The sequence below is a fragment of the Coenobita brevimanus genome, chromosome 92, assembly GCF_032717465.1.
Source record: "Coenobita brevimanus isolate Jiangsu-jjx chromosome 92, ASM3271746v2, whole genome shotgun sequence".
In the NCBI taxonomy this organism is placed as follows: Eukaryota; Metazoa; Arthropoda; class Malacostraca; order Decapoda; family Coenobitidae; genus Coenobita; species Coenobita brevimanus.
This window is the reverse complement of record NC_137045.1, coordinates 33,540,896-33,612,984: the sequence shown is the minus strand read 5'-3', so window position 1 is coordinate 33,612,984 and position 72,089 is coordinate 33,540,896. Positions and strand designations below refer to the sequence as shown.

Below are 72,089 nucleotides of genomic sequence, written 5' to 3'. Positions count from 1 at the left end.
TCCAGTTTTTCAAAAGCAGTGTGTACAGGCATCTCAAAATGAATGGATCTTGAAATTAGGTCTCTGTTGTATTGTTTGTTTGTTTTTTTCTTGGAAGGAACGTTTTGCTGGCTCAGGTCTGTGGTTCTTTCTTCCTTGCATTAAAAATAAATCTTTAACCATCATGTACTCAATGGAAAGGTTGCGGTTGCGGTGGAACTGACAATCCAGAGGACTGGGAGTAAGCGTATCCCTTATCTGGACGCCATGGAGAACGTATATGAGATGTATTCTAATTACCTCTGAATATCAAATAGCATACCTTTTTAAAAATCGAAAGCTTTAGAGTGGCAGGGGACGCCAGCGCCTTGCAGGGATCCATTACACAACGTGAGGTGAACCCATGATTAATAACCCATGGTACATGGCCTGTTGGAATGCTACTGTATCAGTGTGTGTGTGTGTGTGTGTGTGTGTGTGTGTGTGTGTGTGTGTGTGTGTGTGTGTGTGTGTGTGTGTGTGTTGTTTTCTATAAAAAAGGAAGCATAACCAGTGCTACGCTATTGCAACCCTCCAGCTGACCAAGGACATACTCCCCACCTCCCTGCACACCTAACTAAGCGCATAACGGCCCTCACCCCCTAATCTTTTCCTTTAAAAGTGGGCTAAGGAAAACGCCTTGAGGACACATAACCTGGACCCTTCAGTTTCGTTGCGCAGGTCGCATTGAAATCGCTGTATTATTTTTTCTTTTGGCTTTTTCATTATTTAAAAAAAAAAAAAAAGCTACTTAAGACACACCGTTCCACCTCTCAAAAGACACCAGTTGACCAGACACGTAACCATGTGACATATCATGACTCTATTATGAATACTTTTAGAGTTCTGGCCCGGAAACGAAATCTCTACCCCCGGCCAGCCGTTTTGCCGCCTAACTCTACGGACGGACACCTATTGATCCCAGTGATGACAACACCCTCCTCTACCTTTGTCAGACGGAGGGTAAAAACTTCCTAAGTGTCTTGGCGAGTTCCTAAGCGAGTTTACTAGCAGGACTCCTTTTTGTATTTAAGTATGACTGTTGGCCTGAGTGTTTCCCTGAATATGTAAACACACGAAATCACTGGGGATATATTTCATGCTTTCTATCTCCTTTTGTACACCTCATAGCCCGCTTATATAAGTGCCTCATCATCATCTTCATCATCGTCATTATTATCATCATCACCTTTTTCCCCAGCTTAGAAGTGTCAAAGGTAAAGATGAAACATAATCAACGCCTAGCTGTTGCAACTCTCCATCTGACCAAGCACAAACCCCCACCTCTCTGCACACCTAAAGTGCATGGCGGCCCTCACCCACCCCCCCTCTGTATGACGCAGCGACATTAAAACTTACAATGTCAGTTGTTTATCCATGGTAATAATGAAATTCATCAGGTGTAGGGTAAAAAGCGATAAGTGAACGTAGGAGGAAGGAGGAAGGAACCATTTGTTACTGAGAAAGAAGTAAAATGTTGAATAAGGAGTGAAGGATGGGACAGGAGAAGGAGATGGGTATTTGCAGATATCGCCTAGGCCGGTTTTCTTGTCAGTTAGGAAGCTTACTAACACCTCTTCCTTACAGGTTCAGCTTCTGCTCTTTCACTATATTCTTGTGTGTTGTTTATGCAATCTATGTCCACATTAGAAAGATGTACGAAGCCAAAATGAGGATGTTAATGGGTAGTGGAAATATGTCGTCAAGAAAGGGGTTCCACGGACCCTCCTTACCCGAAGTAAATGTGGGCCTTAAAGAAGACGGATTAAGTGGAAAATATAGCAAGAGAAATGGTAAGTGTGGTTAAGAAAAGAGGTAAGAGAAGGGGAGGGAACATCACGGTGGAAAGAAGAGTTGAAACGAGCTAGGGAGAAGAGGAGAGGATTGAATTAATTAGAAGAAAAGGGAATGAGAATATGGAGAGACGGAAGAGAGGCCTTGATGTTAAAGAAAGAGATGTGAAGAGACTAGTGAGTGTGAGAGGGGATGAGGAGTTCAGGAGAAATCTTGGCGTAAAATGAACAGACTGCATGAGACTGTTTTGTAAGGAGATTGAGAAAACAAGAGATGATAAGGGAGGTTCAGTGAGGTGAATGAAAACATGGAATAATGCTGGTAAAGAAAGAGGTTCTGTGTGAGTAGGAGAAAGCTTTTTAATGAGCTGATAAAGGTAGAGAAGGAAAGCAGTGCATGTCTAAGTGGATGGGGAATAGGTAGGAATGGAAGAGAAAAAAGAATGGAGGAAAGGATAAGCTGAAAGGAAGTTTTTAAGACACTGAAGAAAATTATAATGGGGAAGTTTGTGAGCTAATGAAAAAAATGTAAACTGGGGAAACACCAAGAATTTATGTCTTGTGTGGCTGGCTGTTAAAGTATTGGAGAATGATAAAGACTGAACAGAATCTTAGAATGTATGCAGATTGACCTAGGAGGATGGTAGAGTGCCGGAGGACTGATGATGAGATATAGAAACTGCAGTGTATAAGGTAAACTAGGGGAAGAGAACTGTGTGACACTGTACGAAATTCTTAGCGGTATTTGTCATCTGGTATAGTGGTGAATAGACAGATAGAAATATAGATAGACTGACAGACAGGTAGGTAGATAAATAGGTAGGTAGGTATAGACAGTAAGTAGGAATACCAGAGCCTAAAAATCATCAATATCATTTTGATTTTAAGTGGCATACTTTTCAGTAACATCATGATCCATCCTCAGGCTTTAAAACATAAAAAGCCGTCACTAGAAAAGGATGATCGATACCTTTACAGACCAATTTAAAATATAAAGCAGTAACCATTAACCAAACAGCCATTGTATGTACTCATTGATACACTGTAGGGTAAAGAATGCATAAAGTCAACACAAAAAAATTACTCCATCAAATTAAGACAGTGCACTAACTAAATATACGTAGAATAATTTATGTACAGTAATCAGTACAAGGAAATAGTGTTTGCATAATAACTGGTTAAATACTGACTACATAAAGATAAAATAAGCCAGATTAAATAGGAATAATCACAACTTCTAGGCCAGCGGAAATAGTGCATGAAAATATAAATGAATAAATACTACTACAGATCTGCAGGAGCGAAATAGTGCATAAAATAAACACAAATACAACCTGACGCGTAAAATGAACACTACCTGACACGTAAAAGAGGTGCACCTGTTAAACAATGCAGTCATAATTACAATGCAGCTCAGTATCATGTATGCTGTGCAAGAGACATGAACCAATCCTGGCCTTCACAAATACACATATCCAACATGCAACACATACATTACACACAGACGATGCTCAGTTAGATGCAAAAAAGGGGGTCGCATCTTATCCAATCGCCCCAAGAAGTGAGGCAAGAGGTTCCAGAAGTTTTCGACCTGAGATAATGCATATACAGTACAGAGTGACCGAAGGTTTCTGAAACTCTCCATCAATTCTTGGGACGGCTGTGCAAATCTGACACGATACGAACACACACGTCGCAGTAGACATGTGGCAACAGCAACACCGGAATCTATGAAAGACCACACGTTCACTAACAACAAAAACACAGGTTTAAGATTTTACTGCTAATTATAAGCGACATAAACACAAATTATGCAGTGCTACTCGACTTTATCCACACAACATGGCACTAATGCGCGAGGATAAACTCATGTAAATAAGTCCAACACATCACTTTCCATCCACTACATACATTTAGGCAAGGCAGCATATAAAAGGATGATGGGCGCCTCACTCCTGTACACAGGATAAACATAGACATCAGAGGGTTACCGGTACCAAATCCAAAGCAACAAATATCGCTGAACTTTGTCTTATACATCGCTAGAATGTCACTAAATTAAAAAAAACTCCAGAATTTGCTAGAGAGAGAGAGAGAGAGAGAGAGAGAGAGAGAGAGATTGTAGTCACTGAAAAATCGCTAAAGACGTCGCAAAAATCTCTAGAAAACGGCTAGATTTCTTCCCACTAGAGTTAAAAATTGCCGATAGATGGAATTTACATTTCTAAATCTAGCCGATATAACGCTAAATAGGCAACACTAAACATCACTGACAACAGCGTAGTATCGTCAATCCAAGCCAATCTGAATCACCCTCTATCTAAACTACTGCTGTACACATTAACTCCTTCACACAGATATCCACACGACTCTTCCTGTAATCTGCAATGGATTCCTTTCACTGACAGCAAGAAATAATTATTCACACCTGTAAGAACAGGATCACCAGGTAGATTACAAACACCATGGCAAAGTTAGAATCTTTGCCGACTGACATTTCGAAATTAAATCATTCCATCATCAAACTAGTACCTAAAACGCGAGAAGGTAGAAGAAGAAATTCCCAAAACGTCAGTCAATAGAGAACCTAATTTCGCTATGATGTTTGTGCTATGCCTGGCGGTTCTATTGCGTCTGCTATCTCCACGCTCTCCGTTCATAGATGAACTCCCTATCCATATATTGATGGTTTAACCCCAGTGATCCCCAACACCTCTGCCTCACACAAACACTGGTATTGAACTAACCCTCCGAGTCATCCTGTGCCCTTAGGAGTGCTACATTCCACCGCAGAAACGCCTAGAATATTCATGAGCTACCCTACCATGCCATACATATTTTTTTACTCCACCACATTACATAAATCTTCCATCTTGAACCTGTCCCACGATTTTTCCACAGCATAAAAAACATTAATGTCCTTCGGTCTTGTTTCACACATATTATCTATTATCTTCACACCCGAAGCCACGTTTTTCATCACTCGCCTGCTGTGCTATTATTTTTTGGCGTGTCTTTCTCACAACACAGAACAGACTTAGTTCACCCTCTTTCTCTGTCCACTTTGGTCACCTTTACTTTTGTAGGGAGAAACAATGACTGACTTTTCTTCAACGCCTCTAGTACAAGTCTCCCCCTCTACTTTTTCAAGCATATTTCTCTCATATATTTTGCTTTAACTTTGAAACCTAATAAAACGCAGAAATGGATACACAGAACAGAAAAATGAACACAATTTAGTGGGCTAGTTACACCTATTAAGGTGTAACTAGCCCATTAAATTGTGTTCAGATGCATCCCTGAGTTTCGTTCTCCGACACATGCAAGATTTGTGCCTAACATTTGGCAGATACAGACTAGTTCAGAAGTCTGCCTCAAACTCAAGACAGATGCGTGGAATGTTTTCTTGTGTTTGTTGTTCTGCTGGAAAGTCACATCTCCATTAGGCACTACTCGCTCTACGCTCTTAATCTCTAGCTCAGTACCAGTTATCATTGCTCGTATAATAGACGTAAATCTCTCCTGTTTCTGGAAAATGAATTTAGGAATGACTGACAACTTATTACGGTGCACATCTAGCTAATTTAAAAATATACGCTGTTTTTATGAGACATCCCGTATGAAAATTCTTTGTACTGAAAAAGAAATCATGATGCATCTAACTCCGACTCCTTAATCATTCAAGTGCCAATAAATGTTTCTCTAAATTCTCCCAGTAAGTCAGTTAAAGGAATGTACAGTTGCAAAGAGTCCAGAGAGAGCTGTAATGAAGAACTACATACAATATCTAAACAACCTTCATTATATTCAGTGCTATAAGGAAAGACAGAAGAAACAAAGTGAGGAAAGAATTAGTATCAAAATAACACTTATAACACATTCGCTATGCGGAAAGATAATAGAAAGATAAAAGAAAATATAAGAAAACAAATCAAAGTCAGTAACATGAAAACTGTATAACATGACACGTTACAGTATAGACCGAACGTAGAAGGGCTTTCGTGGGTTCCAGGAAACAATATTAATGCATTTTCCTGACAAAGCAAGTATATTATTAAACCAAATTATGTGAGCCTGATTTTTTTTACACATTATTTTCAATTTTCGACTTTCCTGCCGGTCCGTGATATGCTATTGCAGACATTAATTTTTGACTTCAGTGCACCTACCAAGAGTCGTCATTCTTGAGGGTCTAGAGGTAAATAAAACTTGCATGTGGGTTTTTGTGTTGTCCTCGGTTTTTGCTTCGTGAGTGTGCACCTTCGTGTTGTACTGCTACTCATGTCACACCCAGTCCCCTCCATAAACTCCTCACACCGTGAACAAATCATTCATTCCTATCGCCACACCACACTACTCTCCTTTGTGGGGTATTTATTTTGTTAATATAAAGGAAAAGTTGAACTGTGGGATACCCGTCAACAGAGTAAGGAAGAACTGTGCTTCTGTGCTTACAACCTTCATAGGTAAACTCTTGCGCCTATTTCATCTTGTACCTTTCCTTCTTGCTGGAAGTTTGCTCTCATTCAATCTGTCCCAACGAAGGGTGACCATTCCCAGCCCAGTAACTATAGCCCAATTGCTTTCACACCCTGTATCTATTCGTTACAAAAAAGTTTTAAAGCACCTTTCCTATCACCACATTTCCGATCGCCAGTATGGGTTCCGCTAAGGACGCTCCACCGGTGATCTCAACTTCCTTTCAGACTCTTGTCATTCTCTTTTCGGGACTTTGGCGACGGCTTTGCCACTGGACATGACATCTCAAAGGCTTTAAATGGAGTCCGGCATAAATCCTTAATTTCCAAACTACCCTCTTACGGTTTCTATCCTTTTATCTGTGCCTTCATCTCTAGCTTCTTTTCTGGTCGTTCTATAGCTGTTGTTGTAAACCGCGACCGTACTTCTCCTAGAGCTATAAATAGTGGTGTTCTTCAGGGCTCTGTCCTTTCATCAACGACCTTTTAAGTTGTACATCTAACCCTATCCACTAGTACGCTGATGACTCCACCCTTCACCTTTCCATTTGCTTCTCACAGCGTCCATCTCAGCAGTTACTTCAACAAACAAGGAATGAGGCTATGACACACTTCATGTCTGACTTGGAGCATATTTCTAAATGCGGAATAGAAATCTTGCTTTTAACGAATCAAAAATTCGGTTCTCACATCTTTCAACATGTCAAAACCTTCTGCAGGAGTATCCTCTAATTAATTACAATATCAATTTCCATCCTACATCATCTTTAATAATACCTGGGGTTTCACACTCTTGGGATTTATCTTAGAAAGATCATATTATCTTTCTTGTAAAATCTGCTTCCAAAAGATTAGGTGTGCTAAGCCGACTCTGTTCCTTCTTTACCCAGCACAGTTGTTGACTTTATACAAGGGTTTTATTTGCCCCATGTGTAGAGTACAATTCTCATGTTTGGCAAGTCCCCCCACATACGGTTTTTCTCAACAAGTGGAGTCCAAGGCTTTTCGTCTCATTAACTCTTCTCCCCTTTCTGGCTTCCTTCAACCTCTGTCTCTTCGCCACACTGATGCATTGTTATCTCTCTTTCTATCGGTACTTCAATGGTCACTGCTCCTCTGAACTGTGTGCTTGCATCCCTCCACCACAACGTCTGGTGCACAATACCAGTCTTGCAGCAAACTCTCATTCCTTTTCTGTCCACCTCTCCAGTGCAAGAGTTAACCGTTGCTTCTACAGTAGTTCTTCTTGTATGCAACTGGCCAACTCCGGAACGGTCTTCCTTTATCTGTATTCCATATTGCTTGTGACCTCCAGTCTTTTAAAAGCAGTGTGACCAGGCATCTTCGAGTGAACGGATCTTGAATTTGGCTCTTTATCTTTTTTTTTTTTTCTTGGAAGGAACAAACTGGCGGGCTTCAGGACTTTGGTTCCTTCCTCTTTGCATAAAAAATAAGGTAACTAAATTAATCATGACTTCGTTTTGTCACACTTCGCCGATTCACCCTGACTTACCTTGAATCTCTCTTCTGTGTGGGTACATGTTTCTGAATACAGTGAGAAAGATAAATTGCCGGATACATGACAAAAAAGGAAGAGAACCAGATTGGATTGAGACACGCATGTTTTGGGAAGGGACGAGACTGTGTAGATTATTCATCACCTTCAAGATGAGTAAAACAAGTGTACTGAGAGCAGGAGAAGATGTTTTGTACTCCCTGGATAAATTATATATCAGAGAAGACACAGGAATGTGGAGGTTGCTGAGAATACGTGGAGTAGATGAGAAACAAATGATTCCCGCTAAGAGTCTGTATGTGGGTGCATAGGCGGCAGTGAAATTAGAAAATGCACTGATTTCTTTGACTTGGTTGTTGAACTGAAACAGGGATGTGTCATGTCTCAGTGGTTGTTATAGACAGATAGATAAATTCATAGACTGACTGACTGACTTATTGACTGATTGATTGATGATGCTATAGAAAATACGCGGTCGGGCAGTGGGTGCTGGATTATCGTTAATGAAAATGAGTAAGATGTCAAAATTGCCTATTTTGGTGTTTGCTGATGATACTTTTCTTTGGAGCTGCAAGGCTCGGTGAACGAGTCTGGAGGAGTGTGTGAGGGAAAACAAATTTAGAGTGCATGTAGTATAGAATAAAATTGTGGGTTTAGAAAGAATGAAGTCATGAGTTGCATAGTGGTGCTGAAAAGTCAGGAAAATGAGAAAAAGAGCGTCTTCGGATGAGAGTTGTCTAGGCAGGAGAGAAACAGGGAAACACTAGGTCTAAAGCTTTACTAGATTCAAGGGACGAAGTGCTCTAAAAATAACGTCGCTTCATTTTTCTAACCCACTCACCCACTGTGGTAAGCCCGTCTCCTAGCTTGACCATCAGGAAGCCACACACCTACCCTAGGGATGAAGAGCAAGTAAAGGTACAACAGGGAAGGAAGGTTACAGGTTAAGTGAATATGGTGACAACGAATATAGTGGTAAGCATCAATGCAAAGAAATCACAGGACGACAGTGTTGTGATCCCCACTACAAAGACCCTTCCCTACAGACATTGGGCACCTGTAATTAGCTGGTTTGAAACAGGATAGGGTAATGTAGCCTAATACTGGTTAGTCATTGTTTACATAATTTATATAGTTTAGTCTGTATAACGGAGAATGAAAACTTATTAGTGTACGGAATTTTCTCTGAAGAAAGAGGGTAGGAATTAGAAACTGTTTCTTAAATGATGCAGACTGTATTGATATTAAAAAAAGGAAATAGCATATAAGAATGTTGTGTATATGATAAATAAATCGCCAAATGAGAGGTTTTAGAAGCCTCCTTTGCTACTATTGATAGGGACAAATGTACACAAATAGAATATGTAAGGGTGCCCATTTTTATATCTATTTCAGTGTGAACATAGATGAAAGTACGGAGGCTAGATTGAAAGATGGAGAGTAGTTGTAAGGGAAAAAGACAAGATCGCTGAAAATATTAAAGCTTGAGATTATAAGAGTAATGAGTTTCTTGCATGAGACTTACTGATAGTGTAAGGTGGTACATTTTTGGGAAGTGAGGTGCCTTGGAAGAGTGTGTGACATGGAGGGGAATATAATTAGTTGACAAAGCGCCTGACGAATCCAGAGAGAGAGAGAGAGAGAGAGACTGGTGCTCAATTTGTCACATTGGGGCTCATTTTTATCAGTATGTTGGTAAATACTGAAGACATAACTAAAATGACGCCTATTACCATAAGCTTTCCAGTGACATTCTTAACTCCAGTGTAGTTTTCCTTAATTGACAAAATAAATCAATTAGGATGTTTAATTTAGGGCCTATTAATATATACTGTATACATATACTAGAAACATTGCGTCAGATTTTGAAGTCACGTAAGATGCATCCATTACTTTTTCTTAAGATCTCCAGTGATGTGCATAGATCCATTCTAAGTTAAATAGTTTATAAGGAGGCCCAGTTTGTGTAATTCACCGGGTCGGTCAGGATCACCTGATGGTCGTGATCGTCAGCTTTTTTACCCTCCCGGAAGGGAGCTGAGAGCTCATATAGTCCGATCTAAGGGCAAGGCTGTGACCTTCACACACGCACACACCCGTCCCCTTGCTCAAGGGGGACAGTAACCACCCACTTCGTCAGTGAAACTTTTCGCAACCTGAGCGAGGCGCGAACTCCCGTCTACCAGATGGCAAGCGAGAGCGTTACCACTGCACCAGCGTGTGTGTGTGTGTGTGTGTGTGTGTGTGTGTGATCAAATGATAGTGTTTTTCACTTTTTTTTCAGCATTATGGAGGCAAATTTTGGAAAGAAAAAAAGTCATAAGTAACGTCTATCACTTTTTCCACAAGTTTTTCTGCTATGTACACACTCGGCAGCAAAAGTCCCGTCGCCTTTCTCTCTCTCTCTCTCTCTCTCTCTCTCTCTCTCTCTCTCTCTCTCTCTCTCTCTCTCTCTCTCTCTCTCTCTCTCTCTCTCATTTGCTTTGGATTCAAGACACTAATTTTCAAAGACAGAAGACAGTAAAGGTGAGATGACACGAATTTAGCTAGTCTATCTATCTATCTATTGCCAGACGCCTTAATCCCGTAAGGGGTGGCCAGAAACAAATCGCCTCCATGTCGCCCTGTCCCCCGCCATTTCACCGCCCTACTCCCAGCCCATACCCACCTCTCTCATATACTTTACCTAGCGATAGTACACAATTCTCTGTAGCTCTGACAGTCCACGAAATATAATAGTTTGGGTGCCGCGCGTAGTATAGGCATCCACACTCTACCATCTATTTTAATAGTGTTCTTGCTCGTTTCGCTCGCTCTCATGGTCGTGTTTTCCTTCCTAGTTTACACAGTCAAAAGCCAGATGATTTTTTTTTTTCCAGCTGAGAATAGGTAACTGAAGCCTCACTCTTTTCACCTAAATCTGACCCAGATTTTCGTCCTTTTGCACCTGTGGAGGAAGGACGACAGCTCTCCATCCTTTTCACAACACTTCTTCGTGACCAGCATCACAGTTTAATGGTAATCTTTGGTTATAACTTAGCAGCCAGCATGGAGAGATGGCAATTTTAGGCCACGTTAGAGTAAAAGTAGTATAATCCAGGCACTATTCACCCTCTGATGGTGGAAACAACTCAAGTATTCCCTTTTAGTTAATGATAGACAATGTTACCCACCTGAGAATGAAAACCGTGCTCTTGTCAGGTAAGGAAGTTCCCTAACACCTCTTCCTTAGCGATTTGTATTTGGGTCTACTATATACCTATCTATTGCCAGACGCCTCAATCCCGTAAGGGGTGGCCACAAACAAATCGCCTCCATGTCGTCGTGTCCCCCGCCATTTCACTGCCCTGCTCGCAGCTCACATCCCCCTCTTTCATTTTGGGTATGACTGGTTAATATAATTTTGTACTATATTAATGTAGAGTTTGGCGATATTCGAAGGATTTATATAACACAGAATAGGGCAGTACTGTAGAGTGGAATAAGCAAAATAAATCGCTTAGGAAAAGGTGTTAGGGAGGATAAGGGTCTGTTTCATATGGGGCTGAGAGTGTTAAAAATACCTTTATATTCCTTTGTTGTGGCAGCCCCTCACAGGATGAGTCGTAAGGCAACAAATATATAAATACTTAATATCAACACTATACTCTGTTCATATGAAGTGTTGTGTTACAAGAGATTTGACGCTAGAATATGTTAGTCACGAACAAGTGCTATGGAAAGGATGAAGAGTTGTAACATTGTCTTTCCTTCACTTACTTCGGAAAATAAGCAACGAATGGACCAAAGATTAACACTAGAAAATGATGCTAGTCACGAAGAAGTGCTATGGCAAGGATGGAGGGCTCTAGCATTGTCTTCCCGTCACTCAGCTTCGGGAAATAAGTCACATGAAGACGAGAATTTCCGCCTACTTAAAATAAATCGCTTACAGGTTGGTGTTTGGTACTAGGACTTGCTAGGGATTGTTCAGGAGTACAATGGACACTATCACGGCCAAATGACAACTGGCCTGAGAGTGTCCCAAGCTGCCGGTACGACGGGAGGGAGGGGAGGAGTGAGAGCAGCATGTACAAAGGGAGGAAGGGGAGGAGAGTGAAGGCAGCATGTACAAAGGGAGGAAGGGGAGGGGAGTGAGGGCAGCATGTACAAAGGGAGGAAGGGGAGGGGAGTGAGGGCAGCATGTACAAAGGAAGGAAGGAGAGGAGCGAGAACAGCATGCACGAAGGGAGAAAGGGGTTACAAAGAGAGGAAGGGGAGGAGTGAGAGCAGCATGTACGAAGGGAGGGAGGGGAGGAGTGAGAGCAACATGTACAAAGGGAGTAAGGGGAGGAGTGAGAGCAGTAAGTACAAAAAAGGGTAAGGGGAGGAGTGAGAGCAGCTTATATATCTTTTCTTCAGACACGCAGTACCTGGGTCATGGACAATTTAATATGTACAACCAGAAGCAAAAAAATTGCCTACATATCCCTGCTGGCTTGGATAGTGTTATATGTACTGTTTTGATGTGATGAAGCATGCAACAAAAGGGCATGAGAAGGAAGGATACTGTTTAGGGAGGAAGGAGAAATATGGAAGGCGGTACGTAAGTTAGTTGTAGTAGCAGTAATAGTAGTGTAAGTAGAAATATGGAAAGAAAGACTCAGTGCTGGTAGAGAATCGTAGGCGAACATTTCCTCATGATTGTACTGACGGTATCATGACAATCTAAGTTTTCCACACACTTTACTATTCGAGGAAGTGAGCGAGAACTGACATGCAGTAGGGTTGTAGAACATATCCCTAAATTTACCATTAAAAAAAAAAAAAAATCTATTAATCTTGCAGCAGACATAAGCACATCGTTGGAATGCTTATGGAAAAGTAACAGCAGGTAGTCTCAAAACTTGCCGCCAGTGTGCCTTAAAAATGAATAAATAAGTAAACTTGAGCGTCAAATCTTGCAGCAGACACACGCACATCGTTGGAAAGCCATAAAGGAAAAGTACCGGAAGTTAGAATGGGAATTTTCTCAAAACTTGCCACCATGCTGCTAAAAGGGGGAAAATGGAAATGGAAAGAAAGGAGAAAAACTGAGAAAGAAGGAAAGGCACCAGATTTAGCCTCAAACCTGTGATATTTCGGCAACTGAAAAAGCAGCATTGGATCTATCTATATTGCTGGAAAAAAAAAAAATGAAAAATGAAAAGCAGTAGGTTTTACTGAAATGAAATATCACTAGATACGGCACTACATTGCTAACTAAAAATAAATAAGTAGAAAATAAAGTGCCAAATTGTGCACATGACAGGGTTATCAATGGAAATGTTAAAGCGACAGTAAGCCCAGGCACCTTATGGCAAAGCTTATGAAAGAGCAATAAGGGTTACGTAAGTGCCTCCTGAAACTCTGCCACCACACTGAATAAAAGGCCAAAGAACGCTATATCTGAACACACACACACACAGACACACACACACACACATGTATGATAAAATAAGGAAGGAAGACAGGTCATTATGAGCTTGACTTAGTCCTGTAAAAACACATAGGTGAGTACAGATAGGTGAGTACACACACACACACACACACACACACACACACATACTTTCCGTTCCAGAAGCACTTAGTACTCCTGAAAAATAAAAGTACTAACTAGAGCAACAAACACTTCAATGGGACCGTGTCATGCAGCACATGCGTGGTTGTTAAGTTTACATATTACGACCTTCATACACCATGGGCGGACCCAGGGGTGTTGTGCATGCTTCCAGGGCAACACCTCTGTTATATCACACTGAGAGTCATGTATATTACACACAGTGACTGCATCTTGTACTATATTCATTTTGCTGTGGCCTAAATTTCCATCTCTCCATCTTGAATGCTGAGTTGTAACGCTAGATACGCACTGGAATATGATGCTAGTCACGAAGAAGTGTTGTCGAAAGGATGAAGGGTTGTAGTAATGTTTTCTTCTGCCACTGAACTTTCAGAAACAAGTTGCAAATGGACGGAAATCTGGGCCAAGTTAGCGTAAAAACAGTATACCTATTATATTTATTTCTTGTACACGAAGTTGATGCAGACATTCCTTGAATGAGACATTACTTAGTCGGATGAGTATATATATATTAAATTGTTACATAGCCTATGATTTCATCATCCTTTGTGTAATTCTAACGTACAGTATGCTGCATGTTTGATCACGAGCGTGTTCTACCTCACTCCCCCCGTCCTCCCTTATAGTAGAGTAATTCGTTCTTTCTCTTGTTCAGAGCAGGAGTGTCAACTCTTTGTCCCCTCTGGCTTCATTTGGGCGTCCTTCTTACAAGTTGTAGCAAGCTCTGCCGGCCCCTATATAATGAGCTCAGTCTCTGCATTATGGCCACTTAGATCTACTCCTCATTTTGCTCACATCTCTGTCCTCCCCTGTACAGTTATTATTGTGAGTGCTCAGGAAGTCTCCAACCATCTAGCAGCTGTGTAATTTGAGTATAAGTGTCATTACATTTTGTCCTTGTACTGTATAGCATAAGATGTTGATTTGTAGGCCTAGTAAAGTTTTTGTAATTCATATTGTCAGCCAGTGGTAATAATATTTTGTATCTGTAATAATATATCTTGCGTTAACTGAGCTTTATCCAGTGGTTTCTCATTTTATCAGGGCTGACTTAGATAAATTTACTCATGCTAATTTCGTGTTAATAGAGGCTATTGCAGTTAGTCATATATTTAACCTGTTTTTTGCCATTACATTATCCTTATGAGTCCTGAATGTTTTGTTGTTTGTTTGAGCATTAAACTTTAACTTGTAATTTTACCTAACTCTTGTGTTTTGAACCTGGAACTTTACGGGACAGTAGTGATTTTTAGTATTCTCACTTAAAGTGTACATTATCTTTCTCTGTTCCGTAACATAAATTTGACGACCTCTTATCAGGATATTCAAGATATTATCATAAGGATATTCCTTGATATTTTGTGACTGTGATTTATTCATGATGTCTACTATTACTACGCTTGATGAAGCCAAAGATATTTTGTCAAATGTGCAAACAGTGTGTGATGTAGAAAACAGAACAAAGAATGAACTTAAGCTTGTTGCTCAACAGTTGGGAATTGCTGTTCGCTCTCATCATTCTAAAGATCAAATTGTTGACATGATTAATGAAAGCTTGTTTAATGTAACTCCTCGAAATGAGCAAACGCAGATTGAATTAGCTAAGTTACAGCTAGCCCTGCAGGAGGCCCGTGCTAAGGAGGCTGAATTTCAGGCAAATGCTAAGGAGGCTAAATTTCAGGCAAATGCTAAGGAGGCTGAGTTTCAGGCTCGTGCTAAGGAGGCTGAGTTTCAGGCACAAGTTGAACTTGCTAGGATTCAGGCAGACCATGAGTATCGCATGAAACAAGGTGGAACTGGATCATCTAGCTCTGATGATTTTGATGTGGCTAAAAATGTTAAACTTGTCCCTCCTTTTCATGAATCTGATTTAACAAAGTATTTTCAGTTGTTTGAGAGGGTAGCTACAGGTTTTAATTGGCCCAAAGAGTATTGGCCAGTACTCCTTCAAACTGTTCTCACCGGTAAAGCTCAAGTAACTTATGCATCTTTGCCTCAGGATCAATCTGATAATTATGATGTCGTTAAGGGCTTGATTCTTAAGGCCTATGAGCTTGTTCCTGAAGCCTATAGAGTAAAATTTAGGACAACTTATAAGCAAGATAAGCAATCCCATGTTGAGTATGCAAAAATCAAAGAAGATCTGTTAGAGCAGTGGTTAAATTCTAAGAATGTGGATTCTGATTTTGACAAATTTAAGCAGATGATTTTGCTGGAGGACTTCAAAAGGTGTATTAATAAAGATGTAAGCCTATATCTTGATGAGAAAAGAATAGATAATTTGTCTGATGCTGCAGTTTTAGCTGATGAATATGTTCTCACTCACAAGAGATATTCTAAAGAAAAAGGGAAAGCTGAGAGTAAGTACGTTGCCTCTACTCAGAGTACAGCTAACAGGAATGAGAATAAAGATGATGTTTCTCAGGAAGTAAATACCAGCTTCACCTCTAGGTTTCAGAAAAGTAAATGTACTTATTGTAGTAAGTTTGGTCATACTACGGAGAAATGTTTCAGGAGACAGCGTGATGTGAACAAAAAGGAGTCTTTAAATATTCAGTCAATTGGTCTAGTGTCCACCCTTGAGAGTTCCCAGAATTCTTTAACTGAGTTAACTGAACTGGCTTTGACGGGTAAATTAAATCCTCATGATGAAGCTCCTCTTTTGAGCAGTTACGTGGGTGACACTCTCAAGAGTTCATGTGCTAATTTCCTGTCTGATGGTTTTGTCAGTCCTCTGGACAGTAATGACAGGAAATCAGTTAAAATATATCGTGATACAGGTGCTTGCCAATCCCTTATGCTGACCAGTGTTCTAGGCTCTAATGTTAATTCCTCTGATGAAACTGTAATCTTACAAGATGTAGGGAATAATTACTTCTCTGTCCCTCTGTGCAGAGTGAATTTAGAGTCTGGTTTTGTTAATGGTTCCGTTATGGTTGGGTTGGTTGAGACACTCCCAATGTCAGGTGTAACTTTCTTACTTGGAAATGATATTGGTGGAAGTCAAGTGTGTCCAGCTCCTCAGTTGTCTAGTGAGCCAGTGGCTGCGGCCCAGGATTGTGATGTCCCTGATGTGTTCCCTGCATGTGCTGTCACTAGGGCTAAGTCTAAAGTTACTGGTGACTTAGAGGATAATGATGATGATGATGTTATCCTAGCTGACACTTTTCTTGCTAATTTGGACCACTCACCAGATGAGGCAGTACCCCGTAGTGTTGATAATTTGTCTCGTGAAGAGTTGGTTGAGTTGCAGGTTGCTGACCCTGAGTTGAAAGGTCTAGCTAGCTCTGCTTGCAGTGAGGAAGAGTCAGCTGGTGCTTCTACTTGTTATTATATAAAGTCAGGAGTACTTATGAGGAAGTGGAGACCCCCAACAGCATTAGCCGACTGTGAATGGGAGGTTGTACATCAAGTTGTCATCCCTCGTGTTTGTAGGCAGGATATCATTAGAGTGGCTCATGATTCCAGTTTGGCAGGACACCTTGGAGTGAGGAAGACTGTGGCACGCATTTTGAAACACTTCTACTGGCCAGGTATCTTCAGGGATGTTTCCTGGTATTGTAAGTCTTGTCACACCTGTCAAGTTGTGGGGAAGTGTAATCAGACCGAAAAGGTTGCACCTCTAGTTCCAATTCCTCCTTTTGAGGTGCCATTCACCCGTGTGTTGGTGGATATTGTGGGCCCTCTTCCTAAGACTTCTTCAGGATTGATATGGCTACTCGTTATCCTGAAGCCATTCCACTTAGAAATATCTCAGCAAAGAACGTGGTTAAGGAAATGCTAGGGTTCTTCACAAAGTTTGGTCTGCCCAAGGAGGTACAGTCAGACCGGGGAAGTAATTTCATGTCAAATGTTTTCAAGCAGTCTCTGAAAGAGTTGGGCATCACCCAGATCACGTCTTCAGCTTACTATCCCCAGACTCAAGGAGCGTTGGAGAGATATCATCAAACACTCAAATCGATGCTCAAGAAATACTGTTTGGAACATCAGAAAGACTGGGATAAAGGTCTTCCATTCGTTGTATTTGCCGCAAGAGAATCTCCAAATGAATCACTGGGCTTCTCACCCTTTGAAGTACTGTTTGGCCATGAAGTAAGAGGACCCCTTAAGCTACTCAAGGAATGCTGGCTGTCGGAGGAAGATGACGTCAACCTGCTGGAGTATGTGATGAAGTTCAAAGAACGGCTGTCCACTGCTTTACAGCTGGCGAGAGAGAATTTAGGAGCTGCTCAGAAGATGAAGACTTGGTATGATAAGAAGTCCAGGTTACGCCACTTTCAGCCAGGAGATCAGGTTTTGATTCTGCTACCGGTGCATGGGCAACCTCTTCAAGCCAAGTTTAGTGGTCCTTATTTCGTGGAGAAGAAATTCAATGATGTCAACTATGTCATCGCCACACCAGATCGTAGAAAGAACAAGCAACTTTGTCACATCAACATGCTAAAGTTATATCACAGGCGGGACGAAAATAACCCAGTCTGCACTGTAGCTGTTCCACCCGAGTCTGCAAGTGAAGTTCTCCCATGCAGCATGAGCCTGAGTGATAGTTTGGGGAAGAATCCTGTTATCATGAATGATCTCCAGTCTAAGCTTTCTCATCTACCTCCCGAGGAAAGGCAGGAGTTTTCGACATTACTGCAGGAGTACCCGCAAGTGTTCCGTGCCACTCCAGGAAGAACCACTGTGTTGATGCATGATGTCGATGTTGGAGACGCAAAGCCAATTAAACTGCCTCCTTACCGTGTGAACCCAGTGAAAGTTCCTCTCATCCAGAAGGAGCTTGGCTACCTGTTGGACCACAAGATGATTGAGCCCTGCCAGAGCGAGTGGAGTTCTCCTGTCACTCTAGTCCCTAAGCCAGGTGGGTCACAGCGGCTTTGCATCGACTATAGACGTGTTAATCAGATAACCAAAACAGACACTTACCCTCTCCCTCGTGTGGAAGATTGCATAGACAAGATCGGAAATGCTAGGTACATAAGTAAGTTTGATTTGTTAAAGGGATACTGGCAAGTACACTACCTATGACTGAACGTGCTAGGGAGATCTCATGTTTTGTAACACTAGGAAAGACTTTTGCATGTTCTGTAATGCCATATGGTATGAAGAATGCACCAGCCACTTTTCAGAAGCCCATGAATGTTGTAACAGAGGGTTTGGCAGGGTGTGTTGTTTATATTGATGATGTATTAATCTTCAGTGACAACTGGAAAGATCACCTATGCCATGTCAGTAAATTTCTTGAGCGTTTGGTTCAGGCTAATCTTGTAGCTAATTTATCAAAGTGTGAGTTTGGTCAAGCTAAAGTTCAGTACCTTGGGTACATAATTGGTGATGGACATGTTGCACCACCAAGAGCTAAGGTTCAGGTTATAAGTGATCTTCCCAGACCTAAAAGTAGGAAAGAGCTACAAAGATTTTTGGGAATGGTAGGTTATTACAGGAGATTTGTTCTTAACTTTTCAATTCTTGTATCACCACTTACAGACCTACTGAAAAAGGGAGTTAAATTTGTCTGGACCGATAACTGTGAATCCTCTTTCAACAAACTTAAAGCTATCCTATTAAGTCAGCCAGTGCTCGCTACTCCAAATTTTGCTAAGCCTTTTAAGATGGCTGTTGATGCAAGTGATACAGGAGCTGGGGCTGTTTTGCTGCAAGAGGATGATCAGGGTATTGAACACCCTGTATCTTATTACAGTAAGAAGTTCACTCCACCTCAAAAGAACTACTCAACTATTGGGAAAGAGCTTTTGGCCTTGATTTTGGGTTTACAGCATTTTTCATTTTATTTGTGTTCTGGTTTTGACCTCATAGTCATTTATACCGATCATAACCCACTGAAATTCCTTAGTAAGTTTAAAGATAAAAATCAGAGATTGACAAGATGGAGTCTACTTCTTCAGGAGTATTCATTAGACCTACAACATGTCAAGGGGAAAGAAAATGTTATTGCAGATTGCTTATCTAGACTTTAGACAGATTGTTTTAGAGTAATAAGAAATTTCCTTTGTAAATTTCTTTTTTCTTTGTGGGGAGGTGTTACATAGCCTATGATTTCATCATCCTTTGTGTAATTCTAACGTACAGTATGCTGCATGTTTGATCACGAGCGTGTTCTACCTCACTCCCCCCTTCTACCCTTATAGTAGAGTAAGTCGTTCTTTCTCTTGTTCAGAGCAGGAGTGTCAACTCTTTGTCCCCTGTGGCTTCATTTGCGCGTCCTTCTTACAAGTTGTATCAAGCTCTGCCGGCCCCTATATAATGAGCTCAGTCTCTGCATATGGCCACTTAGATCAACTCATTTTGCTCACATCTCTGTCCTCCCCAAGTTATTATTGTGAGTGCTCAGGAAGTCTCCAACCATCTAGCAGTTGTGTAATTTGAGTATAAGTGTTATTACATTTTGTTCTTGTACTGTATAGCATAAGATGTTGATTTGTAGACCTAGTAAAGTTTTTGTAATTCATATTGTCAGCCAGTGGTAATAACATTTTGTATCTGTAATAATATATCTTGCGTTAACTGAGCTTTATCCAGTGGTTTCTCATTTTATCAGGGCTGACTTAGATAAATTTACTCATGCTAATTTCGTGTTAATAGAGGCTATTGCAGTTAGTCATATATTTAACCTGTTTTTTGCCATTACATTATCCTTATGAGTCCTGAATGTTTTGTTGTTAGTTTGAGCATTAAACTTTAACTTGTAATTTTACCTAACTCTTGTGTTTTGAACCTGGAACTTTACGGGACAGTAGTGATTTTTAGTATTCTCACTTAAAGTGTACATTATCTTTCTCTGTTCCGTAACAATATATATATATATATATATATATATATATATATATATATATATATATATATATATATATATATATATATATATATATATATATATATATATATGAGACTGAACAATGTCGATTCTCTATTGTTCCTTCCTCCTGATATCGCCTAATCCACTGTTTAACGCTTCAGCTTACACAAAAAGTTTACAGTACCTTCAAGATTTTCTAAAAAAAATGGAGATTGTGCCATCTTTCATCACCCTGGTAGTGTGATGCATATTGTTTTCCCTATTATTACCAAGGCATGCACTAGGTCTGCTTGATGATTTGTTGTAAGGTGTAAGATGAAATGGTCAGGCGACCATAGCCTGACCAAACGTGGTTCACATTTCGTCTCTCGAAAACGGTAATTCTCGAAAATCGATGTTAAGTCTTCAGACCTTCCTGGGTTCATTTATACTGTCATCCAATTAGCAGCAAATATGACGCTTTTAAAAGTCAGACTAGTTAATCACCAATGTCTAATTGGCAAAGCTCTCATAATGTTTCATATGTTATAAGTAATCTTCGGACAAATTCGCAACACAACTTTTGTCTTTCATCGAACAGTTGATTAAAAAAAGAAAAAAATATAAAGGTGCACATTTGGTGGGAAACCATCTGACACCAAGGACAATGAGTACTGAAAAATGCCCAGTGATTTCATCCAATGTTGGTGAACTATTGTTGTGGATGTCATGTAATGCTTGCCAGTGAATTTCGCTGGTGGGTACTGTTTCCAAAGGCACATTCAGATGATGATAGATTTTTTTTTTTTTTTATGCTTCGGATGTTGTATTGGTTTATGTCTGTCTGTCTATTGCTCTATTGTCACACGCCTTAGCCCGGTAACAGATGGCCATAAACAAACCGCCACCACCCTGCCCTGCCCTCTGCCATTTGGCTGTCCTCCCTCCAACTCGCATATCCCTCTCTCGTATATCTCTCCACTCTATCCCTCCTTCTCATTCTTGGCCTCCCCCTCCTCCTCTCCCCCTCCACTTCACTCACATACTCTACACTCTTCTTGTCAGTCTCTCATTGTTTTGGTCATTTCGGATATCACTGGCCCCCTTCTGCACCACAAATTTTTGCTCAACTGTATCTATCATATAAGAATGTGAAGGTGTAACGTGGAAAATATATTGCTAACCCCTGAAGTTCGGATGACGGACACTGCCATACAAAACCGGTGTTCAGGGTGGTTCAGATGAGAGACATGCAGTAGATGCTTTGTTTTTCCCGCCAGCGTTTGAAGTTCTACCAGTTATCTATGATGCCCAGTGCATGACATAGGCATATAGGGGGCGGGTGAGCTAGCCAGTCTTCATCGAGAATCGAGAAGGATAGGAACGATGATTTCTGATTCCTTATAGTCCCATTCGCTTGCTGCCACGAGCAGGCGGGCTAGCTCCACCTCTGCCTTGTCTCCTACTCGTGCAGGGACGGGGTTGAGTGTTAGTTCGACCAGGATAGTTTTAGAGCGAGAGTATCGTCATTAACGAGTGGAAAGAGGACATCAGAGAGTGTGAGTTACTACATAGAGTGTACAGTGACATGTCCTGGTCACCCTTTACGGTCCCCAGCCTCTTTCCCATAGCCTTCGGGACGCCTTTGCGTCACCACCCTCTTACCACAATCCACATCGCCCCAGCCTGACACTTTGAAAGTATGTGGAAAGTGTAACTTATATAGTTTGTATTATTTTGTACATGAAAATGAAAAAAAAAAAGTGGCATAGAAAAATGAACAATTTCTTCTGTATAGAGAACAAGTGTTTACGTAAGTAAGGACTGATATTCATTTAGAGACGTAAGAAAGCAGAAATTATATGCTGTTTACGTCAATATCCGTGTATTCTATGGATATTGGTATACGTAAGCTATAGAACAGCAGTTCTCAAATTTTTCGGGTCAGGCCTCCTTAGCCTCGGCCCGCATCTTCACACACCCCTCCCTCTGCCTCGTGCCATTTTCTTACTCTAAAGTTCTAAACACTTACGAGTATTTCTGAATTATTGTCGTCATTATTATTACCTCAGGTTAAATTAATGTTAACCAAGTTAAATACAGGCAGAATTAGCTATTCTGCAATCCATTATCCCCCTTTTCGGGGGATGTGGGGGGGGGGTGAGGGATGTTTATAAAACCAGGCACTGCAGCCGCCAGGTTTGGTGGCACCACGTGAAGGTGTCCCTCTCCTACACCTGTCTCATTCAAGAATGGTAAACAAGATTCCTCTTTTGCCTTTAAATTATTTTGAAAGTAAGACAAGAATATGTAAGCAGCTGGATAGTCCATTAAATATTTTGATGCTCATATTTTGCTGGAGATTTTGAACGCAGGGCATCGTGGTAGAGAACGTACTGCAGATCATCGTAGCGTTCAGCTTTTTAGCAGTATTTTGTCCTGAGTTCGTTTTCGTTCATTTAAAGATTTCCTGCACCTATAGTGCAGGCCGGGCCATACATTAGACCGGTCACTGGGGTATGGGCAGATTAAAAAATAATAAGGGGGAAGACAGGGCCTGGGGATTGCCCAGCACACACACCCTGTCTCCTGACTGGCTTTGTGGTGTGTGTGTGTTGTCCTGAGTGCAAGCAGTATGAAAAAGGTGTCCTCACAGAGATAGGTGTATGCAAACATCGCTGGATTATTAAAAAATACAAAACTAACATCATTCCTACTAAAGAGAGATCATAAACACGACCAAATGGTCAGAAAATTCATCCCGTGTATATGACTACTACCACATGGTCATGAGGAACACCACACAGTCATTAACCCCCACCACTTGTCATGGTTATAAATACCACTGCATGATCAAAAGACACCAAAGGGTCACAGCCACTACCCCCTGGCCATGAAGCATCACATTGTGGTCGCAAACACCATTTAGAAATACTGCCATTTGATTATTAAAAAAAAAAAAAATTACCTAATAGCCATTAACATCATCACTCGGTCATAAACACCATATCATAGTTATAAATACTAACCCAAGACCATAGTCATAACCGCCAGTTCATGGTCTTTAACAGCACTGCAGGTTCATAAACACCACAGATGGTTTTAAAGGCCACAGAATATTTACGGTCATGACACTGAGCTCTATCATATGTAGAGACTATATCGGCAGCAAGCGTGTGACTTTGGCCGCCAAGTTGAAACACTTCACTAGTCGCCTCCACCATGGTAATGCAATTGGAACACCGTTCTTAGCTTGTGTCTCTGTTTCGTTGTTGCATCCATAAGCTGCACAGTGGACCATGGCACTATATTTTAGTTGCGCAGTGGACCGTGACACTATATTTTAGCTGTACAGTGGACTGTGGCACTATATTTTAGCTGCACAGTGGACCGTGGCATTATATTTTAGCTGCGCAGTGGACCGTGGCACTATATTTTAGCTGCACAGTGGACCGTGGCACTATATTTTAGCTGCGCAGTGGACCGTGGCACTATATTTTAGCTGCGCAGTGGACCGTGGCACTATGTTTTAGCTGCGCAGTGGACCGTGGCACTATATTTTAGCTGCGCAGTGGACCGTGGCACTATATTTTAGCTGCGCAGTGGACCATGGCACTATATTTTAGCTACGCAGTGGACCACGGCACTAAGTTTTCCGGATTCATCAGCTGCTTTCAAATGGCGCGGGCGTCAGGTGTAGTGCATAAACACCATCAGTGCCACCCTGGGACCCTGGTTGCGGGCACAGAAACTACTCGGCGCTACCCATGAGACAACCCCTCCACATGACAGAGCTCAGTGGGTAATGATCATAAACGCCAGCACATGCCACGGTCATAAACATTACTACATGATCACTAACATCACCATCGTCAAAAACTCCACCACACAGTCATGGTCTTAGCCAACATGGTCATAGCCACAAACACTAATCAAATGGTTAGAAACAAATTACAATAAAACAGCACCTCAAACTCAAAAACATGAAATCAACATAAGCTTGTTCGTTTTCATAATCACCTCAGCATGATCGTAAAACCACACCAGACAGTCACAAACACCAAATTACATGTATTTTCGTATACCTTTTTTTTGTCAAGTTACCCTCACGTTACGAAATAAAAGTATATGCCAATTTGTATTCTTTTAGTTTACAGGCTTACCAATAGTTTTTTTTTTTTTTTTTTCACAACATTAAGCATCACTCAGGCAAAGAAATAAACATGTTAATGAGAGAGATAGGAAGCTGTAACCTGTAGGCGTGGCGAGCAACTGGGACTTGATTAAGAAATTATAAACAAATACCGGTAGTGAAAATGCCAGGGCTGATTTATTTACAGATTATGAATGGAAATCAACCTTTGAATGTTCAAACTTTAATAAACATGGTGAAGTCCATCCCTTAATGTAAAACTTGATGATATTTTAATCTTCTCTTGAAACGAGGTGATCAAACAGACAGACAGACAGAAAAAGAAATAGGAAGGTGAACAGATGACAACAGAGAAGTAGAGAAACCATCTCATTCAACTCATTACACGGGTACAAAAAAAAATGTGCTTTGAAGGCTGGAGCTAAGACAGAATATGAATACTAAATATTAATCAAAGGTTCATCGAGAACACACACACACACACACACACACACACACACACACACACACACACACACACACACACACACACACACACACACACACACACACACACACACACACACACACACACACACACACACACACAAACACACACACACACACACACACACACACACACACACACACACACACACACACACACACACACACACACACACACACACACACACACACACACACACACACACACACACACACACACACACACACACACACACACACACACACACACACACACACACACACACACACACACACACACACACACACACACACACACACACACACACACACACACACACACACACACACACACACACACACACACACACACACACACACACACACACACACACACACACACACACACACACACACACACACACACACACACACACACACACACACACACACACACACACACACACACACACACACACACACACACACACACACACACACACACACACACACACACACACACACACACACACACACACACACACACACACACACACACACACACACACACACACACACACACACACACACACACACACACACACACACACACACACACACACACACACACACACACTTATTCAAGCCACTTTAATTTGTCCTCAGGGTCCTCATGGCCCCCAGATTGAGAATGACTGCTCAAGAAGGTAAGGAAAATTATGGTGCTGAAAATAAGTGTTAGGAACAAGACTGTACAGTGACTTTGTATCATCTGGTATGGAAAAAAAAAAAAAGTAGTAGTGAAAAGTGAGTGACCTATCGAGACAAGTATTATTCACTGGCTTTGTATCGTGTAATTGCAATATAGTGCAATATATGTGCAAAATGGTTTTGTGTCATAGTAAACTAGTAATAATTTAGTGCAGTTCCTGTAAGGCAGTAGGAACTTATCCATGTAAGTGACTTATCTACTTCAGAATTGGGAATATAAAGAAAAGTATGGGTATGAAAAAACGAGCTCAGATGACAACGAAAGTGACCTAGTAATACAAGTACAATTGTTAAAATAACCAACAATTTATAAATTTGTGATAAGCCTGTTGGGATGTAAGAAATTAGTTAAATAAGTGCTTTAGAAAATAAGAAAAACTAGGGTGTAAGGAGAGAAAATGGACTCAGGGATAACTAAGATCTTACAGATAACTTATTCACAGGACAGTGAAAGTGATGCTTTGCGTCAAGTAATACAGGCCTGCAGCCAGACTTTTCGAAAATGCGTGGGTGGGGGGGCGTTTCTGCTGCATCTGGACTTGCCTAGCATCTGGCTGGTCAAAGGTCTGCTGCATGCTTGCTATGGGGGACTGGGTGTATGCATGAGTGATGTTGAGAAGCAGCACAAAACTTCTGAACAACAGAGAGTGATTCTTTTTACACTGATAGTAAAAAGCAGACCGCGAGAAAATTAACTTTTAGGCAGGTGGGGGGGGGGGTCGTTCGACCCTCGACCTCCCACCGCCCCTGGCTACGGGCCTGTAATGTGTCATAAACCTTGGAATTTCTTTTCTCTTTGCCACACATACAACGGGTGATGATTCATTCATGCAGTAATGACAGGGGCCATTGGAGAGGAGTGTTGGGGTCAAGTGGAACAAGGGGAAGTGTAAGCGAGCACTGGCAGGGAATCCCCCACTGGCAAGGCAGGTGTGCTGTGCAGCCCATGAGGTGTTGCCGGCTAACTCGCCAGCTGGTGTGGAAACAGCCTCGCACGACCCCCGAAATTTCCTCCATTTTATCGCCTCCTACCTCCATTACGCCTTCACTTACAGACCTTGGGACACTTACAATGGAAAAAGAGGGATTGGTGAGCATTATAATCTTTAACTAAAACTTCTAGGTGCTATAGTTACGGAGCTATGATTGGTTGCAAATAGACTACTTCTGACAAAAAAGCTCATACAGGAAGGGCCTAGTTCACCAAACCACCGAGCATTAAGGGTTGGAAGAAGGTATATGTAAGCTGTCGATGCCACTGAGAATACGGCTATTTGTTAAGGAGGGTTTAAAGAACAGTATGAACAAGATATCAGGGTATTTATGTCATCATTACAACCCTAACACCACTGATGGAAATAAAGTGTTAGAAGTAAAAAATAAGACACAGGAACGCCACCAATGTATAACGTTAATCCCACTAATATCAATAAAGTGGACAACAGCCAAAACGAGAAAAATGAACACCTCAAAAGTGTAACACAAATCCCAGTGACATAAATGAAGCGAGTGTGATCCAGACTGACCAAATTCAACACATCAAAAGCACAACCCTGATGCCGCTGTAAGTCACGGCGCGCGACTCTGAGGTTATTATCGTGCCCTGGCAACCTACCATTCAAAAGTGCTTCTGATTTCGTGTATAATATGAGACGCATGTGATTCGTGTATAATATGTTTGTGTATAATAATCTTCGTGTATAATATATTCTTGCATAATAGCATGATTCGTGTATAATATTATACGATATCGGACGCACTTTTGAATGGTAGGTTGCCAGGGTACAATAATGACAACCTCAGAGTCGTGCGCCGCGACTTAGAGTGCAGATGACGCGAGTGGGATCAAGAATGAGGAAAAACAGACAACTGAGACACTGGGGAACTATCGTAACAGAGTGCCTAAAATCCTGATAAATATAAAAATATTGGTGTTAATGTAATGAAATGTTCTCCCATTGCTCTTATTTAATATATATTTATTAATCTATCGATCTGTCTGTCTATCTGTCATCAGTCTATCTGCTTATCTATCTATCTATCTATCTATCTATCAGTCTATTTATCTCTCTATTTTGCTACCACCAGACGATTTTACGCAGCTATAAGATTTTTTTTTAATTGCAGAAGTAACATCCAGCCTTCACAAACCTCTTCACTGCTTGAGATCCTTCCATTGTGGAGAAAAAAGATAGTTTTGAAGCAAGAAAAAAATAATGAAAAACAGATTCAAGGGTTTAAGAACTTTGTTATTTATCTTAGTGCAAGGATGAAAAAGTGTAGTGCTCTTTCTATACACTTCTCAGTCCACTTTCTCCCCTGGAACACTCAGAAACAGGACTTGGCAAAGGTAGGTCAGTTTACCTGTGGGGAAAAAATGCGTTTTAGCCATCAAGCATAGTGTGGGTCTATAAATATTAAAATTCGTTTAAAGTTAACTGTTTTATTAATAAGTTGGTAATGGATATTTACCTATGCTTACGTTAAAGTTGCTTGTGATCTGTTATAAAGAAATAAGAGTCAGTGCCTTTACTTTCTCATATCCTAAATTCTAAGTTATATGCATATTTTTCATCATCACTTTCCTAACCCCACTACCGTGTTACGATACGAAAATGGTAAGAGCAACACACGGGAAACTCAGCTGTGAATAATTTTGGCTTCATAAATGACTGAAACATATAACTTTACCAACGTCCTAACCCTGCTGCTATAAATGTGAATGGTATGAGTGAAACACGTGTATGAAAAAGTACAGCCAAATTCATAAGTCGTGCGACATCACTGTAGTACCCTATACCATTGACAGGGGGCGCTAAAAATCAGTGCCTTACAGGGTGGGTGCAGCTAAGAGGTGGAAAGAGTGGGGGGCATGCAGTGGGAGAGGCAGCGGTGACTGTGTGTGTGTGTGTGTGTGTTGGAAAGAATGCCTGCACACGCCTGACGTTGTTGTCGTTGTTAATGCCTAACCCGACCATTCTGGCCGAGCAAACATGACTGAGGTGAACTTGATAAATTTATGCTTTACAATATATCAGTATAAGAGTTCTGAACATATTTCTTACGTGGTGATATAAATTAATTGTTTCACTTTTAAATCATCTTATGACAAACATATAGCATTTCTACCTCTGTATAAGCTATTGTTATAAACAAACAAGTACCCAGCCTCTGCCAACCCCTATCTTTAGTCTTCACCTTCAGCTTCTTTGGATCACCTCCGTTCTTCCCTCCTTCCTCTGGACATACCCTACACGACCCCCTCCCTTTTCTTCACCTTCTCATGACCACAGCATCATCCAAGCTACATTAGTGTTATCCATTCGTATGCCCAGTCTGCAAACTGTCTAGCCATTTGCAGTAAATCAGATACACTGTAGGTCAGGCAAGGGTCAATGGTGAGTAAAAGTGGATATCTTCTTTATGTCCACTCTTTCGTAGTTTTCCGTAGCATGGACTGATTCGATGGGGCTTTACTACCGTAGTTTGACAGAATCGAAACGAAGTATTTCAGTAGCGTTTACATGATGACGGATTTTTTTTCATTATATGTAATTACAATATTTATATTTCTTATCTTTAAAAGGGTATCATTAAATTATTATATACAGAAAAATATAACAATCTAAGAACGTAATACTGATAAATCTACCAATATAGGCTACTGCTACCCTACACTGCAACCTAAATATACAAATAGTTCAACCTACGTAGTACGCTTACACTAATGGCTAAAATATTTCGACCAACAGACCACCATCGACTGCAGATATGTAATGCCTTTCTACATAACACACTTATTCTCATCACCTGCTCTCAGTTGAGGCACATGTGTTAATAATATAAGGAACATCAATACCCTTACTATAAGAACTGACGCAAAACATTTATGTACAAGAAGTGAAATACCTCGCCCAACTGAACACCATCGACTGAAAGTCCCCAATACCTGTCTATATTACACACTTGCACTCATCAGCGAGGCACTGGCAGGTAAGGTACGTGGTTTATTACAGGGAACATCAGTATAAGAAATAGAACTGTCAGAAGCAGGAAGTATGTCAAATACAAGTGTCAGCCCTGATAAAATTGTAATATAAAAACATATATACACTCAGTAAAAACCGTAACCAACAAGGCAAGGCAGCGATTTGTGTGGCACGTGTCAATGGTATAGAGTACTAGAATGATGTTGCCCGACATTTGAATTCCAGTGTACTCAAGTTGAAAAGTTTATCTTGCGCACACATACACCATGACAGTGTATATGCCAAGCCATGTCGGTAAATGAAAAGACAGTATCGTGAATGACAAGGAAAGCACCCAAACATTTCACCAGATTAAAACATGCGACCGTCGAATTTGCAGCTAGGTTACTCATTCAGCGGAAAAATATTTGTTTACTTACTCATGGGTCCTGAGCACTTCTGTGACAGGTCTTGTCTGTTAATGAAGAGGTAGTAGACGGGCAGACCAGAGAAGACCAGAGCTAGTGAGATGGCACCAGAGACAGGGTCATAGATGAGGGGGAGAACCACCAGAAACAGCTGTACCAACGCATACACCACAGGCAGCACCAGCCATACCTGCAGGAGAAGAAGCAGGTGATGATGATGATTATAATGATGACGTGAAATGAGAAAAGGAGGGAGAGAAAGAGAATGAGGAGGAGGAAAAAGAAGGACGCTTAGATTATTGACACTCACTGTTTATTAAGTCTGAATCTCCCTCACACCACGACACTCAACCACTGAGTTTACAATCCAAGTCCCTATTTCAGTTCCAGGTGCAAACAAGTTGAGATAACGACCCTGCCAAAATTTCTCAATGCCTGAACTTTTGTTTACACCATCACCTACACCTGGGAAAGAAAGGGCGGGCGCGCGCGCACGCACACACACACACACACACACACACACACACACACACACACACACACACACACACAAAATCCAGCTCGAAAAATCCCACAAGCTAAGCAAATCGTCAGGAAAGAGCAAAAATGAAACCAAAATAACTTTAAGACAGTGAGGGGTTACGTAGGCTAATCGCTTTATGCTGTGGCACGTTATCAAGATGGAGTAAAGAATAATTCAGTCTGCCGCGTCAGCGTGAGAGTGGAATCCAGCAGAAAGCAGTGGTGTACGAGGTATAGCTGTTTCATTGCAACTCGTCCCCAGTTATTTAGTATTTATATTACACCTTAACTCTCTCTCTCTCTCTCTCTCTCTCTCTCTCTCTCTCTCTCTCTCTCTCTCTCTCTCTCTCTCTCTCTCTCTCTCTCTCTCTCTCTCTCTCTCTCTCTCTCTCTCATCAGTAACATGCAAGGGGCTGCTGATGTGTAATGTACCAAATAAATGACAGACGAAGATGCGCTAATAAAGATTGCTCCAAAGCCACTCAGAATGTGATCTATAATTCATTGCAGATTCTCCTAGAGTGTAGGCCAGGGTAGTTCTGTGGTGGTAGTAGTAGTGGTAGCAGTAGTGGAAGTAGTAGTAGTAATAGTGGAAGTAGTAGCAGTAGTAGTAGTAGGTGTGGTTGTTGTGTTGCTGTTGTTCTTGTTACTGTTGTAGGTTCATTTGAAACTTGAACCCAGTGGACTGCAGGCCAAAACTGCCCTTAAACCTCTCTCCATCATCCTCTTTTAGATGGATAGGGAGGGGACTAAGGGACGTTTGTATAACCAAGGACTGCTCCAGCGTCCGGTTATATCGGTACCACCACGTGAAGGCGTCCCTCTGTTGCACGTAGGAGGGGGTAAAAGCTGGGAGGACACCCAGTTTCATTGCTTTCGGGACACTACGCATCTCAGTGATAGACAGGATGCAAGTAACAGTAAGACACATGACAAAGCGTGACCCAGTGAACCGACTTATTTCAGCTTTTTTTCCTACTTAACACGATTTCACACTAAGGGTGAAAATGTTCTATCTTTAAAACACAGTTGACATCAGAGGCTGTGCTCATAAAGACGCCTGTGCTTGAGGTGTGAATGAGATTACTAATGCTTACCTTCTGCTTCACCCAAGTTAGTTATTAAACCCGCGCTCGCCATGCCAATGCAGGTATTATGCTTTACTTCATGTGTGTGTGTGTGTGTGTGTGTGTGTGTGTGTGTGTGTGTGTGTGTGTGTGTGTGTGTGTGTAAAGAAAATAACTTTTAGTATTTACCAGACTTAATCCAATTCTGGTGGATGGATAAAAGGGGAGCAAAGGGGCTGACCTATTATTTTTCGAACACTATGTCAAAGGTCATGGCAGGCTGGCTATAAGTCTGACCTAGCAAATTCAGTTTAGTTTTCATCCAATTTTGACTGAACTTGGTGGAAGCGCTGAGGATAATACGAAATCGAAGAGGTTTTTTTTTTTTTTCTTGAACACTCAGCCAAAAGTCAAGGTCATGGGACAAGGTCAAAGTTCGATCCGTAAGCAGATGTGTGAAAAAATAAAAACAAAGTGTTGATCTGACTTAGAGATCACTTGGTGGAAGGACTGAGGCGTGGCGATGACCGGATAGGTCAGAGGTCAAGGTCACAGGACAACGTCAAAGCAGATAGCATTGATCTGACGGGAAAAGGTTTAAGAGTCAGGCAAAAATGAAGTAAGTCGACATTTAGAGTAGCATTCGGGAAAGAGATGACGTAACGAGCCACTGACTGTAATTATTTAGCAGTACAAATGAGTTCTTCAGTCACCAAAATAGTGTGGCCGAAGCAAGAAGGAACATAGCACAGAAATGACCAGTGACGAGAAGGGCTGCTGCTTCACCTTGTATAAGTGTAATTATGACACAAAATATAGGCTAATCTACTCGCAAATAATGATGTTAAGATTTGCTGTGGTTGTCAGGATCGGGATAAATTAATGCACTTACGATCAATTTCCTGTCGTTCCTGGGGTTTTCATTTGCAGGAGGAACGAGGATGTTCTACAATCTTCCTCTTTGTCCTGTTCTGTGTTCATGAAGAAATCTTAAGTAACGACGTGAACATTACGGCAGGTTAGTAACTGTTTTCTGCAGGAAGATCAAGGAATACAGTACAACATCTTCCCGTGTCTAGTTCATATTGTAAATGCCTATTCAAGTTATGACGGGGAAACGACCGTAAATATATCTGAGTATCCTACTCCAGGGTAAGATATATAACAGGTACGTGTGAGTTTTGCCCAACATAATGTTAAAATATCGACACTGGTAATTACTTCCGCCAACGAAGTTGTAGAAGATTATGTATTCACCAATGTTTGTTTGTTTGTTTGTTTGTTTGTCCACACGATATCTCCAAAAGTTCTCTGACTTTCAATGAAATTTAGTGAAAGAATGGGCCATGGGCCAAGAAAGAACTGATTAAATTTGGGGGCGGATCTGGATCCGGATCCGGTATTTGCTAAGATATGCTCTCTCCAAGTGTTTTCTAGTCTTTGTTATGATTGGATGATGGATGGATGAATGTAGTATTAACAAAAATTGCATTTAAAACAAAAAATATCGTGTGAAAATAACTTTTACATCACGTCAAGTACTTGCTAATCAACATTAGGCTTCCATTTTATCATAAATTAGGAAAGTACAAAATTGAAGCCAGTCAGTCTTTTCACAGTGTTCGAGAAACTTTTTATTACTTTCCTTTGTTGTGGCTAAATCGAGGCGTAACATCGTTCAGCAAGTACTTGATAGTCTGTCAAAGCTATTTTCACACGATATTGTTCTATTTTAAACGCGACTTATGTTCATACTGAGAAATTATCAACGTCGATAATTTCAGCTTGCATGGAACCCAAATGTCGCTACATCAATGACCACTGCTCGTCTGAACTGTTTGCTTGCATCCTCCCCTTCATCACCGCGGCAGAACAGCACCCGTCTGGCAACAAACCCTCACCCGTATTCTGTCCAGCTCTTTAGTGGAAGAGTTAACCCGTACTTACAGCCCTTCATGTATGCAACAGGTCAACTCTGGAACTGTTTTCCCCTGTTTGTATTTGCTTGTTTTTGACTTCCTCCAGGTATCTCAGAGTAATGGATCCTGGATTTGGCTCATTTTATTTTATTTTTATTTATTTATTTATTTATTTTTTTGGGGGGAGAGGAGGGAACAACCTTGCGTGCCTGTAGCCTTTGGTGCCTTCTTCTTTGCATTAAAAAAAAGTGACTAATAGGAGTATAAAGAGCAGTTTGCTTACCTTGTATGGTCTGTGTCTGTGGGGCTGAGTGTACCTGAGCCACAGGAGTCCGCACACACAGCCCAGGGTGCTCAGGGTCATGGCCAGTGTGACGTAATTGATCAGCTCACGCATCCCAGACGTCAACACCATCAGCAACGCCAGCAGACACTACCAGGTATTCAATATGGACGGTGGGTATTAGTGCCGAAGTAGTGACATGTGAAGGTGGGTGGCATGTAGGAGGGCTGGTGGCCCTTTAGAGAATGGGTTATAGCAGTTATCTTTCTTCACAATTTGCACGTACAGCAACACAGCGAAAGTAGCGTGTATTCAATATGGACGGAAGGTATTAGTGTCGAAGTGGTAACATATGAAGGTGGGAGTCATGTACAAGGACTGCTGGGGCTTAGACATAAGAAGTAACAATTAGCCTTTTCGCATTTCTCAGACACTTCAATACAAAGGCAATATCATGAATTCAGTATAGACGGTGAATATTATTGGCCAGTACTGGGCTCACTGGCTAATAACCTTTGCTGTAGGTGTTAAGATGTAGAGATTGGAAAAAAAAAAGTGGAGAAATGATAAAAGCAAGAAGCACAGAAGCAAAAGAGTATTTGTGATGGGAGGAGATTTATTGTTCTGTATCCATTACTACATTCCACCAGCTATGCTAACAAACTGTACAGTGTGGAATGTAGTAATGGGTGGTTGAGTTTTATTTTACACATGATGCCACTCAGGGACGAACAAGGCTGGTCATCCTCAGCCTGCAAGCCGGTAGTGAGTATACTAGCCCCTGGCCCCTACGCTGCTGATGAGGCAAAAAAAGGACTGCATGATAGTTACAAAGACAAACTGGATGTGCTTCTGTGCCCATGAAGGATTTTCTTTGATGTGATGCGTCAGGGTGGAGGGTGACAGACATGCCCAAAATGTGAAGTGGACGCAGTGGAACACCAAGCAAATTTTTATTCCTGACTATTCATACTGGGTGAGATATATTAGCATACGAACATTGAATATAATGGCGGGCATCGGAGTGGCTTTGTCGACGTGTAGGAGGGAGAGGGCTTGTGGAAACTGTCCCCTTCTGGCCAGCACATAGAGAAGACGCGAGCGGGAGAGGATGCTGCCATTGAAGCTCCCAAACGTGGAACACATGATGAACACGGGCATCGTCCACGCCATCATCTTGAGAGTACGGTTGGCGAAGGTCTGGCAGGGAGAGTTGGAAAGGGTTTTATGAGGAAAGGGTAAGTGAAACAAATGATCTGTACTTTAAAAGGGGAAAGTGGATGGGAGTTGAGGTCAGAGAGTGTTGTGACATCCATATCTTTAATTTCCAGTCTTGATGTTCATAGTGTGTACTGTGAACGAAAGAATGTTAACGATATGTATAAAGTTTCATTCACTAAACATTGTATCAATGAGCGTACTTTCTAGCTGAAACGGGTAGCTGTAATAGGCGAGGACCCTTGGAGAAACATCTTTTTTCTTGTGGTACGGTGCAGACAAAGTTAAATGTAGAGTCGTGCCCCCGTAAACAACACATACGTCACTTGTACGTGCTTGACTCACGGCAGCAACTGACGTCCAGAGATGTAGATTCCTTAGTTAAAATTGTACCCTCAGTTTTGTCAACTTAAACATGTGTGTACTCGTAACCAAGTTTTGGCTTATCATGAAGATGTTTAAGTAGTAGTTTTTTGGTACTAAATTTTATAATTTTTAGACATGTTTGTACCTGAGAGCTAAATAATATCATATGGAAAACAAAGCAGTGACTACATCTGTGTATTATATGTACAGTGTATGTAAGGTCAATGGATAATCACTGTGATGTATATCAGTGTACAGTTGTGGTCAGTGAATATTTGTCTTTATCTGTCTACCTAAATCTATTTCAAGATGGGAAGGCGGACGGGTGTGGAGGTCCGGGGGAATTGTGTTGATGTGGATGTTGGTGAGGGTACTGAAAGATAACCTCTGAGATGATTTGGCCATGTGGAGAGGGTGGGGAATGAGACACTGATTATAACAGTGAATGTGGATGAGATGCGGGATGGGGAGGAAGACCAGGGATGAGATGAAGTGGAGAGATATGTGAGAGAGGATGAGTCTAAGTTGGAGATAGAGCAGCCTGATGATAGACAATGTGACATAGAGGCGATTTGTTTGTGCCCACCTCTTTCGGGATTAAGGTGTCTCGTTACTGATAGATATTTAGACGGAGATAGATAGATGGATAGATAGATAGATAGGCAGTGTGATATAATGTGTCATATGCCAGGTAGAATAAGAGGCTTTGAAACATGTTTGAAAATTATGTGTATTATATTTCAACATTTTCTTCCACGTTATTCATATCTTCTTAATATCGACAAAGCTTGCATCAGTTACACAAAAGAGGATGTCGCAAATTAAATCACTATGGAAGAGGTGTCACGATTTCCCCACCTCATCAGAGACACTTAAAATACTGCTTCGTGTGTGGAAAGGATGTTATGGAGAAAAGAAAACTGAATGTGGGGATTATGTGGAAACTCTATGCTGAGAGAAAGTTATAGATGAAATTACATATGTTTAAATGAATTCATGTGTATCGTGTGTGTAGAAAGGAAATTATATGTGAAAATTATTCGTGGATAGATACTTATGTGTTAATCATGTATGGCCAGATAATCGTGCGTGCAAATTATGTGTGTAAAGAAAATTATCTGGAAACTGAAAAAAAAAAAAAAAAAAATCTTAAAAGGAGGGGGAAGTAGAGACAATGCATAATTAGTTTCCCCCTCACAAAAGGAAAATAATATAGAAAATACTTGAGCATGACCATACAAACACGGACATGCCAGCACAGACATAGCAGCACTGCCATACCAACACAGACACACCAACACAGACCAGTACAGACACACCAGCGCAGAAACACCAGCACACACCATCAGGACCTACCAGCGCCACGGCCTCTGAAGCCACCATTTCTTCTGGGGTGAGGAGGACGAGGTAGGCTGCGTTGGTTAGGGTGTAGATCAAGGTGATAAGCAACATGGAGATCAGGATGGCCATGGGTAGGTTCCTGAAATACACGGCATAAATAGGGGGCTTATTTTTTTGGCTTAGATTAATAAAAGCCAAATCAACACGGATCTAATTTTCATCCATCACTGGGCTAGAAATACTGGTGAGCTTATAGGGAAAATGGTCTCCTTTGCACTGTAATTGGCCCTTACAGTGGACACCCGTCATGGAGTTAAAATTAATGATAAGATTATGGGAGAAAATGACCTCACTCTTACAAAACCCGGATTCTGTACCTGGTCACGTGTCGCTCCTTGTTTTTTGGCGAGGAACGAGATAACTGTCCTCCCCCAGCTGCCCTGCTCTGAATTTGGCCCCTGTGGACTTTTTTTTAATTATTTCCAAAGTAGAAATTCCCCCGGAAAGATCGCCGACTTTACGAGACAGAAGACAAAAGAAAATTCGCCAAGTGTACTTAACACACATTCACTCAAGTGCTTGTACAGTCGTGGTCATAAATAATCACGTATCCTCCTGTACCCCGTGCCTCAGGCTGGCTCATGGGTGGCAAGTCACGCTGGAGTAAGAGGGGCTGAGAGGGAGGGGCCAGAGAGAGAAGGGAAGGTGGGTGGGGAGATGAGTAATGGTGCGGGGGTTTAGTGAAGGAGGGGAGGGAGGCTAGGTATGGAGGGGGGGGGGAGAATGATATGCTAATTGGTGATCACATTATTTGCCTGTTTTCTTTCATTCAAGGCATGATATAAAGGAGTTAACATTCGGTAGATAATGCTGCATTACACCTTGTATAGTGGCGTCAGATAAAATGCTGTAGATAGTTGGTAATATCAGGGGCTGGCTCGATCGTGGGAGCCAGAGAACGAGACTATATGGGCTCGCCTCCTCCTGCACACCAAGGACGAGTGGGAGCTGTTTAGACAAAACCAGCAAACCATCAACAACATTGTTTCCACGGTGCCGCGAAAACTGGAAGAGGTTATTAAGGCAGGAGGCCACTGGACTAGAGTTATTAAGGCTTTCCTGGTTGTTTTGGCTTGACCAGTGTCGGTAAACATTGACATATACATATTTTGGGAGTTTGGGTAAGATTTTGTTTCATCTTCCTTCTAACAGCTTATGAGAGATATCGTTGTTATATCCACCCATGTGCACAGACATCAAATTTATTTACCTTTTATACACAAATATTTTAAATAGTCTTTTCATATAGAGATGTCATAAATTAGTTGACATGATGGTGACTGCATTGAGGGAGAATATAGCGAGAGGATGATCATATTTACTGTGGACACAGCCGTGTCAAAGGTTGCATATGATATTTAGCTCCAAAATTTAATTACATGTAATGGTAGAGGACGCTTCTTTTATAAACAAGTGCTCGTGGGCCCTTCAGGTCCCTCGCACTTGCTCCTGCGGAGGGCTCTCGCGTTTATGTGCTGCCCTAGTGTAACGTTGTCAGTTGGATTTTTTGCAGCTAACCAACTGATCGTGTTATTTGCAGCTTCGGGAATGGAACCCATGTTGTCCGAACGCAAGTCCGAAGTACACACACAGACACACGGCTACTCCTACAGTTTATTTCAGTTCTATTATGTATGGGCAAAAAATTCTACGGAGATCCTATGCTGGGCTCAGGGAGCAGCGTTTTTTGGCCAAATTGTGATCGCTCAGTAAATATAGTAAAAGTTTTTCATTTGTGATGGGGCCAAGTTTTTTCACATCAGCGATTTTTTTTTTTTTTTTTTTTTTTTTTTGTGCTAATTTTGGTGCGATTTGAATATGTGGTTTCGGCTGCCCAAAATACACACACACACACACACACACACACACACGGCTAGTGTTATAGTATATTAGACAAGTCAAGAAGGAGAGCAGTGGAAATGAGTTACTGGAGAGGAGCATGTGGAGCGACATGGAAGGACAGGTTGACGATTGAAGAAGTGAAGGAACGTTGTGGGGTGGATGTGGATGTGGTTGAGAAGATTAGGAGAAACACTCTGAGGTGGTTTGGACATGTGGAAAGAAAGGAGAATGAAAGACTGACTAAGAGGGTGTATGTAGATGAGGTAGAGGCAAGGAGAGGGAGGGAAAGACAGAGGATGAGGTGGAAGGATGGAGTTGATAGGTATATGAGGGAGGAGGGAGTGAGTTGGAAGGAGGGTAGTCAAATGGTGGGTGACAGAGCGACTTGGAAGCGTTTTGTCTGCGGCCACCCTTTACGGGATTAGGGCATCGGGATATATATATATATATATATATATATATATATATATATACACACACACACACACACAAGTGTTCGTAGGCCCTTCGGGCCCCTCGCACTTGTTCCTGCGGAGGGCTCTCACATTTATGTGCTGTTCTAGTCTAACGTTGTCATTATCGGCCGTCAAGGCGACATCGAAGGTCCCATGATGGTCCGTTTATGTGCTGTTCTAGTCTAACGTTGTCACTTGGATTTTTTGCAGCTAACCAATTGATCATGTTATTTGCAGCTTCGGGAATGGAACCCAAGTTGTCTGAAGGCAAGTCCGAAATACACACACAGACACACGGCTACTGCTATAGCATAATTATTTTAGTTGTAGCTATGAGAAAAAATTCTATGGAGATCCTATGCCGGGCACCTGGAGCGGAGTTGTTTGGTCAAAATGTGATCGCTCATTAAATATAGCAAAAGTTTTTCAATCGTGATGGGACCAAGTTTTTCACATTATCGAATTTTTTGCGATTTCTGTGCCAATTTTGGTGCGATTGAATGTGTAGTTTCAGCTGCCCAAAACACACACACACACACACACACACACACACACACACACACACACACACGGCTACTGCTATGGTATATTAGATTACGGAAATCAAAACCATCCAGATTCCACTCTGCATCAGAAGTCAAAATACACGGATAAACACAAATATCTGGTTCCGTACTAATGTTTCATCTGTCACGTCAGTATATTTTTCTCACAAGCCAGCCCTTGATATCACCACCTATCTAAGGCTTGTTATCTGACGCCGCTATACAAGGTGTAATGCAGCATTTCCATCCGAATGTTAACTTCTTTATATCAAGAAAACAAACAAATTATGTGACCACCACTTCGCATATTCTCCCTCCTCTACTTCCCCTCCCTCCCCTCCTTCACTCAAACTTCGTACCATCACTCGTTCCCCCACCCACCTTTCCTTCTTTCTCTGGCCCCTCCCTCTCAGCCTCTCTTACTCCAGTGTGACTTGCCACGCATAAAGGAGCCAGCCTAAGGCACGGGGTACCGGAGGATGGGTGACTATTTGTGACCACGACTGTACTTCGATAACTAGGTGGCTGGCGTGATGTGGACAGTGTTAAGGTCCTTTCACCGCAAGAAGTCCTTTCAGGGTGGGGCCCACCTGGTGAATCACCTCTAGCGATGCTGCCAAATCAACCTTAGTACATGCCTCTCTCTCTCTTATATCCCATCTATGTGCTATTTGAAATTGTTTTTTATATTCTGTTTATAATAAAGGAAGCTATAAAGTACATTGAGTATCACTTTTTAGAATTATAACAACGATTTGAATGAATTCTATGACACGTGGCAGTGCTTTTTTCCCATGTTCCCACGCCGAGGTCGGCGAGGGACCCAGGGTCAGAGAGAGGATTAGGCCTACAGGGGAAACCTCTTAAAAATAAAACGTGCCTAGACTTTTACCTCATAGGTGGTGTGGAAAAAAAGTTGAAAATAAATAATAAATATATACAATATACATACATATAAATATATATATATATATATATATATATATATATATATATATATATATATATATATATATATATATATATATATATATTTATATATTTATATACATATATATATATATATATATATATATATATATATATATATATATATATATATATATATATATACATATATATATATATATATATATAGAGAGAGAGAGAGAGAGAGAGAGAAACAGGTGGGATGGGGGTAGGTAGGGAGACAGTGATAATCCGATAATTGGTGGTCAAATTGGCAACGTCGCACTCGGGGAAATCCCAAATCTGCCACACCCTGAACGGACTTCTTGCTGCGAAAGGACCATAGACTAAAACTTAATGTCACCGCTAAGCAATACTCCCGTCACGATCACGCTACGCTGGCTTGTTGGTGCGCTGTGTAAAAAGTTATCTTTTTTAAGACCTCGTCCTTGAACATTACAGGTGAGCATTGACTGTATGGAGGGACCTTAAGGACGAACATTTAACTCTTTTCTGTACCCTTGGAAATTGATCGATTTCCCTCAAAACTGGGTTCCTTCATCCTTACCTGAATTTTAAGCTGTCCACTAAATTTGGTTCAAGAAAGATCAAAATTGTTTAAGTTGACCTTAACCTATGACCTTGACCTCTGATATACTGTTCTGAAAATACAGTTATTGCATCTGCGGCTAATTTAAAACACTTCCAAGTTTATCCAAATCGAATAATAATTGAGTTAAAGGCCGCACGTTTGATCTTGTTCTGTGACCGTGGTTCTTAAAGTGGGAGCCATGGCCCTTAAGGGGGTCACAACAGGATTTCCTTCGAGCCATAATGGGCTAGTGTAGGTAGTAAATCAGAGGGTGTCTGCCTTACACTCGGGTGAGGGGGCCACGTGTTTGTGAGGGGCTTGAGTGAAAGCTGAACGGGGAGCCACGAGGATGTTAAGATCCCCACAAGTGGGGAGTGAAGTGAAAAAGTTTGAAAAACACTCTAGACTCTGGCGATTGTTCTCGGAACTGAATTACTTCACCCTTTCCTGTCCCTCATCCCTACGACCACATTTGGTAAAAATATATCAAAACTGAGTTGGCTTTGTCGTATGTTTCTTTTGCCTCTAAATTAAACACTTGTTCCTCTGATGGTCCTCAGTCATTATGCCAAATATATATACCATACAGTTTTACATGTAATATTGCTAACCGACAGACGGATAGACAGATAGCCAGAACCAAATCCATAACACCCTCACACTTAGGTGCTCAAGAGGAAATATTTGAAAAACAGGATATGTCATCGGATGAAACTGGCTAATCCATTTATAGCGATGATATCCTATTCATTACCTCGGCCAGCGAGGCTGAATGGAGGTTACGTATTCACTCGCGTCTGTCGGTTTTGTAGAAGATACCGAAAAATAAAGTTACTGGATTTCAATGAAGTCTGGTGGATAAGTGGGCAGTGGGTCAAGGAAGAGTTGGTTAGATTTTTAGGTGAATCTCAACCCGGATGCAAAAGTAAATCATAAATTTTGTTGGTGTTGGCGGAGGTATGTGCTCTCTGAATCACCGAGGGCAGACTATGAACATAGATTAACACACCATGTGAGACTGAACGTATTCGTCAAGAGGAATTACTGCATTAAGTGGTGCCATGCACAACAAAACTCCCCCGACTCAACCACCTTCTAGTCATAGTCTCCCGAATATCTGTGACTTTGACTTCTCAAGGTCACTTAAGGTCAAATGTCAAGGTATCAAAAACCCACGTGGGACAGTCCTAGCATGTATTCAACATGGATGGTGGGTGTTAGCGCCGAAGTGGCGACATGTAGAGGTGTATGGCATGTAGAAGGACTACTGGGCCTTGGGAGCAGGCTGTGAAGCCTATGCCCAGAGTCGGACACATTAAAAAAAAAAAAAAAAAAAAAAAAAAAAATCAGGGAATAAAGGCATGCAAATAGACACAAATTCTACGACATGGCAGTGTGGCAGTCATGTCATGAGTACTACTAGATGTCTGTGTGGCATGGGAAAAGGCAAGGAGAGGTAGTGCAATGGATGCAATTTCGTCCGAGCATTTGCCATAAAAGTATCTGTAAAATAATTAACAGGAGACATATTCCTTCGTACTTGTTGTGGAGGTAGTCTGTAGTTGTTGGGTTGTTGATTATTCTTATGCCTTTATTTTGAAAATATCCCAGCTGTTTTAGTGCAACCACTCCACATCCATTTCACCTGGTGTGCAATAATCGATCTCAGGACGCACATAACTGTCGTAAGTTGCAGCTAACTGCTCGTCAGTGAAGAAGTTACGGATCCTGTGCAATAATCCATGTTTCTTTGTGGCGGTATTAGCAAGTGAACTGACGTTAGAGATCCAACTGAGAGCATTGTTAAGAGAAACTCTAACTTAGCCTAAATTGCCATCTCTTCACCTTCATGCTGAGTTGTTACAATAGATTAAAGCCAGAATATGATGTTAGCCATGAAGAAGTGACTATGGAAGAGAAGTAGAGCCATAACATTGTCTTTCTGCAAATAAGCTATGTGAGATAAGCTGCAAAATGACAAAAATTGAGCCACTTTAGAGTAATGAAGATTAAGTATTGTATGATATTCAGCATATGAATTATGGATTCTATCCTCTTTTCACCTTAATTTGGCCTAAATTTTCCTCCTGTTGCAACTTATTTCACATAGCTCAGTGGTGGAAAAAGGTACTGCTATGGCTCAACATCCTCTCCATAGCATTTCTTCCTGGTTAGCATTATATTGTAGTACTAATCTATTGTCATAACCCAGCATTGCAGATTGAGAGAGGGCAATTTAGGCCAAGTTAATGTAATAGGATTCGCCTGTACATATCTTACCTGTTCTTATTCTTTATTTCCTCCACCACGTGACAAATTTCCTCCCTGCCGGAAAAAAAGACATAATGAATCAGGCATCTTGATGGATAGACAAATAGACTGATTAAGATATAGATAGATAGATAGATGGACAGGCAGACGGTAGTAGTAGTAGTGGTAGTAGTAGTAGTAGTAGCAGTAATGGTGGTGATCGTAGTAGTAGTAATATACCTACTGTCAGGCAACTTGTCCCCTTAGCCCCGCCCCCTTCTCTGGGCTGCAGGTAAGGGGGCGGGACTAACAAGACAAGTTACGTGGATGCATCTATAGAAGAAGTAGTAGTAGGAGGAGTACTGTATTTGCAAACCCATTCTTATCTAGATGTGAACCCTATGGACTGCAGATTGAAATTTCACTCCTTTTGCGGCTCACCATCCTCCTTAAGGGAGATAGGGAAGGGGAGGTCTGTATAACTAGGCAGTGGATCCATCCGTTCATATCAGAGCCACCACGTGAAGGTGCCCCTCTACAGCACCTGTACATGGATGAAACCCCTACACACCTCTTTAGTTATTTTTTATACATAATTATAATCAGTAAAATAAATAAATACCGCACTTCAGCCTAATATTGGTTGTCATAATGTACTGTACTGTATTATGTTATTCAGGTGTTTTAAAAGCATAGGAACACCTACCTGATTAATAAAGGACTTAACATCAATCTGTGAAATGCCAAATTACAGTGACCTGTAGTCGGCCTGTTTTCATCTGACGGAACCGGGTCACACATCGTGAATACTAAGTCGTGACAGCAGAAAATCGGTGCCCCATAGTTATGATGTAAGCATGAATCTCCTTGGCTACCTGTAAAATTCGCCAGGTGGGGTGAAAGGGATTAAGGGTCTCTGTTAGATGAAAAGAAACCGACGTGGGACTGTGGGCTTCATTACACGTTTTCTTTGGTCATTTATCCTAGACGTACACCACAATATCCCGTCATTCATACTAAGTTGATATTAAGAGGGTATAACTAACACACACGAGAATGTTGACTTGTAATACCGGTAGGCAAAATGGGTAGCTAAGGAATACGTATTACGGAGTCTGCAAATAAAGTGAGAGTACAATTTTAAGTTTGAGAATCAGTACAGTAGATTGTCAAGGCGCATTCCTACCTACCTACACACACACACACACACATACACTAAAAAGCAGAGAATCGCTGATCAGAGATGCAGCAGACAAGAAAAAATGCATGATTATCTCAGGTTTGAAGGAGAGACACACACACACACACACACACACACACACACACACACACACACACACACACACACACACACACACACACACACACACACACACACACACACACACACACACACACACACACACACACACACACACACACACACACACACACACACACACACACACACACACACACACACACACACACACACACACACACACACACACACACACACACACACACACACACACACACACACACACACACACACACACACACACACACACACACACACACACACACACACACACACACACACACACACACACACACACACACACACACACACACACACACACACACACACACACACACACACACACACACACACACACACACACACACACACACACACACACACACACACACACACACACACACACACACACACACACACACACACACACACACACACACACACACACACACACACACACACACACACACACACACACACAGTTTTTAGTTTTTCTCCTCAACTGAGTTTGCCAACCTACCATCCACTGTACGCGAACAAACTCTGGTAGAAGGCAGAGCAGATGGCAGCAGCGGTCCAGTTGCTATCGTGGAAAGGGTTGCGATAATTCTCGGTGTGTCCATTGGCCAGGTGTTTAGTGCCGGCTGCTATGATCACCAACAGAGCCACCACCTTGCTCGCCGTGAACACCTTCTGCACCTTCACCGCCCACTTCACGTTCACGCAGTTCAACCACGAATCAAAGGCTAGTGAGCAGGGGTATTGTTTATGAGCTTTGAAATGCTGACTTATATACTTAAAGCTTGATGGTGTGTTTCATGTCCTAGTTTAGCTCCCTGGCCCATTTTCAAAAGCAGACTTGCAGAATTTACGTGCAGGCTGACAGTACAGATCTTATCTTAGTTTACTAGTGAGAAGTGATAATTTATATGAACTCTGAAGCAGACCTATATACGTGCAGCTTGAAACTGTGGTTCTCATTCTAGTTCAGTTCCCTGGTACATTTTGAGAAGCAGACTTACTGTATACATGTGCTGCTTGACAGTGTTTCCTGGTACTGCATTTGTATTTGCTAATTAACCTAAGCTTAAAACTTCTTTAGGGTTGATCGCATATACGCTTCTCTTCATTTAGATAACTAACAAACATTTCACTACGAAACCAAGCCGTTTTCTGTAACCCAGAAAATTGCATACTACGCTGGGTGGTAACCATATGACCAAATGAAGCCATTTGACATACCTAGGGCTCCAGTCTCTCGGGATTTATATTGGGAAGATCATACTGCCTCTCTGGTAATATCTGCTTCCAAGAGATTAGGTGAGCTAAGCTGACCCCGTGCCTTCTTTATCCTTGCACAGTTGTTTGTTTACAGGGGTTTTATTCGCCCCTGCGTAGAGTACAACTCTCATGTGTGGGGAGGCTCCCCACAATAGGCTACTATTCATCTCAACAAGGTAGAGTCAAAGGCTTTTATTCATATTAGCTCTCCTCCTCGTACTGGCTCCCTTCAACCCCTATCTCTTCATGGCACTGTTGCATCTTTATCTCTTTTCTGTCACACATTCAATGGTCACTGCTTCTCTGTATTGTAGCTTGTATTTCTCCACCACTACGGCGGGTGCATAGCACCTGTCTAGTAACAAACTCTCATCCCTTTACTTGCCAACTCTCTAATGCAAGAATTAACCATTCCTCCCAGTCCTTCGTGTATACAACAGGCCAGCTCTGGAACTGTCTTCCTCTGTTTGAATTTCCTACTGCCTATGACCTCCAATATTTTAAATGCAGTATGTACATCTCAAAATGAAATAAACGGGATTTTTTTTTTTTTTTTTTTTTTTTAGGAACAGTCTTGGGGGTTCTGGTCTTTGGATGTTTCTTCCTTGCATTAAACGGGGATCTTTGCCAGGTTAACATCAGAGCATGACCGGACGCAAGCTGTAGTTCTTTTTCCTTCACATGATTCTGATTCCTGCCGTTCTGTTGTATATTTCACGTAAGTCAGTAGCAGAATTTGAAAATTCTAAGGGCCAGTATTTTTTCCTTAACAATTAATTCATGAACAGCTTCACATTTTAATCTATTGTTATGACTCAGTAAGAAAGCTATTGTTATGACTCAATACAGAAGTTGAAGATATGGCAGCTTTAAGACGTGTACTCTCGTTGGTGAAGGAAGCTCCCTAACCCTCTTCCTAAACGACTTACAGTATTTTGCTTATTACTCTCCTCTACCCTCTTCTATTCCTTTAAATTACTCTAATGCCACCATACTCAGCACAAACAAGATATAAATCGATATTAACTGGCCATATCCAAAAACAAATCGCTAAGGAAGAGGTGCCTGGCAGATTTTACAACCGATGAAAGGATCTTGGGTCAGATTAAAATGAGAATCTGAATAACTGACCTATAAGCACCAGGGCAGTGAGGGTCATTGGCAGTTCAGGAACCTCCTCACAGTTTGGCAGAACAGCGTGGACCAGGTAGGAGGAGAAGGTCAGAGCGCCCACAGCAATCCCAGCACTGTTCCTCACCGCCACAGTCACCCACCCGATAAGAAACGCCAGCAGGGGGCCAAAGGACTCCAGAAGGTAGGTGAACGAGCCCCCACTCTCAGGAAACATCGTGCCTGTCGTGCAGTAGTTGAGTGTACCAGAGTGAACTAGAAAAAAGTGGATGACATATTTCCACACAGTAAATTAAGGTCATCATCCAGCAAACATAATAGCCTTATATAACACCGCTAATTAGGCAGGTCGTAACAGTTTATACACATAAACACACACACACACACACACACACAGATAGATAGATAGATATAGATATAGACATATTAAAAGACGAGTTTCGAAAAGGATCCGACCGTACTCTTTTCTCGTAAACCAGTATTAGCAAGGGGATGCGACTTAGTGGACCGTGAGCTTCAGTCACTGTGTATGCATGAATATGATCAGCACTGCCACCCAACTCAGTCGCCGGGGAGCATCGTGTGTTTGAGGAAGTGTACATCTTGTTCCACGCATTTTCGTTGTATTGCGATGACTGAGTGAATCAAGCAACATTATTACATCATTTCGTGATCAAAACATGGTAATATGCAGTTTGAAGTCATCAGAAAAATTCAGCAGGTTTTTGATGAAGCTATGGGTAATATGCAGATTAAAGACTAGCATAATTGCCTCAAAAATGCTTATTATTTCGAGTTACCAGAGTGTTGTTCATTACAAGCCTCTCTAGAAGGCCAGACAATCAATAAAGAGTACTACCTGGGAGTTCCCCGTTGTCTATAGATTGCAAATCATCAAAAGAGAAGAGAGTCAGGGGAGGAGCGAGGACAGGCAGCTCCTCCAGGATAATGCTGCATCCCACTCATCCCATTTCGTCTTTTTTTTTTTTTTTTTTTTTTTTTTTTTTTTTGCCAAATAAATAATAACACAGGTCCAGCAGGCTCACTAGTAGCCTAACATGGCTCCCTTCAACTTTTGGGTACTTTCTAAACACAAGATGGCTCTGAAGGGTTCGGGATTTGATTGCTCTAATGAGACTAAGAAAAATGCAACAAAGACCTTGCTGGCGATCCCCAGAACTGACTTTATAAAATGTTTCATGGCAGGACCGCTGGGCTATGTATGTTGAATCTAAGGGGCATACTTGGAATGGGAAGTCTGAACACACTAAGGCTGTTGCTTTCTGTATCATCAGTTAATGGTTGGATACTTTTCGATCAGACTGTATAGATAGATAGATAGATAAATAAATATAGATATAGATAGATAAATTGACAGATGTGTGTGTGTGTGTGTGTGTGTGTGTGTGTGTGTGTGTGTGTGTGTGTGTGTGTGTGTGTGTGTGTGTGTGTGTGTGTGTGTGTGTGTGTGTGTGTGTGTGTGTGTGTGTGTGTGTGTGTGTGTGTGTGTGTGTGTGTGTGTGTGTGTGTGTGTACTTACACTAGTGCTTGCCCTGAAAAATTTGCAGGACTAATTAACGAGCTTTCCGTCACAAAATGTTTGCACATATCGTTATCTTTGATTCCATCCCGTTATTGAGCCCACAATGACCAATTCCAATAAGAAAATCGAAAAAATGATTATCACGTGTCGAGATTTCCTACAATTTTGCACTATCTCGTTGCACGCCATCGCCATTTATATCGAGAGAGAGAGAGAGAGAGAGAGATTTGACACTCTCTGGACTTACCCCGACCGAATACAAATAGAATTAAATAATATCTATTAACATTCTCGTGAAAGAAACGAACAAACTCACAGACAGACATACACATTACACACTCAGCTTGACATTGTCATTTAGATTTATTTATTCATTTATTCATTTATTTATTTATTTATACATATCTCTTTAAATATCCATATATATGATTCAGTTACATCAATAGCCTTATAGCCTTTAAAGGATAGCCACCGCACCTAACACAGTAAATAATTCCAACAGTGAAAATATCATACAAAAACTATAGGGAAAAAAATCATTCGGAAATCTACAAATCCTATGCATAAGGAAAAAGATGTCATACTTACCAGCCAAACATAAGATGAACAATAAGGTTTGACGCAAAACTAAGCAACACATTAAGATTATACGTAAAGATATATTTAACTCCGATGAGGTAACCTAGAGGAGAGAGAGAGAGAGAGAGAGAGAGAGAGAGACGAAGAGGAAGATAAAGAAGACAAGAACACTTAGGAAAAAAAAGAATAGAAGACAAAGGCAATGGCAAAGATAAAGTAGACAAGAAAAGGAATCTACCCAATTCAGCGAAGCATGGAACCTAAGATGTCCAGATTAGCGCAGCTCGGAAATATAAAATCCTGCCTAAGTCTGCAAAGTATGAAGGAATAATACCTCACTCAGCAACGCATAGGAAAAATATTATCCAAAAAATAATGATGTACATTTACGTCAGCAAAATATATTCTAAGATATAGATGAATAGATAAACAAATAAATAAATAACATACCTAACTCAGCGAAGCACAGGGCGCCAATGGTGGCCATGATGCCGGAGAGGGGCCACACCACCAGGGCCAGACCCGCACTGCCCGTGTACCATATAACACCAGAGGAAGACACGAAGATACCTGATCCTATGACTATGCCCATGATTATCGCAATGGCCTCTATCAGTCCCAGCTGCCTCTTTAAGCAGACCACCTCACGGACTCCAGTGTCACCCTTATGGGGCCCAGGGTAAGAGTCATTTCCCTCTGTTTCATTCTTCAAGGGCATAGGAAGATTTTCAGTTTCCTCTGTCTTATTCTTAGAGGACACAGGAAGAGTTCCATTCCCCCCTGTTTCATTCTTCGAAGACACAGGAAGAGTTTCAATTCCCTTCGTTTCATTCTTCGAGCAGGAGGGGAGGGTTATAGTGCTTCCTGCTATTTTACTCTCCAGGGACAAAGAACGACAGTTATCCCCTTCTGTTTTATTCTTCAGGGTCACAGGTCCAGTCTCAGTACCTCTTGTGTCACCCCCTACAGACATGGAAGTACTCTCAGTGCCTCGTGTTTCAAGCTTCTTGTCGATGTTCCTCTGGTCCTTTGTGTCTCTCCCTTCCGAGTTGGTCATATTGGTTTTGTGGTGATGCTCGGGTTGGCCAAGACCTGTAAAGCATATAGAACGTTGTAAAATTATCCTTTTTCACAAACACAAAGCAGTGACAGCATATCCCTTTTTATCCCTTGGAGACGTAGGGGCCTAAGGCTTGGTTTTATAGTCCAGTACATTTATGGGTAGATGGCAAGCATACTTCCCTTGGGCATGAAATAACAGCCAAGCCTCCATTCACTTCTTGAAATGAAACCCATGCAAGGCTGTCACCCCGATTGAGACATTCTGATCACAAGTGCATGTACAGTTCACTGCAGTTCACCTTTTCTTGCAGTTATTCCCATCAATTGACCACTTACGAGTTTGGGGGAACAAGAACGATCAAAATATCGACACTGAAAATCTTTGCAGGTTTAGAACATATTGCATTTCAAGTAGATGAATATCGAATGTAAATAGCTTTGATATAATGTCAGTTTATTGCTGAACAATGTTGTGCTTAGATTTAACAGTAAAAAAGGAAAATGATAACCAATTTTTGAGACTTGAAAGAAGGCCGGGCTTCGACATTGCAATTTCCTTATTTTATAGTTAAATCGAAGATCAATAACAAAATTAGTACAAAGAAAACGGAAAACTGGAAGGTCTTTAGCGCAAAGCTTAATTACTTCAAAGACCCCTCTCGGCTCAGCAAAATACCTAACAAGACCCACACGCCATCACCTCCAAAACTCAACACATCGCTTCCTACAAAGAACAAGCAAGCATATTCATGACCCATTATCTAAATATGAATCACTTAATTCCAACACACTCTGAGTCTCAAAAACAACCCTCATAACATAGGTAGTCATTTTCTCTCAGTCACAGTGCAACCTCCTTCATTCAAAAACAGACACTTTGCATTGTCAAAAAACACAGAACTCTACAAGCACAGGGCTAGATGGCATCAGCAACCTGCACCTGAAACGTTTACGACCACAAAGCATCTAGGTTCTCACAAACATCAGCAACTACTAATATGCATACTGTGGCATATTCAATATAGTATTTGGAAACAAGGAACAATTATCACTATAGATAAACGAACAAGGACCCAACACACACTTCTTCGTACAGACCCATAACACACCATCCAGTATAACTGAACGCCTCAGTTTCAACCACGTCACACCTCATGTCCCACTTGCTCCTTCACAACACGGATAAAAAAAAAAGAAAAATCTACAAACACTTTACTGACTAATGGTACACAAGAAACATCAGTCGCCATCAATTCCACAACCTCCTCACAATGTACATTTCTCACAACAAAAGACATTAGTAAAGTTTCCGATGCCATCCCAGATGCAAACAAATCACTAAGATATGAAACAAAATCATGGAGAGCAACAGCATATGCCAGCTGCTCAACCATTTTCCTGGAAGACAAGCACATGTTACATTCCAGTCAAGTCATCACGAATACGAAATTTACCTAACGAGTTTCACAGGGCTCTGTTCTTTTACGCGCACTCTTCATCCTGTACTCGTACATGCATGATATTCCCACACCCCAACCACCAACAAACATTGTCTCATATGCAGATGGTATCATCATAACAACCACACATCACATTACAGACAACCGGCACAGTGCAACAAGACTACCTCAGCACATTGCAGACTTGGGTCAAGGACAACAGGCTGACGATCGCCCCAGCCAAATCCACCATCGCACTCATTATCAGCATGAGCACAGGTTCTCCTCCCACATCACACTTAACAATGTACAGTCATGGTCATAAATAATCACCTATACTCCTGTACCCCGTGCCCCAAGCTTGCTCATTTATGAGCGACAAATCACACTGGTGTAAGAGGGGATGAGAGGGAGGGGCAAGAGAAAGAAGGAAAAGTGGGTGGGGGGACGAATGATGGTGCTGGAGTGGAGTGATGGAGGAGAGGGAGGGTAGGTAGGGGAAGAAGAATGAAATCCGAAGTGTTGGCCACATAATTTGTCTATTTTCCTTCATTCAGAGCGTGATATAAAGGAGTACAAAGAAGTACAAAGGAAAACAAACAGCAACAGACCTTATGGTCCTTTCGAGGCTGTTTGGTACAGAGTAGACTATGACTACAAGATCTAACTCTACATGCTGAAGGATAAGGATAGTAAAGCAAGAAGGCTCCCCCCGCCTCAAAACCCTCCAGCCAAAACTGGCAAGAAAAAGTGAGAAAAACCACCACGCAGCATGGAAAAACTGACATGGAAATTTCATAGGAAAGACTGAAAAGGAAAAGCTACATTCTATAATACATTATCTATAAGCTACCAGTATGAATAACCTGAAAGAGAAAGTAGTAAAGTACAATGAATAATCGAATAAATAAATAACTAGTGCATCTCGCTATGTACGGGTACGTTAAGTTTACGAGGCGTCTGCAGACACAGTGTGGAAATTGCACAGTGCACAGTGAGGATATTCAGGGGTGGTGTGGCAGCCTTGCCTGGCGCTATTAAGGTAGGCAGCAGTCAATCAGGCCCCAGCTCCATTCATTCCACTGAGACTAGGAACTTTCCCATGCGGGACAAGCAAACAAGTCACCTCCTGAAGCAGTGACCCCTGGTACATTAAAAAAATCCCGATGGTGGCCATGTAACTAAGAGGGACCCTCAGTGATCCACAGCCCATCACAGGTGGAAAGTATGAGTAGTGACCGTTAACTCAGGGCTATCTGTGCATATCCTAGTCTGTGCATATACTATATTTGCATTTAATAAATTTATCCAGGCTCTAAAAAAAATAAAATAAAATATAACAGATAATTATACATACACAAGTGTTTTATTCAGGAGTAAACATATTAAGCTGGGGGTTGGATGCCAAATACTTATCCAGGCGACCTTTAAAGGTTTGTACTGTATTACAGTCTATTACGTTGGACGGCAATTTATTCCATATATTTACAACTCTATTGATGAAGAAATGCTTCGCTTCATGCGACTGGAATCGTTTGCCAATTATTTTATGCCCATTGCCTCTAGTGTAGTTCGAGTGATCAACTGTGAAGTATTTATCGACAGCCATTTTATCATGTCCTTTGAATATCTTGAATACTTGAATTAAATCTCCTCGTATCCTCCGTTTTGTTAGGGTAAAGTGATTCAGGGCTTCTAAACGTTCCTCGTACGGCTTATTTCTCAATCTAGGTATAATCTTTGTCATCCTTTGCTGCACTCCTTCAAGCTTTTCCATATCCTTTTTATAATACGGTGACCAAAACTGAACGCAATACTCCAAGTGCGGGCGTACTAAGGAATTATACAAAGTAAGGACGATATTATCGGATTTATATTCAAATGCTCTGCCTATGAACCCAATCAATTTGTTGGCTTTTTTCACAGCTTCTGTACATTGTTTACTTGGTTTCAAATCATTTGTTATTATAACTCCTAAGTCTTTTTCATGGTTTACCCTATCAAGCTGGACATTATTCATGCTATAACTTGTTCTTACATTTTTACTGCCAATGTTTAACACTTTGCATTTATTAATACTGAAATCCATTTGCCAGACTTGGGCCCAATTAAACAGTTGATCAAGATCTCTCTGAATTGCCTGTCTTTGCAGTGCTGTATCTGCTCTGTTACTTATTTTAGTATCATCAGCAAATTTTGAAATCTTACAACACAATCCTTCATCAATATTATTCACATATATTAAGAAAAGAATCGGACCTAACGCTGAACCCTGCGGCGCTCCACTTGTAACGTTTATCCAGTCTGACTCTTTTCCATTTATTACAAACTTAATATTCGGTAGATAATGCTCCATTACACCTTGTATACTGGCGTCGGATAACAAGCTTTAGATTGGTGGTGATATAAAGGGCTGGCTCTTGTGAGAAATATGCTGACATGACGGAGCAAATATTAGTGCAGAGGCTATGCGATTGTGTAGGCCTAAATTGTCAACGCGTGGAAGCAAGAAAAAGAGGGGACACGGGCCCGCCCCCTCCAGCTCACCAAGGACGAGTGGGAGCTGTTCAGACGAAACAAGCAAACCATCAACAACATTGTTTCCTCGGCCCCGCGATAATTGCAAGAGGTTATTGAGGAATGAGGCCACTGGACTACTTTCTAAGGCTTTCCTGGTTGCTTTGGCTTGACCAATTTCGGTAAACATTGACATAAATATACAGTACATTTGGAGTTTAGATCGGATTTGTTTCATTTTCCTTCTAACAGATTATGAGAGATACTGTTATTATATCCAACCAGGCGCACGGACATCAAATTTATTCACCTTTTATGCACAATTATTTTAAATAGCCTTTTCCTAGAGAGATGCCGTAAAATAGCTGACATGATGGTGACTGTATAGAAGGAGTGTATACCGAGAGGATGATCATATATACGAGTACTGTGGACACAGCCATGTCAAAGGTTCCATATGGTATTTAGCTCCAAACATTAATTACATATAACGGAAGGGGACATTTTTTACACAAACATTACGGAAGTCAAAGCCATCCAGATTCCATTCTGTATTCGAAGTCAAAATACACGGATAAACACAAATATCTGGCTCCGCACTAATGTTTGATCTGTCTCGTCAGTATATTTCTCTCACGAGCCAGCCCTTGACATCAGCACTTTCTTGCTTATCTGGCGCAGCTATACAAGATGTATTGCAGCATTATCTACAGCATATTAACTCCTATATATCATGCCCTGAATAGAAAAATTATGTGACCACCACTTCGCATTTCATTCTTCCTTCCCTACCTACTCTCCCTCCCCTCCCTCACACCACCCAGCACCATCACTCGTCCCCCCATCCACCTTTCCTTCTCTCTCTGGCCCCTTCTTCTCAGCCTTCTTACTCCAGTGTGTCTTGCCGCGCATAAAGGAGCCAGCCTGAGGCACGGGGTACAGGAGGATAGGTGATCATTTATAACCACTACTGTATGTGTGCAGCATACACCCGCCATTCAGATCCCTGTAGTGAATATGACACTGGGTTACCTTCGGTGATCATAATACAGGGCTAGACTCTGGGCAACAAAAAGAGACACACTCTTTACAAACAGTTTATTAGGTCAGTGATGCCCTATACTTCCTCAGCATGGGTCCCCATCTTATCTAATGTTTACTATAACACCTTACAAACCATACAGAACATTTCCCTACGTATCACCACTGACTTGGCCAAAACCACTCCCTCAGATCACTTGCACTCTCAGAACATAATCCTCCTTGTTTCATATGCCACCTAGATAAAGGTACACAATTCCATGTAGCTGTCTCTGCCAAAACACAACATCCTTGTCATTACATGACAGAGTTACGCAACACACCTAGGCACATAATTTCACCATACAAATATTATCAAACCCTTTTATAATAATATCCCACCTCCAAACATTCTAACACTAGCAATGACGGAACACCAACGTACTCACTACATGTGCAGGACAATGCATCATCACGATCAGGGCTATATTACAAGCCCCCTTTCTGTCATCCACACATCAGAGGTGTCCTGAAACACATATGATCGAGTTCATGTAAACGGGATTAGAACATGAAATCACCCAGCCTTCTTCAGCCACCAGCTTAGGTTTGGGTTGGATGGACTCATAGATGACTCAAGGGCCAGCTTATAGAATATGTCTACACAACATAACACGCAAACTGGACTACACAACATATGCCATGCTAAGACTCAGGCAACACATAACGGTGCAGGGAACCTATGGGTACAGCCCCATAGAGGCAATCGTTTACCTCCGGTCGACGGGACTGGTCGATCAGACTGACAGGGGCTGAGCATAAAACTGCCCTTCATGAAATTGCCCTGCAAGTACTTGATATTGTATCAAAGCTATTTTTACACAAGATTTTTTTATTTCAAACCCCATTTGTGCTAATACAACGAAAATTATCAGTGCTAATATTATCAACATCCCTGGAGCCCAGAACTCGCAAGTGGTCAATTCCGAGGACGCATTTTATTCTTCAGTTGATATCATTAGACGTTTTTATTTTGTTTACGGGAGGGTTTTATGATACGGAGGGGTTATACATGTTTTAGTCAACCCCTTCACAACTATCACTCCTTCCTAAGTTATATGCACCTGTAGTCAGGTATATGGATTATTCAATTTTATTCTTTTGTTTTTGCTTCTTCTGATATTGTTTTTAAAATGTATTGAGATACAAGATATATAAATAAAAAAATGCATCGCCTTGAAGGAAGAAATTAATTCTGTGATGCAACTCGCTCTCGAATACATTATAAAGAACCTGACTAGAATTTCTAACGACGGGAGCAGAAGAGATCAACATTTCAAAATATGTATACCATTTGTTTTCATTTTGGAGGCGATGGAGTTTATCCCACACCTGCTGGGCCTAGAGTCACTGCCTAAACGACTATCTATCTATCTATCTATCTATTGCCAGACGCCTCAATCCCGTTTGGGGTGGCCACAAACAAATCGCCTCCAAGTCGCCCTGTCCCCCGCCATTTCACTACCCTGCTCCCAACTCACACACCCCTCTCTCATATACCTCTCCACCCCATCCCTCCATCTCATCCTCGGCCTCCCCCTCCCTCTTCCCCCCTCCACCTCACTCACATACACTCTCTTCGTCAGTCTTTCACCCTCCATCCTCTCCACATGGCCAAACCACCTCAGTGTGTTCCTCATAACGCTTCCTATCACATCCACATCAACACCACAACGTTCCTTTATATCCTCAATCGTCAGCCTATCTCTCCATGTGACTCCACAGGCTCCTCTTAAATAACTCATTTCCACTGCTCTCACTCTTGACTTGTGTCCTTCCAACAATGTCCAAGCTTCACTTCCGTACGTTAGAGTTGGTATCACAATACTGTCATGTAGTAACTTTTTCACTTCCATGCTCACTTCCCTGTTTCTTATCACTGCTTTCAAAGAACCAGCAACCTTTCTTCCCTGCTGTACACTTTCAAGCACTTCACCCTCCAAACCTCCATCCTTACTCATCACACTACCCAAGTACTTAAACGTACTCACATTTTCCAATTCCTCACCATCCAACCTCGCTGTACATTCACTGACTTCACCTCTCTCAAAGACCATCACTTTACTCTTCCCTACATTCACCTTCAGATTCCGTTTCTTACACACTCTCCCAAACTCATCCACCAAGCCTTGCAGCTCCCCTTCGTCTTCACTCAACAACACAGTATCATCTGCAAACAACAGTACAGGGAGTTTCCAAACACTATCCTCTCTCACCAGGGCCACTCCAACATCCACTGCCCTACCTTGTACCTCTTTTATTACCCCATCCATGTACAGATTGAACAACCATGGAGACATGACACATCCCTGTTTCAACCCAACTTTCAAAGAGAAAAATTCACTTAGTTCACCATCCACACGCACTGCAGCCTTCGCACCATCGTACATACTCTTCACAGCATTCAACAACTTCCCATCTACTCCATATATTCTTAACACTTTCCACAATCCTTGTCTATCCACCCTGTCATATGCTTTCTCCAAATCCATGAAAGCCGCATACAACTTCTTTCCCTTCTCTACTAGCACGTAAACTTGCACCAATGCACTTTATAAAGCGTTAATGGTTCCATACCAGTTTTAGCACAGCAGGAACACTGTAGAATATATTACAGGGATATTACTATTAATGTTAGGCGATGGTCTGCTGATTCATATATATATTTATTTACATATCTGGCTATCGACCACTGACTTCAAGGCCAACGTCATTAGGCCAAACTATTTTTTAATTATATAGTCTATAATATGTACATACATACATACATATATATATATATATATATATATATATATATATATATATATATATATATATATATATATATATATATATATTTGAATACAATTTTAAATTTTTAGCATTTGGTCTTGTCGAGAAGAATTAATACAATAGCCTAACAACAACAAGCTCAAAAAAAAAATAATAAATGAAAGAAAAGCATTCGGGAGCCGAATGCTAATCCCCCGCCAGAATATGTTGTTGGCCAAGTCCAAGGTTTTGGCCATATCTTGATACCCTGAAGGTTTCATGTTGATAGCTTAAGCCGTTCATGAGATATACTGGTGCTAAAGGTAGGTGATAAAAACTAGTTGACTTTTGGCAGCCATTTTGGTGACCTTGACCTTGACCACGAGTGCCCATTTTCGACCTCGGCCAAGATTTTGGCCATATTGTGATACCTTGAAGGTTTCATGTTGACAGCTGAAGCCGTTCGTGAGATATAATGGGAACACACACACACACACACACACAAAGGCAGGCAAAAACATTATGGCTCCTCCTTCTAAAGGCAGGCGATAATAAGATTGAAATTGCCGTCGTATACCAGTGCCTACAGGACACGAGGAGCAACTTCATACTTCCCAGACTCAGCGATTCCTTGAAGCTTTTGATTACACGCTACCACGACAGTGACCACATGTGGGTCGACTTTATTTTCTGGTTACGCGAAGTTTAACGCGCTACTAACCCATGCTCTCTCTCTCTCTCTCTCTCTCTCTCTCTCTCTCTCTCTCTCTCTCTCTCTCTCTCTCTCTCTCTCTCTCTCTCATTACTATGAAATCCCCCTCACCTTCCAAAAGTACAATAAAAAAGTTGAATTACCCCGTCTTTTGATTCCCTCTTCATTTGAATACCAGGTGTGCACTTGTTCTGATTTTAAGTTGCTTATAAAAAATATCGTACGAAAATAGCTTTACACAATATTAAATACTTGCTTAACTGTGTTGCGCTGCAGTGTAGCCGTAAACCAGGAAAATAATAAGCACTTTCTCCAACACTGAGAAAAGATGAACCGTCCTTAATATTGCACTTTGTATTTTTACGGCTAAGTTGAAACATAACCGTGTTCAGTAAATACTTGATATTCTGTCACATGATATTGATCTATTCAAGGCACTAATAATGTTAATATTACGGAAATTATTAATGTCGATAGTTTGAACATCAATGTTGATATTTAACCTTTCGTGTAGCCCCAAACTCGCAAGTGATCAAATATCTTGATCCCCAGCGGGAAGGTCCAGGCAGCGTTGAAGGTCTGTCACTGCATGTATCGCCATAAGTAACAGCCATTGAAGAAGCATGAGTGGAAAAGTGACAGACCGTTACTGAGTCGATGTGGATATGTCTATGGTTTCCTCTGATGCTGGTTCTCTCCACTTTGTCTTTCTGTGTATTGCCAGACGCCTTAATCCTGTAAGAGGTGGCCACAGACAAATTACCTATACGTCATTCATTCCTCTGGCACCAGCTGGCACCATTTGGCTGCCCTCCCTTCATCTCAAAGCCCCTTCCCTCACACTAAAAGAATAATTGCTGACATCTGCTTTGTTTCTGTGCCAGGAATCGCTTCCAGTTCTTATGATGAAAATTATATAAACGCCTAATAAAATTTTTGAATATAATGGATAAGAATTGTAACTGCTGTAAGGATTTTTTTTTTCTCTCTCTCTCTTTCACTCATAATGTGAAGCTACGTGCCTAATGTTTTTCGATCAAGCAGATGGAACCAGGATTCCAGGGACTTGAGAGGTGAGTGGATGGGAGTGTGGCTCATTCACTTTGGCAAACTTTGGCTTATATCTCATTCTATTTTTTTTTTTTTTTCTGCCTCTCTGAATGATGGTGATATTTAGTAGCAGCTGTTCAGGTATCCCGCTGACAACAACTAAAAATGTTGTCTGCTCGTCTCCCCCCCCCAAAACATCGGGATTACCAATGCTCTCTCCACTTTAGCTTAAATTAAAAGGGGTGTTTGTACGTCCCAGAGGCCCAATGTGTTTCCTTGCAAGGCTGAAAATCGTTAGCCAGACGCCTTAATCCCGTAAGGGGTGGCCACAAGCAAATCGCCTCCATGTCGCCCTGTCCAACGCCATTTCACTGTCCTGTTCCCAGCTCACACCTCCCTCTCTCATATACCTCTCCACTCCATCCCTCCATCTCATCCTTGGCCTCCACCTCACTCACATACACTCTCCTCGTCTGTCTCTCACCCTCCATCCTCTCCACATGGCAAATAAACTAAGCAAATAAACTAAGTGTATTCATGGTGTAGGAAAACGTTAGGATGTGGCCACGCTCGCTTCAAAAATGTGGTCGACGAGAGGAAACGAGGGTCAGAGGTCCGTCCAAAGATCGACTCGAATATTGCAGAGGATTAAACCCGGGTATTTCGTTTCGTCTTGTCGATCACATGTTTCTGGGAAGTGTGGCCGCACACTAATGCTAATAAAACAATACTTCTTTTCATGGATCAACATCGCTAAAGTGGTCCTAAAATTACAAAGGACAGTCGCGCAAGAAATCGCCTTAACGAATATCATTAATATGCATGTGCACTGGGCTGCCACGGGAAGTGAGGTGGGAATGTTGTGGTGTTGAATCGCTTGATAGTGTTTTCGGAACCTGAGGGGGACACAATGGTGTTGGGAACGAGAAAATGGAATGGAATACACCGCAATAATCATTAGGAACCATGGAACACTGAGAGAATATGACAGGACAGTCGCTATACTCCATGCAGGCTGTCAGTATGAAAAGATGATGGTAACAAAAAGCAAGTAATGGTCTGTCTAGACTGAGGAATGATGGTGAAGGTATGATGCTGTGGTGTATGGAGAGTAATGGTGACATTGTAGGAAGGCGTGGTGACGTTAAAGAAGGGATGAATGCAGGTGTGGAGGGGGCTAATATGATGGTGGTAGTGCTTGAGATAGGAACAATGATGATGATAAGGTGATGCTGTGACGTATACGGAGTGATGATGACGATATAGGAAGGAAGGAGAGGAAAGGTGATGTTAAAGAAGGGGTGAGTGAGAGTGCTGGAGGGAGATAATATGGTGGTGATGGTACTAGAGAAGTGAGCAATGATGCATATTAATGAAAGAAGGAGTAAAAGTGATGGAGGGAGATAATATGCTAGGGATAGTGCTTGAGAAGGTGTAGGAATAATTGTTGATAGAGAGGGCCAGCTTGTGAAGGGGTGAACGACTAGTGGTGGAGGTTTGGGTAAGGATGTGTAGGAAAGGAACTCTTTGTGTTCTCACGGAATATATATCAGAGGCCATGTTCTTTTAATGGGCTGATGGTCGGATTAATCAAGACAGTTTTGAATTTCACTTTAGTTGTTCTTTCCTATGACCAACCTACAACGCGCATCCTTCGAGCATCAGAAAACTCAGGCACTTTTCCGTAACTATTTTTTTTTTTTTCAAGTGTGACCCTTTAATACATTAGTTTTGCAAGGACTAAGCGCTTTTACTCATTAGAGGCTGATCCTTCAAGCCTGAAAATAGTAATTGCACTACCAAATCGCCTATTTTTACCGGATGTACACAGGGCGAAACACACACACACACACACACACACACACACACACACACACACACACACACACACACACACACACACACACACACACACACACACACACACACACAACACACACACAACACACACACACACACAACACACACACACACACACAACACACACACACACAACACACACATAGATCTAAAATCAGAGGAAGCTCATGTGCCTAATTACAGACACACTTGGGTTCTTTTGGCCCCACCGCCCCTATCAGTTCCTTCCTCATCACTACTATTAGCTTTGTCTATCGTGACCCCCTCCCACTTACCCATTCCCAGCAGAAACAAGAGAGCCTTTGGCAGTTCTGTCATCACTGCTGGATTCCACACTGTACTCACAAAACGTCTGTAGCTGGTGGAATGTAGTAATCGGTACAGAACTCTGAATCTTCTCCTATCACAAATACTCTTCAGCTTATGGGCTTTTTTTTTGGGGGGGGGGGAGGTTCATCTCTTGTTTCTGCACTTTTTTTCATCCCTTCATTATAACAATAATCTCGAAATATTATTTTCTAGTTAACAGAAATGCTGTTTTGCAGGTTTATATACAAATATCAAGTATATCTTACAAGAGAAGTGACAATGATGTATGCAGTGATACGGTAACTTTGTATGAGCTGTGAGCGAAGTGAAACATAAGCTGAGTCAGTATTCTAAGCAGACTAGTCGCTCCCACACCCCTCCCCCTCACCCTCATCGCCGACGTCATTTCCACTGTTCTCTACACTGGTATGCCATGACCTACGAGGCATCTAGGTAAGGGGGTCGTTTCATTTATGTCTGACTGTACTTAAGAAGGCAGACGGCCCAGTAGCCAGGTGGTAAAGTCAGGACAAAGAAAGCTGGCAAGGAGAACGAGAAGAGCACCAGGAAGACAGAAAGATCTAGTGAGAAAATATCTGCGAGCAGAATTTTTTTTTTTTTTTTTTTTTTTTTTTATTCGAGGAAGACGGAACCAAAGGCCTTGAGCCCGCAATAACAGTTCCCTCCAAGAGAAAAACAAAATACAAGAGAGACAAATTCAAGATCCGATCATTTCGAGATGCCTGGACACTGCGTTTGAAAGACTGGAGATCAAATGAAGCAGGAAATACAGACAGAGGGAGACAGTTCCAGAGTTGACCTGTTTCATAAATGAAAGACTGGGAGTAACGGTTAACTCTTGCATTAGAGAGTTGGACAGAAAAGGGATGAGAGTTTGCTACTAGACGGGTGCTACGCGCCCGTCGTAGAGGTGGAGGAATGCATGCAGACAGTTCAGAGGAGCAGTGACCATTGAAGTAGCGATAGAAAAGAGATAAAAATGCAATAGTGCGGCGAAGAAACAGAGGTTGAAGGGAGTCAGTAAGAGAGTGCCCGACACTTTCCAAATTTTGGCTCTTTTGTGTATATAAATATATCTGCTTGTATTTGCAGCCCATATAAAGCAAACGAATCACAGAACAACAAGGCCAGAAAATCGATTCCACTCGACCTTACTTCGTGACAGTAAAAATGTTCGAAGCTGAATGGAACACGTGTCTGTACTGGGATAGTTTTTCAGGACGGGATATAGAAACGCACGTACAACCAGTTCCCTGGTGTAACTCAGGTGCTAATCTGCAGGAAGGACCAGCAGACTGTCGAATCTTCCTTGTTCGCTTGGGTAAGGTCGAGTTCACACGTATTCTCAAATAAGTGCTGGCAACATGTAAGCAACACAGTAACGAACATGCAGCAAAAATGCTAGGAACAGCAGCGTCCAGATCATGTTGGCAACATCATGATGAAGTCTTAGCTACCTGGTATGGACACACTGATTCCATCACCTCTGCTGCCAGTGTTCGAAACTGCACTGAAACATGTTTGCATACATCTGTCCAAATACTGCTGCAAACATGTTCCCGAACATGTTGTCAGCTGTGTTCCCAACACATGTTTGAGTACACGTATGGACGCGAGCTTAGGCAAGTACTCGGACAGTTGTAATTAAATAAAATTTATTGAGTACTTGTACTTGAGATTTCAAACACTAAAGTACTTTTATTTAAATAAAGCCAAATGAACTTGGTCCCTAGCCTGATATTGTTGAAAAGATAATAGACACCTTATAAACTGTTTAGTAGTCTGATTAAACTAATTGACCCAGTCATAACATTAGGAGTTATTTATGACCAGACCAGTAGCAGGAGTGAAGACAAATTAATTACCCCGACCCCTCTCCCCCCATGCCACCGTTCTATGGGTGAAGGGGGTCCAGATCCAGGCACCTTGATTACTATGGTACTTGATTTTGGTTTAGACTATTCTCCTGACAGGAAGGAAACTAGGGTATTTTGTATTTTGTCCTCTCTCTCTCTCTCTCTCTGTATATAGATAGATAGATAGATAAATAGATAGATAGACAGATAGATAGATAGTTCTCTTGGAAACCTCTCCTTTTATATATATATATATATATATATATATATATATATATATATATATATATTAGTATATATATAGTATATATATAAAAACTCTCCTCTCTCCATTTTGACCAACTCAGTAATTTTTGACCAACTCAGAAACAAACACTGGGAGGTAATCCCCACCCCACCCCGGTCGGGCCATCCCTGTTTGCCATGTTAACATGTTAAAACCTTAATACAGTGTTCCAGAGACCCCTGTACCTGTGAATTTAGTCTTGGTTGAATAGAATGAGCGGGTTCCCAGCGGTTTGATGGCCAGGAACAATGTGAGGAGGACTTTGCCTTCGATACTGCGAGTGCCTGGCAGTGCAACGCTGATGCCGGATTGTCCATTCTTGAGAAAGCTTCGCATTTACCGGAAGGTCAGTCCCGACAACTATTACTACTTCTTTCTTCATTGAAGGACGTCTTTGGTAGCTCCCCTGGGCGGGCGACCTACGTCAAGCATGATGTCGATGTGGCTAATGCGCTCCCTGTTAAGCTGCCACCTTATTATGTCTGCCCCTAGTGCCTAGGAGTCCTCTGCCAGGAGTTGAAGTACATGCTGGAAACGATTTTATCGCCCCTCGTGTGAGCCCGCGGAGCTCCCCTGTGACCCTGCAGCCCAAGCCTGACGGGACAGTGAGATTCTGCATCGACTGCCACAGAGTCAACGCTCTGACTGGGACTGACACATATCCCCTGCCTCGATTAGAAGACTGTATTGACAGCATTGGTTCGTCCCACTACATTACTAAGCTGGACCTTAAGAAGGGCGTCTGGCAGGTGCCCTTGACGGAGCTGGCAAAGGAAGTCTCGTGTTTTGTGGCAGATGGTCAAACTTACCATTGTTATGTGATGTCATACAGGATGGAATATACCCCTCCTACCTTTCAGAGACTTATGAACCTAGTTGTTAGTGGGCTTCCAACTTGTGTGGTGTAGGTTACTTGGTTGATGTAGAGATGTTCAGTGATACTCGAGAAGACCACCTAGAACAATTAAATAAGTTGCTTTCAAGGCACTCGGAAACGCACCTTGTAGCTAACTTAAGAAGTGCGAATTTGTTCAAGCTAAAGTTCAGTACCTTGGCTGTGTAGTTGGTCACGGTCGTGTCTGTCCCCCTTCTTCAAAGGTGGAGGCCATTAAGAACACTGCCGCGCCTAAAATTAGGCATGAGTTTCGGAGGTTCCTGGGCACTGTAACTACAGTATTACAAACAGTTTATTAAGAACTTTTCAAGTGTTGTGGCCCCGCTAACAGATATGCTAAAGAAAGAGAAGAAATTCTGTTGGACTGAAGATTGTGAAAGTGCTTTCAAGTCTGTAATGGGAATTTTGTGTTGTTATCCTGTGATGCTTGCTCCTTATTTTTCAAGGCCTTTCAATCCTTGGGGGAGGCGGTGGCTGAATCGGTAGAGAGGCGGCTTGCAGTCCTAATGGACCCAGGATCGAATCTCGGCTGGGGCAGGGAACAGTTTAAGGATTTGAATTTCCTAAAAGCAGACTTTCCTGATCTACCAGATGACCCGCCGACATGTCGTAAAAGTACCCCCGCTAATACCAATACACCAGTCCTGTATGAGACAGCCCTAGCATGTATTCAATATGGACGGTGGGTGTTAGCGCCGAAGTGGTGACATGTGGAGGTGTAGGAGGACTACTGGGCCTTGGGATAGGCAACTGCCCCCAAGAAATAGGCCCTGAGCCTTTGCCCAGAGTCGGACACATAAAAAAAAAAAAAAAAAAAAAATCCGGCCTTAGATGCCAGCAGTCTAGGGACAGGAGCTGCACTTTAGCAGGACGATGGTCTGGGCACAGAGCATCCTATTGGTCATTTTAGTGAGAAGTTTTCTAAGGCTCAACATAATTATTCATTTGCTGAAAAGGAGCTGCTTGCCCTGATCCATGCCCTGTAGAATTTTTCTGTGTATATACATGTTTTTGGGCAGACAGTTACAGTTTACACCGATCACCCCTTGAAGTCTTAAACCAGTTAAAGAGTAAGAATCAAAGGCTGACCTGCTGGAGCCTCTTTTTGCAAGAGTATAACCTGAGCACTGAGCATATCAATGGGGTTGATAATGTGATTGCTGATTGCCTGTCGTGCTGTTCAGAACGAATTTTCCTCTAGAAAATTCTTTCAAAGGTACGGTTGCCATCTGTTCCTTAAAATACGGAATAGTTCCGTATTTGAGAGTAAATTGTCGCGTTCCGTATTGAACCTATACGGAGACACACACCACAAAGCCAGCCAGGGGACAGGACGCGTGTGCTGGGCAATCCCCAGGTCCTGTCCTCCCCTTTTTATATTTTTTAATCAGCCCATACCCCACTGACCGGGCTAATGTATGGCCCGGCCTGCACTATATGTGCAGGAAATCTTTAAACGAACGAAACGAAACCTATACGGAATGCCTATTGTTCCTTATTTTTCTCATCTGAATTCACCAGCATCATAATCCGTCATTTTTTCTACATTAATATTTAATATATTGATTTGATAGTCTACTGAAAATTGATATCATCAAGTGAAAATTACTGTGAAATATCTACCGTGTATTTCAAGTACCTGGCAACCTTGTTACTTGCTAGTGGAGTGGCGGGTAGCGGTGTGGGAGACGGGAATCACGGAGTCACGGTCTATAAGTGGGCTAACAGATAAGTTGACTCAGTCTGCCTTGGAATTTTCGGAGAATGCCTCCCGAGTCCCTTGTTGAATAGTTTAAAAACAAAAATGGCTAGCTCCTCTGCCTCTGGTGTTACTCCTCCCAAGAAAGCGAAGCGCAGACTCCAAAAATATCGCCACGAATGGGAAACTGAGTATCCTTGGCTAATCAGTAATGATGACAATTACAAAGCTTTTTGTATAATATGCCGCCGCCTTTTTTCAATTTCTAATGGCGGTATAAGTGATGTAAAGCAGCATGGCAGTGGAGATATTCACATCAGCAATGTTCAGGTCCAGAAGAGACAAGGAACTATATCGTTTTTTTTTTTTTTTTTTTTTTTTTTGCCACTGAATATTCATCGGATGCTGATTCGTTAAATATTCTGTCTATTCTATATATTTTCTATACAGATATATTGCTGTACGAGTCATATGACCTGTTGGTCTTCTGCCATAAAATTGTGCAAGGTACAAACTCTCTAAATTTGCTAGTTTTATATTCTTAGATCATCTGTTTCCTCTTGCAGGTGACAGCTGCTGAGTTGGCCCATGTCCATCATACTGTCAAACACAACTTGAGCTACGTAAGTGCAGACTGCTGACAAAAACTTAACCAGAAGATATTCAGTGATCCTAATATAGCGAAAAAGATATCTTGTGGAAGAACCAAAGAAGAGGCACTGGTAATAAATGTCCTTGCTCCCAGAGCTGTGTGTGAAATTGTCAACATTTTGCCACCAACTTCACCGAGACTTTGTGAGAAACCTGTTCCATGTTCTCTTCAAACTGATGCATCCAACAATGGAAACAGGAAAATGTTTCCCCATGCTGTGCAGTATTTCACACCAAAGGATGGTATTCAAAACGAATTGCTTAATTTCGTGGAGAATCCAGATGAATCGGCAGAGGGTATAGTGGGCTCTCTTACAAGTTCGCTGGAGAAGCTTGGACTGTCACTGGAACAGGTATCAGCCTTCAGTGCTGACAATACTAATGTCAGTTATGGAAATCATAACTCTGTCTACACCAAACTGCGTACGGAATAGAAGGACCTTCTCCAAGGAAATTGTCATGCACACATCGTGCATAACACAGTTAAACATGCACTGAACAAGTTCTCTTTGGTGGATGTTAAGAATGTGGTGCTGAAGATAAATAGCCATTTCTCAATCTCAGCTAAAAGGAGAGAATCCTTGAAGGAGTTTTGTGGATTCTGTGAAGTAGAATGTAAAGAGATTCTGCGCCACATCACAGCCAGACGGTTGTCACTGAACTCCGCCATCTCCAGAATTTTGCAGAACTGGATTCTTTTGAAGTCATACTTCATCAGCCTTGGGGAGGAGTGCCCTAAGCTAATCAGAAATATATTGAAGCTGCCTTTGGAATCAGACGGGGTAAATGAAGAACCAGACGTTGTTGAAGTATATCTTCTCTTCTGTAACAATATTTTGTCCATCTTTGAAGAGGTGTTCAAGAAGCTTGAGAAGAGCGGCATATCTGCCATAGACCTCATTACTATTATGAAGTCTTTCAGGGCAAAGCTCATCCAGAGGAGGAAGGATGGGTTCTATGGATACCGGTACCTTACAAAGGTGAAGTTGGAGCATCTTTCCCCAACTGAAGCAAACATTTCAAAAGAAGAGTTCCAGGCATTTCTCAGCACTGCCATCATGTATATGATGTGGTTCGACTTTTCTGAGGACAACTGGCTATCATTCCTCCAGCCCCTCTCACTCCATACCGAGTTGTGCTTCCCTGACAAGGGAAAAATAGGTGAGAAGCTCAGTCTAATCAATAAACTCAAAGTGAATATGGATGAGCTGTATAATGAGTTAACATCTATTAACGACATTGTGGAGAGGCTAAGATTGGATCTTAGAGGACTGGAAGTTCAAAAGCACACCTGCTAGGTGGATGACCGTCTTCCAAACCTCTGATCTTCATAACATGCTGTTTCTCATCTCGTACATCGTGATTGTACTAGTTTCAACTGGTTAAGATGAAAGAATATTCTCATTCATGCAAAATAAATGGAGTGACACCAGGAACAGATGCTCTGTTGAGCTTATAAGATCCGAGCTTGTTACTCTAAACTTTAAACTTTCATGTTCAGAGGTCCATACATCCATAGAAAAAGACAAAAGGCTCCTTCTTGCAGAAAGGAGCAACACAAAACATTCGTGGAAGGGGAAATAGGGAAGAGTTGTTTCATTGCCTATATTGTCTCACTACATTATGCAAGATGTTGTACTGTATTGACAGTTAAAAACAAACTAAACAATTACTAGGAACTTTGATTTATTGCTACTTGCATTTTTGCGTTATGAATGAAAATGATACCAAAAATGGGTTGAAGGAAATTGCTTGTAACGTTAACATATATTTGTTACCTTTCACATGTAACCCCCCCCCCCCTCCCAACCACAATGGTGGGATGTTCCTTATTTTCCTGTGCCCGTATTAATAAAAACTCCTAGGAGTAAAAAGTCCCTCTCAAAGTGAAATTTGGCTCCTAACTTCTAGAAGTACGGTACTCCTAAAAGTTACTTTCAACTCCTAAGTTTACTCGTAAAATCGCTAAAAAGTAAAAGTCCTCCACAAGGACTTTTAAGGAGTTAGTAGGGCTTTTAGTGACAGTAAACTTAGTAGCTGCGTCCCTCAAACACCAAGAGACAAGACAACATAGACCATGGCTGACCGACACCACCCACCATGCAGAAATTTTCGAGCTCGGAAGGATGCATTCATGGAATATGATCAAGAACTTGTAAGGAGGTACCGTTTCGATCGTGAGGGCATTCTGTTTATTACTGATTTAGTAAGAGATGTACTGGAAAGGCCCACACAACGAAACCATCCTCTCACACACGAGATGAAAGTGTTGATACTATTAAGGTACCTTGCAACTGGAAAAATGCAGCAGTGTAATTGTGATGACTTTGGACCATCGCAGCCATCAGTGAGCAATGTGATAACGGAAACACTCTATGCTGATGCTCTAACTGCTCGACACATTGTTAAGAGGCTTGTGAAGTTCCCTCGTACACTCCCTGAACTACAAAGAACTGAAACAAAATTCAGGCGAATTGCTGGCTTTCCTGGGGTAGCTGGGACTCACATGTGAATTGTGGCACCAAGCCAGTATGAAGAAGTGTATGTGAATAGGAAAAATTACCACAGCGTGAACATTCAGTTGGCGTTTGATAGTGAATATAAAACACTGGATGTGGTTGCAAGGTGGCCTGGATCAACACATGATGCCCGAATTTGGCAAGAAAGTGGATGAGAGGAAGCAGCATTCACAGCATTTGCAATCTCAGCCCATGCATGCTTTTTCATGTCCGAGGTGTTCCCCGGGCTGAATTTCCCTTATATATTTTTTTCTTTCTCCAATGCCTTCTGCCAGCACGAGACACTCTTCCTCTGTCCGGTTTCTCTTTCTCCGGAATTTATCTGCAGCCGTGGTATGTTGAAATTGTGCCACTGTTGACGGTCACTGTACCACGTGTACACACAATGCCCCGATGGTAGCATGCACGATCAGCTGGCCACACGATGTTTACATTTTATCCATTTTATCGACATTTGTAAAGAATCATAATATATGATCAAAAAGATGTTATTTCTATACATAAAAACTAGTTTTTCATTTTTAAACTACGTACTGATACTCTAAGGCTTTCTAATGGTAATTTATTAAATATATTAAGCAGAGATTCTTTGTGTTGGTAACACTTCATGGTAGGAGCGAAATTACTACTACAGTACGAGTCCTCCTAGGAGGAACTTTTAGAAGCAACTCTCATCTACAACCACTTTTAGTAGTAATTTTAGGAGTACTCCTAGAAGTTTTTATTAATACCGATAGGTGGCAACCCTATTCATAGGTGTGGGCGTGTTACAGGTGGCATATCAAATTACTTAAATTCTCACGTATTATTCAGAACATTTATTATTCACTTGTTAACATCATGCTTAGCACTTGTGTGACGAGAGAAGAGTTTTATAAATATCCAAACCGTGCGAGAGCAGCTGGCCTGGCTGCGTGTTGTCGCTTGTTGAAGTGTTATATCGCAAGGTGAAAGTTTCCAAGAGGAGTTTCTACCACAGACTGAAATGTAATATTGAGCCCTTCCGATGTGTAACCTCATGCGCACGTCCGTTGCTGTAACATCCCATGGAGTTGTTGCTGCTGTTAGAGCTACCTTCTCGTGTCTGACCAACAGTGTTACCAGATCTAGTATAATTTTATGTTTTTAGCATAATCTGAGGGGAATTTCATAGGGTAGCGTACTATATGGCATACTCATGAATTTAGCATAATTTTAAGCATAATTGTGGTACGATACATTTGGCATAATTATAGAATAATTTGAGAAAATCGAGAGAAATTAACAGTGGAATGTGAAAGTGGTAATAGAAATGCAACGGAAATAAACAATCATGTTTATATGACAGTTATTATTCCATGTTTCATAGTCAGTTGTTTAGTGTGTAGTTTTAAGAAGCTTCAGTATAAAAAAATAAATAGTCTTGTTTATGAGTTGTTAATTATCTGTGATCTTGGACTAATCCTTTTAATCAGTCACCTTTACTAGCTAATAGCAGAAATTTATGACTTAATTCCTTGAAGCAGAGTGGCTAACTACAGTGATAGTCTTTTTTTTTTTCATTCAAATGCTGATAGCTAATGGTCATAACATAATATTATGTAGAAAGTGGAAGGATTATGATACTGATCTCATCTCAGTCACAAAAATTTTTAGCCTTGTTTAATTTGTAACAGCTGAAAGTCAGCTTTATGTTCTTATTCAGTATTGTCTAATGAGATCCCTTTATTTTTCTATGTGCAGTGCAATTGCCTGTGCCATCTATTATGTATGCTTAAGGGCTGCATAATAATTTACCATGAAAATTAACTCTGAAAATTGGCATACAGTTGGCATAATTTCGTCACCTCAGTAGCATAATTTTGCTGGTTTCAGCATAATTTTAAATGGAGTCTAGCATAATTTGGCAACGGAGATCTGGTAACACTGCTGCCCATGTTAGTTTCGACCTTGTTAATGAGTTTCTGTTACGTCTTTCGTGCTTCTGTGAGTTTACGTAGAAAGGCCGGACTGTCTAACTTCCCACCCCGAATTGAGAACCTCAGGGTTGAGAGTGGCTATCCATCTCTCCACCACAGAATCTGGAGTCTATTGACAGCAGTCTCTGCTCAGCTCTGCCGACTCACGCCACACCTGCCTGTTTCTGTGCTTCTCCAGCGCACCCTTGAGA

The 72,089-nt window shown here is 41.5% G+C and overlaps 1 protein-coding gene across 1 annotated transcript; it reads right to left on the bottom strand.

Annotated features, from left to right (window-relative positions):
- Positions 1-27,894: 27,894 nt before the first annotated feature.
- LOC145412190 (Y+L amino acid transporter 2-like) lies at positions 27,895-62,462 on the bottom strand. Its single transcript, XM_080282119.1, has 10 exons — positions 62,402-62,462; positions 49,681-50,322; positions 47,109-47,330; positions 45,217-45,442; positions 43,427-43,471; positions 36,720-36,843; positions 34,779-34,979; positions 33,780-33,929; positions 30,001-30,178; positions 27,895-27,956 (listed from the first exon to the last, which is right to left on the bottom strand). The coding sequence occupies exons 1-10, from the start codon at positions 62,460-62,462 to the stop codon at positions 27,895-27,897; spliced, it is 1,911 nt and encodes a 636-aa protein (XP_080138245.1).
- Between the last annotated feature and the right edge of the window lie 9,627 nt (positions 62,463-72,089).

Excerpts from the sequence above, each read along its gene's own strand:
- LOC145412190 (XM_080282119.1), bottom strand. The coding sequence starts at position 62,462 with ATGCCTCGTAGGTCATGGCATACCAGTGTAGAGAACAGTGGAAATGAC. Across the intron at positions 43,472-45,216 it reads TTGTTCGCGTACAGTGGATG|GGAGGAAATTTGTCACGTGG; the intron begins GTAGGTTGGCAA and ends TTTTTCCGGCAG. Across the intron at positions 27,957-30,000 it reads GAAGTGCTCAGGACCCATGA|GTAAACTGACCTACCTTTGC; the intron begins GTAAGTAAACAA and ends TTTTCCCCACAG.